The sequence below is a fragment of the Xenia sp. Carnegie-2017 genome, unplaced genomic scaffold (assembly GCF_021976095.1).
Source record: "Xenia sp. Carnegie-2017 unplaced genomic scaffold, XeniaSp_v1 HiC_scaffold_24, whole genome shotgun sequence".
NCBI classification, from domain to species: Eukaryota; Metazoa; Cnidaria; class Anthozoa; order Malacalcyonacea; family Xeniidae; genus Xenia; species Xenia sp. Carnegie-2017.
In genome coordinates, this window is record NW_025813487.1 from 2,652,381 (window position 1) to 2,713,328 (window position 60,948).

At 33.6% G+C, this 60,948-nt stretch overlaps 2 protein-coding genes and 2 long non-coding RNA genes across 14 annotated transcripts; 2 read left to right on the plus strand and 2 right to left on the minus strand.

The window, feature by feature from the left end:
- The first annotated feature begins 755 nt into the window (after positions 1 to 755).
- On the plus strand, positions 756 to 1,384 carry LOC124451566. Its single transcript, XR_006950530.1, has 2 exons — positions 756 to 1,017; positions 1,234 to 1,384. It is a non-coding gene; the product is annotated as an uncharacterized LOC124451566 (long non-coding RNA).
- Positions 1,385 to 10,377: 8,993 nt separating this feature from the next.
- Positions 10,378 to 12,955, plus strand: LOC124451570. The gene is made up of 2 exons (XR_006950535.1): positions 10,378 to 10,493; positions 12,594 to 12,955. It is a non-coding gene; the product is annotated as an uncharacterized LOC124451570 (long non-coding RNA).
- Positions 12,956 to 23,514: 10,559 nt separating this feature from the next.
- Positions 23,515 to 25,131, minus strand: LOC124451533. The gene is made up of 2 exons (XM_047002193.1): positions 24,693 to 25,131; positions 23,515 to 24,487 (listed from the first exon to the last, which is right to left on the minus strand). The coding sequence occupies exons 1-2, from the start codon at positions 24,716 to 24,718 to the stop codon at positions 23,713 to 23,715; spliced, it is 801 nt and encodes a 266-aa protein (XP_046858149.1). The 5' UTR covers positions 24,719 to 25,131; the 3' UTR covers positions 23,515 to 23,712.
- A 3,133-nt stretch (positions 25,132 to 28,264) lies between these two features.
- Positions 28,265 to 60,213, minus strand: LOC124451508. Of its 11 annotated transcripts, none has more exons than XM_047002159.1 (4): positions 60,175 to 60,213; positions 58,406 to 58,487; positions 34,837 to 34,918; positions 28,265 to 32,975 (listed from the first exon to the last, which is right to left on the minus strand). In XM_047002159.1, the coding sequence occupies exon 4, from the start codon at positions 32,965 to 32,967 to the stop codon at positions 28,663 to 28,665; it is 4,305 nt and encodes a 1,434-aa protein (XP_046858115.1). In that variant the 5' UTR covers positions 32,968 to 32,975; positions 34,837 to 34,918; positions 58,406 to 58,487; positions 60,175 to 60,213; the 3' UTR covers positions 28,265 to 28,662. The 11 variants fall into 11 exon arrangements, with proteins under 11 accessions (XP_046858115.1, XP_046858113.1, XP_046858121.1 ...); XM_047002157.1 differs by lacking the exon at positions 60,175 to 60,213 and adding an exon at positions 58,566 to 58,668; XM_047002165.1 differs by lacking the exon at positions 60,175 to 60,213 and adding an exon at positions 58,566 to 58,668 and having other exon boundaries at positions 34,827 to 34,918.
- Between the last annotated feature and the right edge of the window lie 735 nt (positions 60,214 to 60,948).

Genomic DNA, 60,948 nt, shown 5'->3' on the forward strand with positions numbered 1-60,948 from the left:
ATTGATGAGAAAAAGAAAATACACAAAAACTACAATTTCATCCCGACAAGCCTGTTTCGTGATTTCTCACTCTTCAGGGGATAATATTAAATGAATACAAAGCATGTGCTAGATATATATACAAGAGGAAGTTAGGTTAAAAATTGAGATAGAATTACATAATATATTGAGTGTACGATTACAAATTACATAAAAGTGCTTTGTGTCTATGGCGACAAGAGGAGACAAGTTCGTTACGTTTGTTGAGTGATGATAGTTGTGGTTGGTAGGTGATGAAGAGTTTTTCTTTCAGGCATAGGTTGCATCTTTTGTTGGCGCTGTTGTACGGTTTGCTGTGAGTAATGATGTTCCATGAGATATTGTGAGCGATGTTGTTGTCTTTTAGTGTCCATATGTGTTTGCTGAGTTCGGTGGAGTTTCTTAGTTTTTTGTGGCGAAAAGAGGCAGTATGGTTTCTGTGTCGAGTCTTAAATTCGTTTTCTGTAAGTCCGATGTAGGTCTCAGTTGTGTTATTGTCTAAACGTTTAACAGTTGCTTGGTAGATGACAGATGATTGTAGGCAGTTTCCGTTAAGTGGGCAGTTTTGTTTTGACGGCAGTTGCATGTTTTGTTTGTGTATTTTTGTCATTGATGGTGTCATTAGTATTGTCAGGTTCTCTCAATATGCGTTTGTTATGGTTATTAATAATATGTTCCATATTGTTCATGCAGCTGTAACTTAATTTAATTGTGTTGCGGTTAAATAGTTTTCTGAGTTTGTGGTCTATGGAAAGTGCTTGTCAATTAGTGAAATGAATTTGTAGCCGATGTTTGTGCTGACGTTCTTGCTGTATGGTGGGTTGTACCAGAGTATGTTATTTCTAAGTCTGTTTTTCCGTTTCGTAGTAGCGTTTGGGTCATATTTCAGCGTGTAATGATATCCATTTTCGTCAAGTGCTTTTTGGTATGGAGGGATTGCTTGGTCGAATGATGCTCTGTCGGATGATAAGGATGAAAGGCGTTTGTTAATGGTATCGGGTATGTTCTTTGTGATGCTTGGAGGATGGTTGCTTTCGTGGTGGATGTATTGCAAAGAGGTGTTAGGCTTAGTGTAAGGTCGATGGGAAGAATTCTTTAGATCGAACGTAATGTCGAGGAAGTTGATGACTTTTTTGTTAGCTTCGATAGTGATACGCAATCCGTTGTTGTTAAATACGCGGCATATCTCTTTTTTAATTTTTTCTGTTTCTTTAGGTGTTGCTTTAGTAATGGCTAGTCCGTCGTCGCGATAGAGTCCTATGTTAGTAATGATGTGTTGCAGTTGTGAGAGTAGATAGCTTCCTACGAGTTCGCATGTTTCGGCGCCGTCGAAGCTGCCCATTGTCACGTCGAATGTGGAGTTGTATTTCTTTTGCCATGGTTGTTGGTTGTGAATGAGGTATGAGTTCTTGGCATGTATGATAATGTTTCTCTCTTGGTTTGTGATGTTGTCGTAGGTTGAGGCGAATTCAAGTGCTTTGTTTAAGAGGTCTTCGTTGATAGACGGGTAGAAGTCTACAATGTCGAAAGATATGAAATTGTGATTTTGTTTGTGTTTGATGGAGTTGAACCACTTGATGGCAGATGACGAGTTTTCCATTGGTTCAGCGAAGTGGCTTTTATGATATTGTTGTTTATTCTGTCAAGTATTTTTTTGCTAATTCTTCCAATTTCAGATTTCGTCGGGTTGATTAGTCGGCACGTGGGTTTATTTGCGAAGTTCGGTTTGTGATCTTTGAGTGTTATGAATGCGTCTTTGTTAGCGGTGGAGTCTACTCTGTCAGATATACCCAGTTGTGATGTGATATTTTTGTCTTCGGCGTGGATGGCTTGTATTGTGTCGACGTTTATTTTCTTGTATGATTTCGTGATATTTTGTTGTAGGAGGTCGTTGTATGCTGGCTTGTCTAGTTTGTAGAAGTTTGTAGTTTTGTCGGCTGCGATGAGTAGCTTTTCTTCGTGTTTGATGGCAGTAGTGTTGTCTTTTATTTCGGTGAGAAATGCGTTGTGTACTTTTTTAAATTTTACTGATTGGATCATCTTCATCATGTCGTTTTCGAATTGTTTTAAGTCGTCAATCGGTGGAGGGTTTTTTGTGCTCTTGAAGCCATAGGTGTCTTTAGAAGCTGTGGTGGATTTCGGGTTGAGAAAGAAATAAGCCTTCCAACGCATATTGCGTAGGAAGGACTCAGATTTTTCGATGAGTCGTTGCAGGTATTCATTTGGTGATGGTAGAGGAATGTTCTTGATGCTGTAGTTGAAGTTTAGTTTCTCCATTGCGGATTATCATACAGTGCTCGACAAAATTTATATTGGAGCGTAATAGGAAGTTTTGTTTATTTGAATCTCCGTAAGTACAGTGCTCGATGCTTAAGAGCAGAGTCCAACAATATCATAAAAGCCACTTCGCTGAACCAATGGAAAAACTCGTCATCTGCCATCAAGTGGTTCAACTCCATCAAACACAAACAAAATCACAATTTCATATCTTTCGACATTGTAGACTTCTACCCGTCTATCAACGAAGACCTCTTAAACAAAGCACTTGAATTCGCCTCAACCTACGACAACATCACAAACCAAGAGAGAAACATTATCATACATGCCAAGAACTCATACCTCATTCACAACCAACAACCATGGCAAAAGAAATACAACTCCACATTCGACGTGACAATGGGCAGCTTCGACGGCGCCGAAACATGCGAACTCGTAGGAAGCTATCTACTCTCACAACTGCAACACATCATTACTAACATAGGACTCTATCGCGACGACGGACTAGCCATTACTAAAGCAACACCTAAAGAAACAGAAAAAATTAAAAAAGAGATATGCCGCGTATTTAACAACAACGGATTGCGTATCACTATCGAAGCTAACAAAAAAGTCATCAACTTCCTCGACATTACGTTCGATCTAAAGAATTCTTCCCATCGACCTTACACTAAGCCTAACACCTCTTTGCAATACATCCACCACGAAAGCAACCATCCTCCAAGCATCACAAAGAACATACCCGATACCATTAACAAACGCCTTTCATCCTTATCATCCGACAGAGCATCATTCGACCAAGCAATCCCTCCATACCAAAAAGCACTTGACGAAAATGGATATCATTACACGCTGAAATATGACCCAAACGCTACTACGAAACGGAAAAACAGACTTAGAAATAACATACTCTGGTACAACCCACCATACAGCAAGAACGTCAGCACAAACATCGGCTACAAATTCATTTCACTAATTGACAAGCACTTTCCCATAGACCACAAACTCAGAAAACTATTTAACCGCAACACAATTAAATTAAGTTACAGCTGCATGAACAATATGGAACATATTATTAATAACCATAACAAACGCATATTGAGAGAACCTGACAATACTAATGACACCATCAATGACAAAAATACACAAACAAAACATGCAACTGCCGTCAAAAAAACTGCCCACTTAACGGAAACTGCCTACAATCATCTGTCATCTACCAAGCAACTGTTAAACGTTTAGACAATAACACAACTGAGACCTACATCGGACTTACAGAAAACGAATTTAAGACTCGACACAGAAACCATACTGCCTCTTTTCGCCACAAAAAACTAAGAAACTCCACCGAACTCAGCAAACACATATGGACACTAAAAGACAACAACATCGCTCACAATATCTCATGGAACATCATTACTCACAGCAAACCGTACAACAGCGCCAACAAAGATGCAACCTATGCCTGAAAGAAAACTCTTCATCACCTACCAACCACAACTATCATCACTCAACAAACGTAACGAACTTGTCTCCTCTTGTCGCCATAGACACAAAGCACTTTTATGTAATTTGTAATCGTACACTCAATATATTATGTAATTCTATCTCAATTTTTAACCTAACTTCCTCTTGTATATATATCTAGCACATGCTTTGTATTCATTTAATATTATCCCCTGAAGAGTGAGAAATCACGAAACAGGCTTGTCGGGATGAAATTGTAGTTTTTGTGTATTTTCTTTTTCTCATCAATATTTACGCTCTGCTCTTAAGCATCGAGCACTGTACTTACGGAGATTCAAATAAACAAAACTTCCTATATATATATATATATATACAAAGTGTATATACAATGTGCCCTCCCGGCTATCACCATATTAAAATGGTGACTCCTGCACTTGGGACACAGGACGTACGGTTACATACAGGACGTACATATATATATATACAGGTGTTCAGTTACAATAGGAGAAAATTTAGGGGCTGTTTACATGATCCCGGGTAGCAGGGATTCAGCCAAGCGTTAAATGATTTTGGCAAATGGAAAAGATTTAATACTTATCATTAGATGAATGTTCTTCAGCACTTTGACATTTCCCTTCCAGGTTTTATAGAACTGAATGGTCTACAACCCTAAAACATGGCAGACAGGTTATACTCTGTAAGACTCCTTCGCAACTCTATTTTGGGTTGTAATGCTGACCTCGAAGGAAGTCCAGATTGGGATTTTGCGTTTTCGTATCGATTCTCTTTACCATACTACGTTGCGATTTGCTGAAGTGTTCGAGCTTGAAGACGCTGTTCTGCAGTTAATCTCAAACGCAAAAGAACTTTTAAATGTCGATGTTCATTATGATATTAATCTATCTTGTTCATTGAACTGCCTCAAGTTTTCATATGATTCCGGATTGAATTCATTGGAATCTGCACTGAGCAATTTAAGCATTTCACTGTTTGTCCAATAGATATATCCTAGCAGAAACAATGTATCTCCAATATGGCGACTAGACGTGTTTGTGTAGTTACACCTCAGTTTTATTTATTTTGATTTGGTATTTAATTTTTAAAGATATTTTTATTCATCAAATACTGGATAACAGTAGTGATCGTTGTTTAGACTATTTTTATGTGGCAAAATCGCATTCTCAAACCTGTTTTATAAATATGAAGAATAAAGTATCGCTGCTTACGCCGAACAAATCAAGTAAATCAAGTAACTTTCAATTTGGCTGTGCAATTTATGGTGAAGTCTAAACAAGCAATGGCGTCTGTAATATTATCTGTGCTTCATCGCTATTTATTACTGGCATTGGATGGCGACATTCATTTAAATCCAGGTCCGGTTCCTGCACAAAATCTTGTGTCTTCCCCGCAAGGAAATAGTTGTTTTAGTCTACCAAGTCGTGGCCTTGGGATAGGCCAATGGAATATAAACCGTTTAAATGAAAAAAAGTTTGAACAAGTGCAAATTGAAATCCTTGGCCATGACTATAACGAGAAACGTCTGGATATTTTGATTATAAATGAAACGTTTTCGAATTCGCAAACCTCTACTGAATTGTTTAATATACCTGGCTTTGACTTATATATAAGGAATCGGAATAGTACTTCGAAAACTTTGAATGGTGGTGGTATTGCTATATATGTTAATCGTGATTTAATTGCTAAAAGAAACATGACTTGGAAACAATCGAGTTGGAAGTTTTGTGGATGAAATTGTGCCCATTTAAGTCGAAGAGAAGTCTCATTATAGGTGGCATTTATCGCCCACCAAACTCCGACAAAAATTACGATGTTCAATTGGGTATGAATATCGAAAATGCTTCTATGCAAGGTAAAGAAACGTTAATCCTTGGGGACTTTAATATCGATTATCTTGACACTTATTCCAAGCATCATCGCTTGGTTAAGTATTTGTTATCCTTATCTTTTCAACAACATATTATCGATGCTACACGTCCAATCAGTGGTAAAGTACTCGATCATATTTGGTCAAATAGACCCAAATTTTATCTCATTGCTCGACTGCTGATATCTTTATTTCTGATCATTTACCTGTATGTTGCTTGCGTCGTTTTAAAAAATTTTGTGGGAAATTTATGCAAACGCATACTGTTATGACTTATCGCGATATGAGAAACTTTGATGAAGAAAAGTTTCGGAGTTCTTTGCTAAATGTTCCTTGGGATATATCATTTATCTTCGATGATATTGAGGATTTTGTAATTATGTGGTACTCTCTCCTCAATAATATACTTGATCAACATGCCCCATTAATTTCTAAGCGCATTAAAAAGGTGAATAAGCCTAAATGGCTTACTGATGATATATCTTCAATGATGAGAAAAAGAGATATGCTTCTCAAAAAAGCGAAATCCTCTCGTTCCCATGAAGACTGGGAGTCAATTAGAAAAATTAAAAATAAAATAAATCATTCAGTATTTAAAGCCAAACAAGTCTATTTCAAGTCATCTCTTATTGAAAATCGTAAAAATCCTAAGAAGCTTTTGAAAATACTCAAATCTCTTTCTGGTGATACAAATGATCCCGTTCAAGTGAAAGAATTGTTATTTAATGGATCTCTTTTCCATCATAACAAAAAAATTGCTGAAGCGCTTAATCTGCACTTTGCAAATGTGGCTTCTAATCTTTTAGATGATACCACTGTTATAATGATAACGATTTTTTATCTTTTGGCCATTTGAGTTTAGATATTCCTGAAATAAGTGCTGAGCAGGTTATTCAAATAATTCAAGAAATTCCCTCATCAAAACCCCTTGGTCCAGACAATATTGGTGTAAAGATCTTGAAAACTGCTGCCCCAATTATTTCATCGTCGTTGTCAAAGCTTTTCAATCATTGTATTACTTCTTGTCAATTTCCACAGTCATGGAAAACAGCTAAAATTTTACCCCTGTTTAAAAATGGAAATGCTACAGATCCAGATAATTATCGACCTATTTCTACGCTACCAATAATTTCCAAAGTTCTTGAACGTCATGTCTATAATTGTTTGGTTCGCGAATTTCAATCCAACGACATGTTTTATGTTCTGCAATCTGGCTTTAGGAATGGCTATTCTACTGAAATGGCTCTTATTAATATTGTTGATCAGATATTATCTGATCTTGATAATGACAATCCTAGTGGCTTGCTGTTTGGTGATTTTGAAAAAGCATTTGATATGGTGAATCATAAACTACTTTTGCGTAAACTTAAAGCCTGCGGTCTTAGTACTCATTCCATCAAATGGTTCAACTCATATTTGTCAAACAGGTATCAATACGTGTCAGTAAATGGCGTCTCCTCTGCTTCGACTATTATTGATTGTGGTGTACCACAGGGTTCAGTCCTGGGCCCCCTGTTGTTTATCATATTTATTAATGATTTGCCTAAATCAATAAAAAACGCCTTAACGAATATTTTTGCTAACGATACCACTCTTAAATGAAGATATTAAATGAATATATGATCTTCGCACTTTGCTGGACAATTTAAGCAATCGTCTCAGGACCTGAAAAAATCAGGTGACTCAACGGGATTCGAACCCATGACCAGTGCGTGCCGGTGCAGTGCTCTGACCAACTTAGCTATGAAGTCACACAGTGGTGAGCAGGTCAATATTGTTGGGCTCATGTAAACATTCATACATTGATACCACTCTTATTAAATCTAATCATTACTCAGATGTTTCCTCTATTGAACGCACATTACAAGAGGATACAACTAATTTGAACTCGTGGGCAAATAAAAATTTAATGGTGCTTAGCTCTACAAAATCAAAAACTATGCTTATCACTGGAAAAAGAATTGCAAAGAAACTGGTAAATTCATCTACATCATTGTGTGTTCATATTAATGGGATTATGTTGGATCAGGTTTCCCACCAGAAGCTTCTGGGAATCATTTTAGATGAAGACCTAGGTTTTTCAAATATATTGATAAGCTATGTTCCAAATTAGCTAAACGAATTGGCCTTCTTAAAAAGTTAAGATATTATCTACCATTGGTTGAACGCATTGCATTTTAAAATGCCACTATCAAATCTGCTATGATGTTTGGTAGCTGTGTTTTGTCAAATACAACAAAAGATAACTTGGATCAAATTACAAAATTACAAAAGAGAGCAGCTCGTGTAATTCTAGATGCCTCAACACGCGATAGAAGTATTCCACTCTTTTCCTAATTGGGCTAGATACCTTTTAGTAAGGAAGTGGAAATTAGAAAGGCCATGATTTGTCATAAACGTTTCTATGGTAACTGTCCATCTTATATGATTGATATTGTACAAACAAATGCCAGTCACCACAATAGAAATACTCGTTATAAAGACATAACTATTTGTTTGCCCAAAATGAAGAGACAAAATGATGGTGGGCGATCTTTTGCTGCCACTGCAAGTCGATTTTGGAGCAGTCTACCTCTTACTATGCGTAAACTTTCATCAGCTTCCCTTTTTAAAAAGAAACTTTATGATAAAGCTAATTCAGATATGCTCATAGAATAATTTATTGCGTAGTCTGGATATAGCTGTGAATTAATTAAGATTCAAGGTTAATAACTTATTTTGGTCATGTTAAAATTAAAAAATTGGAAAGAAAATTGGACAACTTTACATAATTAAACTTACACTGTAGATTTTTCATTTCCTTGAACAGCGTTTATTTCCTCTAGAATAGATCAAAATCATAAAGAGATCATTTTGTGAAGCAATATTCCTGAACACAGCAGAACATTATATTCATTGCACACGTTGACATACATTTCTCCATAAACATATATACATATAACTCAAGCAGAAGAACATGAACAAGTAATTGACACTAAAAAATAAGTGTTTGCCACGTATAAAAAAGTACAAATCATACATTGAGCAATTTTAAAGATACTATCGACAGCGTTCTTTGACATCCTGAATGAAAGATTACTACACTTAATGTTTTGTTGATAGCAAATGTAGAAACTGGTTGACAATGCATAAAAACATAGAGCAAATAGAATCCAAATACATCAGCAATAGCTACAATCATTACTTATGGATTTATACCTAAAGCCGTTTCGCAAGCTTTCTTTATTTGTGAATGATGAGACTTTTTTGTTTCTTTATCGAGTAGAATTCTTTGTAAAGCACCAGATAGGAACACGTTCTTTGTTTTCACGTTCTTCTGCATGACTGAATGATTTAAAAGTTCAAAAGGAATGAAAATAAAACCTTACTAAGGTATCTCTATGAATTACTATTCCACTGGAATTCCGCCATCTTTCCATGTTTCATTCCATTTAATCACGTGACTATAAGGAAGTATGCGGAGCAACTGTGAATGGTGGAGGATTGGGTTGAGAAGAACCAAAACTTTAAAATTCTGAATAACTAATGTTGTGGTCGTCTTTATTTTGACAACATTATGATGATGAGAATTGAGAATTGACAACCCGACTAATTCTGGCCATCAGAATCAGACTCATGGTTTGTCCGTTTTCCATGTGCACTCGCTGCGAGTGTTAAAAGAAGTGATTTTTTAAACAATGAAAATCGTCTGAAATTCACAATGCATTATGCAATACCATAACTAGTAGGATGACTAAGCCATTGATTAATCTTGCTTTAAGCCACAGCCTCGTCGTATGTAAACATAACACAAGATATTAAAATAAAATCAAAAGTGAACATCGTAGGTTATATACTTTGGTCATTCATTTCAGAATGCAAATTCACAATAAAATGAATGCTTTTTGCAGTTTTCAACTTAATCATAAATGACATACAATTACTCAAGTAGATGTATTTCTTGTTTTAATATTCCAACATTTTTCGTTTAATTTAAATGATAAAGTGCATGTAGATATGTTGTATTGTAGTAAGGCATAAAAATAAAATCAATTTTCTCGTTTTTACGATGATTTCTTAACAATGACTTTTAATTAATTGAAGATATGATCTTCAAACATTAATTCAAATGACTTTTAAGTTCTCAAATAACACAGTGATTGCGTCAGGGGCAAAACTAGACCGTTGATTGGGTGGGGGGTGGGGGGGGGTATATATTCATATGATTTACTCTGCCCTGCTGACCTCTTGAATAACCAGAAGACTTTTAACTAATGTCTTTAACTAAGGTTGTTCTTACACTTCCAAACTCCTAAATTTTCAGGTATTATCGCATTAGCTACAGAAAAGGACAAGAGCTATTTTTACTTTACTATATGACATTATTCCAGTCATGTAATCATACCATATCTTGAGATTATAACGTCATCACAAGAAATCATCATGGATGACTAAGATACAAAAACATAAAAATATTAATTGATCTCAAACCAACATTCACATGAATATCGTTTGATTTTCATGTGATCAATTCTTTTTTAAATACAATCTCACAAAAAACACTTCATTGCACAAGTCACCACAGCCTCAAAGTAGATCAATATAAGAAGAAAACAGAACTATTGCTACTTTATTTTGTTGTATTTTACCTGCTACAAAAGAAGTACAAGAAAAGGTAATTTCAACATTATTGCTATAAACTGTAATATGTTAAGAAAGAAATACATTTGATCATTTTGTTCTAGTAAAGAAAAGAGCTCACATTATTTTGTATTTACTGGTTTTTATTGATTTGGTCAAAATGGAGCGATACAAGCAAATGAAGGAAAGACCGACGAAATCATTATTTCAAAAGACGTACAAAGAGGTTGGTCGTCTAAATATTTATCTAACGTAAACATTTGATAATAAGGAGTGGGGCAAAGTCGATAACCATGAACTAACCAACGAAAGTCACATGAAAGCAATCAAAATTATTCTATAGAGCAAGAACAATTTTCTCAGTCGATCACAAAAATTATTTATGAATTTGAAGTTCTGCTTTTTGGCTTTGTTGCACTGACTTCACTGCACTGGCTTAATAATTCTGGTTTCTCAACACAAACACAACTTATAATACAAAGTAAACGCATTTTGATAATCAGTGTCAGAGAGTTAAACCTTTATATTTTACTTGCTACGTCTTTTTTTCTGTCATATAATCATAAACAAGTCATAAGAAATTTAATGAAAAGTAGACAAACGTTTGGGTTCTGATCAACTTTTTGTGTGCCGCAGGCGGTTCAAAAACGGTAAAAGTTGTGATATTTACTAATAATGTTTCCGCTAAAGCGTCATATACAAAAGTTGTTTTTTTGCATCAATGATTTTCTTACAATGATGAGCCCAAACGTTTGATATTCAACTACAAAGAACATGTCATTCAAAAATAGAGATGCTAAATCAAGACGTTAACCAGTCAGTGTAATAAAGTACGAAGTCAAAGGCATATCGATCGTGGGACTCCTGCTGGGGACTTTGGGGTGGGTGTTTAGCGTTATATATAAGTCTTTCGTATGAGCTCTGAACGTGAGTTCAATGTACTAGAACGCTATTAAATTTTGTGATTATTTTATTCACTAGCGAAGAAGTTATTTACAACAGTCGTGAGTGTTTTATACTTCACAATTTATTTACAGGCTTTTTAAATATTTGGCTAAACAAGGTGCAGTTATTACAAGGCGGATAATGTACTTGAAATTTGAGTAGTTTTACGTAATTATAAAGTAAAGTGCGTAAGTTTAAGTAGCGCGTTTGAGTAAGTGTAGGATTGGCTATTTTCTCTATTGCTAATACACAAATCTAGATGAATAATATACGCACGTTATGTACGTCACTACAGGTCTCACTCCCTCTAAGGTCGAGAAGTAAGTGCTTTTAGGGCAGGTAAATTAAAGACATTTGAAAAGATGTTTTCTTGTTATTTTCACTTTGTACAAAAAGCCTTTTATTGATCATTTTCACTTTTTTTACTTTTATTTCTTGTTTTATTAAAATGTGTATTAAAAATACAGTGAATGACGATTTTCAGGAGATTAAAGTTGCCCCAGGGTTCAACCCCAGACTCCTTGGATTTTCTCAATCTTGTGTCTTTGGTGTTTGCAGCTAAAAAACAAACCACTTTAATATCTTTAGCCACGGACTTGAAAGAATGTAACTTTACTTGACCAATTGTCATTAGACTTTAAATTTCTACATAAATACTACTTAAATACATAACATTTTTGGTAAGTACAACACACCTCTAGCCAGAGATAGAAGCCTCCGTACGCCTCCAATGTAACTAGTTATTTTGAAAATTGTTATATTTGTTACTAATATAGAGCTTGTAAGTTGGAATCAAACCTTTAAACCATGTTCTCGGACACACATTTTAAGAAAAGATAAGTTTTAATGTCAAACAAACAAGTTTTAATTATCACAATGTTAATAGAAGAAAAAATTTAGACAGCTAAAATATTTTTCAGTTTGAAATAGAAATCATTAGTAAAGGCAATGGTGTAATTTCTAGAACAAGTTCACATAAATATGCATACTAGAGACTTTTAAATGCTTTGTTTAAAGACAGCTTTCAAAGCTTTACATTGCAATTGTACATTTTCACATGGTAAATTGGTAATTACCAAAAAACACACAGCAATCTACCAATCACAGTTGAGAATATCTTAAAGTATATTATTTTAAATGTAAAATATGCCACGCATTATAATTGTAAAACGACTTAAGTAATGTGCTCAAAACATTTGGAAAAAACGAAGATTTTATTATCGAACACACAAATTTTCATTATTGAAATATCAATAAGAGTAAAAATGTTCTTTTTGAGTATTCTTAGTTCTAAATAGAAATATTTATAAATGTAGGAAGTGTCATTATATCAAAAATGACTTAAATAATGTACTCAAATCATTAATCAAATTTCTTCTAGAATGTAAATCGTGTAATTTGTGGAAAAATTCATGGAGTGCCACAATGGTGTCCGGATGGTACAAAATGTTGTCGAGTTCATAGTTTTGAGATCGATTTTAAAAATTACCGTTGTTGTCCTTGGTTGAATGGAATTTGTTGTTTTGACGGGAGTTGTTGTCGTTCTGGTTCTGGGTGTTTTGGGTTTGGCAAATCGTGTTTTGTCCGATGGAATTCAACACATGAATGAATAAAATAATGTATAACCTTTTCCATGATTACGAATTTCTATATCTTGACTGGTTGGAATGGATATTTTTTCATTTATTTAGATTTTCATATATAACACAAAAAGTAAGGCAATATATATCTTGAAATAAGTTATTTGTTTTATGAAAATTATTGAGTAATTAATATACCTCTTTAAATGGTATCTTTTGCATTGAATTTTACTTTTCTTTATGACACTGAGCTGTATATATACTTGGAGTGCGCGTATTTAAATTTCGTGGCAAGAAATATACTTCTTATTTTTTCCTCTGACGTTAAAACAAACATTTACGAACTATCTCGTGCATTGCACGTTTTCAATTGACCGTGCTGCGTGCATAAATTAAGCGTTTGTTTTAGTTTCAAAACTTGACGTTATTACCTCAACTAAAATCCATCACATTGTTCATGCTCTACGGTCCCTTAATTCATGGTATGAAAACTACAGCTTCCATTACTTAACTTGTACGCCTTAGCCATTAATAATTAAAATTTTTAAAACTGTAACAAACATGCATTTCATCTATGTACACCGCACGGTCAATTGCAAATGGATGTAATCAAAGCTTGCACTGATGAGCAAATTGACATCTGTCACCGTGTGGTAAATCTAAGTGATTTTTATAGAATAAGCAGAGGAGTTTTAACTATTACTTTAAAGGTTGCTCTTACACTTTAACATTCCTAAGTCCTAAATTTAAAGGTATTGAAAACAGAAACTGACAAGAGCTATTTCTATTTAAGTATGTGTCTTTCTTCCTGTCCTATAATCGTATACCATGTCATGGGATTGAAACATCATCACAAGAATTCATCATGGATAATTGAGATACAACAACTTAAAAGGATTAATTGACCTCACCAAAAATCACATGAATATCAACTGAGCTTCATATGATAAATTCTTACTTAAATACGATCTTATATATTAATGTAAACACTTGCACAAGTCACTAGGGGCCGGTTGCACGGAAGGTGGATAACTTTTATCAATAGGATAAATCTGTTTTTCACTTGATCAAATTTTTCACATCTTCATCAAAAGATAGGGATTGTCACACTCCCCATTGTCACTGTTCAAAGTCTCTGGCTAATAATACATGTCACGTGACTTGCTAACATCGTCACATTTGCGTCATAAATAAGATTTCACAAAAATTTAGAAATGCCGTCATCAAAATTTTGACTGAAAACTATTTTTGGTGGAAATACTAAATTGCTAAATGCTTGTCTTTCACAATAATTTTACATTTCTACTGGTCATGCAATCATTCCGTGTCAACGATGTCATGAGATTATAACGTCATCACAGGAATTCATCATAGATGATTAAGATACAACAACATAAAAGGATTAATTGATCTCAAACCAACATTCGCATGAATATCAATTGAGCTTCATATGATCAATTCTTAGTTAAATATGATCTTTAAGCAAACAATTTCACAATTAACCAGGGGCCGAATGTAAGAAAGTTGGATAACTATTATTCGAAGAATAAATCTCCTTTCCATTGATAAACAATTTGAGATCTTCATGAAAGGCTGAGGATTGTCACACTACTCACAGCCACTGGTCAAAGGCTCTGGCTGATAATACAAGGCACATGACTTGCTAACATCGTCACAGTTGCGCAATAAATATATGATTTCACACTAGTTTGGAAATACATAATTAAAATATTTACTGAAAACTAATTTTGGTGTAAATATTAAATTACAAATCACACTAAATACGCAAAATCACACTTCCATACTGTATCAGGTATTCCAAATCATTTTTTATTCTCGCTGAGTCGGTTAAAGCAGAAGGTTAAAAAAAATTGTCTTGGAAGATCTGACAGAACAGAAAACTTGCGTACATATTTTTTTTCAAAATGTATGCCATTGTATTTATTAAACGCAGTGTTTTGAGAAATATACCCAAAGGCCGAGAAATAAAAAATAAACGTGAATATTCATGATAGCTACAATAAATAAGGTTGTGACAAATAACTTCGCTTGGCCCCAAATGTGGACACTGTTTTTTTTCCAAAACAAAACGAAATGGGAGGGAAAACCGGTGGATCCGGTAAAAAACCCTCCAATAAATAAAAGATCAAAATTTAGAAAAATTTAGTAAAATTTTTGTTGTTTTAAGATGTTTTTTATTTTTGTTGTTTTCAATGATCCCGATGATCTACTTTAACATGCAGCGTAGTCAGATCGTAGCTTCGGCGTTCGTATCTTAAATTCACAAAGCGACAGAAAAAGCGACGACAAAAAAAGGCGACAAAAAAGTGGGCTGACTGTCCTATTTATTGACACAGCAAATATTTTGTGTTTGAACAAAAGAAACGAAAACTTTAGTAGAGAACAAAAAATGAGTGCAGAATGTTAACAAAAACTTTAATGAATAGACGAAAACATAAAAACTAATAGCAGCTCATACATAAATCATATGAAAAATTCATTCAGTACGTTCGACCTGATCATTCACTTACCAATAACAATGAAAAATGAAATGACCAAAGTGACGTCGAGACTTGCATACAAATTATTTTTGATGTCGACTAGATTTCATTCGATCAAAATTTCTATGTTGCTTAATTAAGACCTTCATTAATAGCTGGCTTTCACTCGTGTGTTTTGTCCGAAAATTTGACAATTGTGAAAATTTAGTTTTACGGAAATTTTTCATGGTTGAATTTAAAAATGCGTTATACTGATTAATAGTATGCATAAGTAAAGTCGCAAGTGAGAATCTTTCAAAAAGGATGCTTGTTTCTTCGTGCTTCTGTCAACTTGATTGTTCATTCAATGTCTAGTTATTACGTCTACAGACATAGGTACTCTATAAAAAACATATTATAAATGTCATCATAATGAATGAATAAAATCAGAAATTATAAATTTTGAAAAGAACAAAACTTTAATACCTGATTTTCAAGCATTGTTCTGGTCCGTCTGATCCAGGCGTCTTAGTAAGTCTCTTCCACTTTTTTCACAGCGCAGTTTTTACGTGTATATCGTAGGAATTTTATTGTAACATTTTTATCTTAAAAATTCAATGAACCCTACTTGCTGCATTGCAATTTTGTTTCTAAACGTTTAATAAAATTAGTAAAAAGTAGAGAGTGAAAGCCAGCTATTTTCTCACAGCAATTGCATCTTTTATTGACTTTTTTTTAGCTAATATGGGTGTTTTTCATGACTAAAGTTCAATTTTAAAAAATAGACCATCAGGATCATTTTTGAATATCTCATGCAGTTACTCATAGCTATAAGTTAATTTTAATACTTATCTTCTCAAGTTACAAACCACAAGACATGGATCATGTTTTTCCTCTCACTTGTTTTCCATCTTCGTAGATTATAGTCCAATCATTTCAATTTTAATGTTCACACGTACAAATGCCGTTATGCAATGTCCATTCAATACGTTTATACCATTCCATACACAAAGTAATCGACGTAACTGGTATTATGAATTGCCATTTTAATAGATTACCATTTACGATGCACTCTTATGGTAATTTCAAGCGAAGGAAAGGGATCACTTCAAAACCCCAGTTATATCATCACTCAAAGAATGCTTAGTGCAGATTTGATCTTCTATGAATGTCAGCTGACCACCTTTAGGTGAGTTCATATAACAATGGGGCCCATCATCATTATATGAACAAACAACTGACATCCAAAAAGAATCCAAACTGCAAATGAACATTTTGGCCATGAATCACCATGACACATGAGTAATGACAAACTAGTAAGAGTAATTGAAGTGAATGACACAGGTGGTAAAGGGATTTTTACAACTCTATCCATGTGGGATCTACAATATAAACTAGAAAATATGAAACACATGTACGACATTTCATGATAAAGAAATCTACATATGACGTTACTTGGCGTTTTTAAATTCATAATCAGATATAATGAGAATGAGCAAATTGTTAAATGTTTTCTGTTTGACTATCCAAATGGTAGAACATTCACCAAACATTGCACGAATAGCTTTAGTCGATTAAGTTTGAAAGATGTAACAAGTTTCAAACGATCAAAGGCTTAACATCGTTATCAAAGCATTTTACATTGAAAGCTTTCATTTTACGAGGCCTGCCATTAAGACTAGTTGATTATTCCATGCAACTCATACTTCAGTAATCTGTCAGGAAAAAGACAGAATTCACCTTTCTTTCTACAACGTTAAAGTGACTAAGTTGGAGTTGTTAACATTTGCTTAACACGTCATGACTAAAATTTTTTCTTGTAATTGGCCTCTTAGGAGCTTTTCACCTTTCACAAAGACAATAAGTAATCCTTCTATGCATTTGAACAAAAAAGTCATTAGAATCTACTTTTTTTTTCGTATTAATGTCGTTATGCAAAGCAAATATGCATGGTGTTGTAGGGTAAGATACATGAGACGATAATGAATTTATAAACTAGACTTTAATTTTGTCCAAATATTCATTGAATCTTGTAATCATATGTTGCTAAGTTAATGTTAGGAGAGAATTTAAGGGCGTTCTGTTTTCCCCGAGTTTCTACTACTAAAAATATAGTAGACAGTCGTAGAAAAACGAGCAAAAAAACAGTTACGGCTCTCGTTCATTGCAAGTCTAAACCTTAATCTATGAAAACTGCACTTCTATGCACTCAACCACATATAGCATTGGAGACAGATAGTAAATTTTGTGTATTGGTATTCATTGCATATGTTCAGTTATAACTAATGTGACATTGAAGAAACAAACAAAAAATCAGTAGAATCAATGAATTGAGATTTTCACAAGATAGTCACTTACATTGGAAGTTTCCAGCCGTAGGATGTATTGTCATAAATGATATCGAAACAAGTAGCTACGTGTGTCACACATTTCATAAGGGTTTTCCTCTTTCAAATTTCTTTTTGCTGCTGCTATCAACATTTACGACGTGGTACTGAGGGTATATATCTGTACATCGTGGCTTTCAAATGTTGAAATATGTGCGGTATGTCCTTGTTCAGTAGCATTCAGGTATTGGCGGTCTTGATTTTTTATCAACACGTTTAAATACATCTGCAATTAAATGAGACGTGTTTCGGTAACTTGTCATCAAGGAGAGTTGAAGGCAACAACTTTATTTTGCATGGCACAATCACAAATCTTTATACTTGTCGTTTATGTGTAAAGTCTTGTTCCCTCTCATATGAACAACATTTACTTTCCATGACGCCTCGTGGTTTATATGTGGCTTGAAGTGAATAGTATATTTATAAATAGTGTTAGGCATGTCATTATATGTATTTATTCAACATGATTGTTTAACCCTCAGGGAGCCGTGTCTTTTCAAAAGTTCGTAAACATCTTGTTTGGTGATTGTTGCCTGTGAGCATCAACTGCCTCTAGAGGGTTAAAACTCACAGTTTTTACTTGAACAAATTACGGGATATCTATAAAATCTAATTTTTAAAAACAAAACTTATTGTTGTCAAACAAAAGAACTATGCTCTCCTTACATTAATATATATGAAACTAGTAACAATTCTCTATTTTTCTGTGATTTTACGTCAATTATTTATTAATTAAACATATTCAGCCTATTAAATAATGCTAATATTATAATTTTGGGCTTGAAGATGTTGGTGACGTTAATTAGAACGCCTTAAACCATTCTCACAGTATATTAGCACAGAATCATGACTACACAGAAGGTTCACTCAGGTAGCCAACGTGTCCTTACAACGGCCATTATTACAGCCAGTTTATTAGGGTTTTTGACTTTTTCCCAACCTTCAAAATGATCTAAAGTCATTTCTAAAGTCAAAATATTCTCGAATTCATTATTAAGTATTGATGTCATGTAATTTTAATGGTTGGAAACCAGTAACAAACCCTAATCAACTGGCTGGAATGATGGCCGTTGTAGAACACGTTGGCTTCCTTCTGTATAGTCATGATTCTGTGCTAATATTGATTTTGGGCTTGAAGATGTTGATGGCGTCAGTCAGAATGCCTATAAATCATTCTCAGGACCTTAACTTATCAAGATATATTTGCAAGATTCAATGAAGATTTGGTCAAAATTAAAATATAGTTTCTAAATTGATTAAGGTCTTATGAATCCTAACTTACTTCACAACATCATGCATCGTTACTTTGCATAACGACATCGTAAGATTCTAACGAATTTTATATTTAAACGCGTTGAACGTGGTCAAGACGTGGTCTCATATATTGACAACTAAAGATTGAAAGATTTGGGCACAGAGTAATGATTATACAAAAGAGTCCTAATCCCATAGGACACAAGTGATTAAGCTCTAACCGTCTTAGAACATGACAAAAGCCACGAGGGATTATTTATGGTAGTGAATTTAAGGCCCCGTCTACACGTATTCGTTAGTACCTGTAAACATTTTATCCGGATTTAAGACTTTACGCGTCCACACGTATGCAAATTTGATGCGTTTTTGTGTGTCCACACGTAGCTGCGAAAGCGATACAAATACCCAACTATTGCTTACAGAGCATGCGCTTTTCCAATTAATGAGCTGGTTATAAAATGTCGAATTATCCGACAAGAACTAGTGCTTCAAGTTCATCAAAGGTAAGAATGAAGCTTTTATGTTGACAGATGATGAAGTGGATCTTTTTCTGAGATCTGTTTTAGAATATGAAATAGCAAAAATGCTTAAGCACATATTTTTGACATTGAAAGGAGTCGTATCAAAACTGCTCTCCCTCTTTCCATAATTCTTTTGATAATTTAAGACGGCAAAAATAATCGCATAAACGCAATATTGCTCGAAAATAGCACAGTTAAAATCAAAAGAATGACTTTAGGCGTCATTTTATTCCATAGGATAACACATAATAAATGTGGATTGGATTAGGGCAGCAAGGGCGTGGGTAGATATTAGAGACCTTACGATTAAGCGACTGCAACGGCAACGGCAACTCTAGGGGACTGGAACGGTCGCGCGGTTGACGTTGCCGTTTCCCGTTTAGATTTAACCATTGAGTTCTACAATAACTGGAGCGGCTATCTCAAGCGCGGCCTTAGATATCTGATGACGCCAAAAAAATGGCGGATTTCGTCCGTTGCCGCTGAGATTTACCGAAATTGATCGCTTTTCCGAAAATTTCACAATATCCCACTCCCTCCTGAGGAAAGAGTGAGGAAAATTTATGTGTGTATTTGGGATTCGGCAAGCAATTTTTTGATGAAAATCAAGGTAAAAACCTTAAATTCATAACAGCGAGTCGACTGTGGTTGCCAGTTATGTGCTCATACGAGGATGCATTTATAACTATCGGCGAAAGAGCTATATGTCGGCTACACATGTATGAATGCAGATGTGCGTCGTTTTTTTACCAGCGTCAAACTTGTTTGATCGATTAAACTCTTTAGTCTACACAAAAAAGTATATCACAGTTCATCTCCACGGTTCACGAGAGAGAAGTTAGCTTATTTGTTATCATTGCTATTTTGCTTCTCTTCATGATGCAATGGGCAATGGCTTTTTTCGCCACAATTGTTGGATTTTTACTTGTTTCTTTAAAAAAGTAAATATTAAATCTCTGGATATTTACGGATTTTCTGTAATTGAGTTTCATATTAAATTTCAAAAAGACTCAAGTCTGCATAGGTTTGGTAAATGAAAACAAACAATATTGTATAGAAATTACTTTAAGTAACCTTTTTGTGATGTTCTGAAGTGCAACTGCATCAAATACTTGTAAAGTTGTAGCACATTTTGATTTTGTTGTATTGATATATGAATTGGGCAAAATGCAAATAATCATCAAAACACTTATGCTTCCAATGGTGTTTATAATTCATTTGTAGTTTTAATACTTCTACCCTTCTTTTTCACTTTGTTTTGTTTTTCCTATATTTGCAAATAAGTACACAATTTGAATGATTAACACAGTTTTCACCTCAATAATAAATTTCATAAGCAGTTGGTGGTGAATTTTGTTCTCTGAGTATCCACATCTGGTGTTTTGTTCATACAAGAATGATGAAGTGCAAGTAGATATGTCATAGCAAGGCAATATTACCAAATGAATCAAATACCTATTGTGTACTTTCATGCTAGAAGCTTAAAAGCTTTTTAGAAATTATAAATTAATTGGATTATATTAACCATATATCATCAATCTCATGTAAAGAAATAAGAAGCAAAAAATTGTAGAAAAGCTTTGAAAAGTGAAAAAACGTTTCTTTAAAAAAAGCAGCAATAATGCATATTATAAATCTCCATTCTGTACTCTAATAGGTAAATAAGCTCAAACTGTTTCTTGAAGCAAAAACTGTAATAATGAAGAAATATACAGTACAGTAACTTTAAAGATTTCATCACTGAATCTTTAATGCTTCAGTTTTGTGCATTAGATATTAGTAACATTTAAACAACACTCAACTAAAATATTTTGATAAAGATATGACATGATTTAAACATTAAGTTATATAAAACCCAATGGCTTATACAGTTTGAAGCTTCACATCTGTATCGACTCATCATCATCTCAGTACAAATGTTTACATAGACACAAACTTTATGGCCTTCCCATTTTATATGTTTGTGAATTGACAATTCATTAAGCATCAAAGTTCACACAACCTTTTTGCCATCTTTCTTTGGTTCATGAACTTTAACTTCAAAGCATTCAAGGCATCCTTAGTGAATCCATTGTCTCCATCCATAGAATTTGACCATGATCAAATTAAATAACTCTGGATAGGGCAGACAATAAATCAATTATCTTTACAGCATTATCATTTTTTTAAGACTCTGCCTGGTCAATAACATCTTCCAGTCATCTTTACTCCTTGATCTTCCCTGCATGTTGTCAGCAAATAGAACATAGCAAGGTCTGCTCCAAATCATGGGTACCGTTGGGGCTGATGATTTCTTTTTGATACTTACTCACAGAGCAAAATGTGCACAGGGTCTTTTCTGCTTTAGGGAAACTATTTTGCAAATAGATGGGTGAATTTACGACTCCATGCATTAACAAATGACAGAAAAGTATGCAGAAAAGTATTTATAAACAAAAACAGGAAAACATCAGTGTATTTGGCGTTCAAGTCAGTCTTAAAAAATACGATCTTTAATATGTATTCTTATGGCTTTTCAAGTGCATGTATAATTGCTTTTCAATCGTTGACGGACTAACAAAACAAGCAACTATCTCACCTGTGAAGCGATATGTTCCTTTTTGTTGAAACTACGACATCCAACAATTGAACGATTGAAGTGTTGGCATTATAAAAGAAATGCCAAAAAAGATATCGTCACAGAATATGGAACTAACGATATCCATATTCTGTGATATCGTGTTTGTTTTTGAAAAATTCTTTATAATTTACTATAGACACCAGGGGGAGTTCGAGAATATTATTTTTCTGCAAAGCGATCATTTCAGCGGAAATACGTCCGTTGGCCGCCATTTTTTTGGCGACCTCGCCCCAGTAAAGTTAGCCGCTCCAGTTATTATAGAACTCAATGGATTTAACCTTACGATTGCATGTGCTAAGACTTTTGTGGGTAAATAAAGATTCATTAAATTTTAATATGCCGAGTCTTAGGGAAATTACTGTGTTCGCTCATGCTTTGAACGCGATAGATAACGAAGAATTTGCTCTGTAAATAAACCCAAAAGCCCTAGGATACCGTTTTGGCGTTATGAAGACTTCGATTTAGATCGAATGATAGATGATGAATGTTTAGCAGAATTTCGCTTCTTTCGAAATGATATTTACAACCTTGCTGAAATATTGGAATTGCCTGGGGAAATAAAATGCTATAATGGACTAAAAGTAGACAACATTGAGGGGCTATGTATTTTTTTGAAGAGGTTTGCTTATCCGTGCAGATATGTTGATATGATTCATAGATTTGCCAGACCTGAACCTCGGTTGTGCATGATATCGAATCAAGTTCTGAACGTAATTCATGAACGATGCCATCATTTGCTCACTGATCTTAACCAGGCATGGTTGCAACCAGAAAATTTAGAGGAGTTTGCCACAGTTATACACCAAAAGGGTGCAGCTCTTAACAACTGCTGGGGGTTCATCGACGGGACTGTTCGTCCTGTTGCACGACCAGGTCGATTGCAACGTACACTTTATAATGGACACAAGAAAGTTCATGCTATTAAGTTTCAATCCATTGCAACACCATCAGGCATGATAGCTAATCTTTATGGTCCAGTCGAAGGAAAAAGGCATGATAGTGCATTGCTTGCCCAATCTGGTATTCTCAACATGTTACAGCAATGTTCATTTAACAAGCAAACTTGGGGATATTTTATGCATATATGGTGATCCTGCATACCCTCTCAGACCACAATTACAGGGCCCTTTCCGAGGAGCTGTAGTTACAGAACAACAAAAACAATGGAACAAATCTATGAGTCAAGTGGGAATAGCTGTTGAATGGTTGTTTGGTGACATTGTAAATTACTTCAAATTTTTGGACTTTAAAAAAAATTTGAAAGTACATTTGAGTGCAGTTGGGAAAATGTATGTTGTGTGTGCTCTTATAGAAAATGCAAGGGCATGCCTATATGGCACAACAACAGCAAAATACTTTGGCCTTGACCCACCCACTATACACAATTACTTCATGTAAATGATTAAAAAAACACCATTGTTCATAAGAAATTGTTTCAAAACAGAACATTAATAAATGGATTTAAATGCAAAAATTTAAACATTTGCACAATAGTTGTAAAATATGAAAGACAGCATGAAAATGCATATACTTTTTTACATATTTAATTTAAAAAACTGAAACAATTGAGATTTGTAAACAAGTTTACTTTGATCTGTTATCATCACAGCATAAACAAAAAGAGGAGGCTGTTCTCTGGTAATAGTCTATGTCATTGTTTATTTTCCAGAAGTTAACTTATTCAAAAGGGCCATCATGCATGAACTTTGCTCCTGCTGATGCCTCATTAACTGCATGAATTGCTGTTGTTGAGTCCTTTGCAATTCGATAAGTTGATTCAGCACAGAATTATTTTGATTTTGGGCTACTTCCATTGCTTCTTTTCTAAGTTTCATGTCATTTTCTTTTAATTCATAATCTTTGTCAGTTTGTTGCTGCATAATTTCCAATTCCTTCTTCTTCAACTCAGCCTCTCTCTCACTTTTTTCTCTTAAATACAAAACCATGTCAGAACCACTACTGCGTTTTCTTTTGGCAGTTTTTACCTCAGAATCAGTAAACTCTGATCTCTTGTGAGTTTCACCAAACGATTCAAGGGATTGCTGTCTCATTTCAGCTGCCTGACTGGCTTCCTCCTCAAGTTTTCTTTTCTTTTCCTTTGATGCTCTTTCGTGCTCCATATCAGCTTCATGAAACAATGTAATAATTTCATCCATGCCAAGATCTACTTCATTCTCCTCGCATGATATTCCACTTGCAAGAATTTCATCACAGATTTTCTTCTTAGGTTTCTTTTCAAGCACAGCATATCGATCACGTACGGACCTTTGAGTTACACGAAACGTTGGTGTTTCCAAAGAATTCAATGAAGTAGCTATCTTCATCCATGCTTCTCCTCTTTCAGGAGATGCTTTCTTACTGCTCCATGGTTGAATCAACAAAATTTCTCGTACAAATATCTCATCATGCAGCTCAGTCCATTTCATAGGAACACTAATTGAACAGAAAAATACGATTTCTTAGCAAAATAATGTAACCTTGAAGTATATTGCAGTTAAATAATTCATCCTTCAAAGATATAATAAAAATATAAACAGAAATACAAAAGCAAGTGAAGCTTTGACTTAACATGATATTTTAAAGCCTCAATACTTGTAAAATTATAATAAATAACTAGTCTAATATCAAAATAATTTACCTTGATGTTGTTCTTTCAGAAGACATCGATTGTTTGTGCAATTTATTAATGCCGTTCTCGCACAACGTCAAATTAAAGAGAATGGCGTCGGGCACGCTAAGCGAGAACGGCACTATTTTGATCGGCGCATGCGTACACGTATTTTCACCCACGTTGCCGTTGCCGTTCGCATTGCTGTCGGTAGAACTTAAGGTCCATATTATATTTCATCGATATACGTCAACGTTTATTAATCATTCCGGTTACAGTGTGTCCTCACGTGTCTGGATTTGATGCGTTTTCAAATGTTTCCACTCTGGAGACCGTTTTCAAAAGTTTGCAGTTACAGTAGGCGTTTTTGCTGGATACGTGTGGACGATAAGCGTAACAGCAACAAAATATTTGCGGATACGAACGAATCCGGATACGTGAGGACGGGGCTTAAGATGCTTTGTTTTTATTTAAGTGATTACCAGTTAGTAATTATTGCTTCAGTGTAAGAAAAACAAATAAAATTCAAAAATGAGAAGATAAAATATCCTTATGCAGTAGTTTTAAAATCGTTTATTTTAATCTGTACATTTGAAAACACGAGAGAATTTAGTGAATTGGACTTGTTAGAATGCAAGATTGCAAATGCACTTCAACCAACTTCTGCAGTCGACGTTTCAAGTCCAAAGAAAGCGAAGGTAGACGAGGAGAAACAAAAATGTGGCAGCACTGCAAATACACAAGAGACAAAGACTTTTTTGGTTTTAGAACATGGGGAAACACGTATGACGTTTCATTTTAAGTAATAGAGTACATGTGTTCGTTATTAATTTTGAGTGCAATATTAAGTTTTTCTAATTTGTTTGTAAGAGTCATTTTCTTTCCAAATTTGTGTGCAATATGAATCTGTTTACTTCACAATAATATGTTATAAACGCCTTAGATTTTATCTGTTTGTTAGATATTCGGATATGCACTGTAGTGTTACTACATTCATTAGTATTTTCTATTTAGAGAATACTTATAAAGAAATGAAAAACAAAAAACAATATCCAAATTAGTATTTTCTATATAGGGAATACTAATGAGATTTAAAGAATACTAATGAGCTGTTGTATTCCATTGTTTTCTCTCCATCTGTGCATTTTCTTAGAGCCTTAAAGAAGCTCATACCAATTTATGATTTGTAGGCACTATGAGCTATAGAACATCAAAATACTGGATGCTGATTGGCCGAGTGGCTTTGGCCATGTTCTAAATAATGATAAACAATTTTCATTCCAATCGGCTCTTCAGGTTCATGTCACCTTTCAAAGATACAATAATTAATCCTTTAATGTCTTTGAACAAAAGAAATACTTTGTATTAAAACTTTTACGTCCGTTTCAAACATCGAATTTTGCTTGTGTTGAATGCATTTAAAACAAATGATAATGAGGAATTTTACATTATTTTCTTTTGTCTTTGCACGTGTAAAGTTCTACATTTATAATAAGGCTCCGTTTACACTATACCGAAAACGTTACAGGTTAAATTTTCTATGTATTAAAATCATTGATATCGTTCAATGTCAAAAACAAAATTAAATTGACTAAATCTACTAACTTAATAAGCATTTACTCCAAATCTTTACAAGTTTAAAACAAATGAAGATGTCATGATGAGCAAATCCTGTAGATAGTGTAAACACAGCCTAAGCCTCAAATTTTGCCAAGTTAAACCACAATGTAACATGATTATTCAATATTTAATGATGGCTTTAGGGAGAAGAGAGGAAGAGGCAGATTGACTTCTTCCCCCTAAAGTTATTACTCTGTCCTTAGTTATCCCTCACAGATACTTTTATCTCACTTTTGTACAATAAGAAAAACTTGAAAACTTAAGATTTTAAAATTTTGAATTAAAGAAGCACTTGTAAACACAATCACCATTAATTCATGTCAATATTTTACTGTATATAATTTACCTATATTTAAATGAATTACCACTGCATCACATTACTGTCATATATGTTATAACATATTTATAATATTGTCACTAATACTGAAGATGACATCACGTGATGCTGAAACATGTTTATTTTGAAAAACTCCAATAATTACCTAAGTTGTTTACTAATCAGTAAAAGGCAACAAAATGTACGCAATACGTACCTGTTTTTCATAAGATGACCCAAACTAGAAAAAATCTTGTGGAGCACAAGGATCTTTAAGATCATTAGCAAAATATTTCTTCAGAATAGTGACCAGGGATATACCTGGCGGAAAGCGAATTCTTATTATAAATATCAAAGCCCAAGGATAAGTGGAATTCACAAGAAAACTCCATGTCTGTATATTTTGTGATTGTGTGTGTTTTTGTTTCATTCGTGATTTCCACTTCTCCCACTTTATACCATCTTATCCCACTTTTACTTTCACCTTTTTCATCCCACCATATAATTTAATATTATGTATAGCTATTAAATTGCTATTATATATATAAATCCCTTTATACTTGTAATTCAATACTGTGTGATGATGTCTTGAGAACCAAGACGAAACGTTACGCTACTAAATAAATATTCATTTTTATCCGTCATTTTTGTATTGAATGGCTCTTTTAAAAGCACTTTGCTGAGCTTTAATATTTATAATAAGTAAAATGTTTCTTGTTATGTTTACAATTGTCACAAATTGAAACTGTACATTTAACGTGGTATCAACCCCAACATCATGATGTTAAATTTTATTTTAACAATTGAAGACAGAAAGTGAGAATTAATGTTCGTCAATATTTTAATCAAGAAAATATTATCCAAAAAAATTTAATTCCTCAATTCAAATGAACTTATGTCAAAATCGTAAAAGTTTTATTTATTTTCATCACAGTTATTGACATGACGTCATGATGTTTTTACATACGGGAATTGTTGACAGTATATAACATTTTCTGTCTATAAGGTCATATGTACATATTAAACGTACAGAAATGATCTCTCATATTTTTCAACTAATGACCATAAAACCCAAATGGTGTTTTCATACATGTGAATTTTTAACAGCACACAAAACCTATTTCCACGATATTAAATTGTATTTACAGTTCTTGAAAGTATGTTTAAAAAAAGTCACTCTATAATTTCATCAAAATAATCTTCATCTACAACAACACCATATTGTCAAATGACTCACAATGAATGAGTTGTCAACATTCTTTCATTTCTATGTAGTGAACGTCTTATTTATAATATTATATAATAGCCGGAAGAATTTAAGCAATTTCATTAGTCGAGAGCTATGATCTATAAGAGGACAGACGCACGGAATTGAGGTCACAGAAAATTCCTTGTTTTTAAATGACAAACGAACGGAGAATTTATTTGAATATTTACCTGAATATATCCCTGAATGGACAAATAAAGAAATTAAGAATGCCCAGTTGAAGCATTGGACGTATTTGAGCAAAAAGAAAAGAAAAAACCCGGTTTTCAAACATTGATTTGCCCAGGCGGCTCGTGGCCACTCAGTTTTTATCACAATGACGTCATACCCGTGTATCTATAACTGTATAGACAACGGTTAAATTTTATCTATTTGTTAAATAAAAATAACCAAATTATCTAACCATACATTTTTATTAAAAAGTAAATCATCAACATGAAATTTGTTCAGAGGTACAATACATAATAATAAGTTTGACAAAGCATCTTACAGTAGTAGTCTAATCTAGAGGATGCCCTGTTTAAATAACAATTCATTTATGAAGATTATAATTAGAATCTTAGAAAAGAATAAACAAAAATTCATGATCAATTAGTAAAGAGGCGCTCTTTTTAAATACAAGTCATTTGTGTTATAAAAAGCAATTATACATCGTTTCAGATTGTTGCAAAACATAGATAATATTTTACATTCTTTAATAGCATGAGGTAAGACATTCCAAGAAATAGTACCGATAAATTTAAAAGATCTTTTGCAAAATTGGTCCAAATTGATTTTTGGTAAATGTAGATAGTTTCTTAAAGATTGCCTGGTAGAATAAGTATACTTCTTCTGTAGAAATAAGTAGATGGAAATAAGTAATCATCCTTACGACCATCAACATCTATGTGCAATTTTCTGTACTTTAAACTCTCAACTATAGCTAAAGTTCCTGTATTGGAATGCATAGTTATATTAGACTTATAATAATGTTCGTAAAATTCAGCGCACTCTTCACCACTCTTTAAATCTACAGCAAACAATGTCCAATCAAACACTCCAATGCAATAAGATTTATGTACGATTACGTTGGATTTGAAATAATTGTCACGGACATCATGCAAAATCGAATTCACATAACCATTCTCGTGAACATTAATTACATAAATGACCATACTTTCGTTGCCTTTGCAAAATGTTATGACTGCTTGTTTACTATCTCTTATACAGCAGTTGATCTTTAGATCATCTACAGTTACATGTTGTGGAACAAATTTCTCAATGAGAGCTGTTATGGGTATTTCTGCAGTATGCCAAGGTTTCAAGTAAAGTACATTGTTGTTATTTCCCCATTTCCATAATGTGTATTCTGTTTTGTTTACAGTTAAAATAACAGAATTATCTGGGAATACAGCTGTTGCTATAAATTTTGAACTATCGACAGGAAGTCTTTTGTTATATTGTATCTTACCCTTGGTGATTCTAACAACTTGAACAAACTTTTCTTCGTTAATACAAACTAAGACATCACCAAATGTTAAGATTTTTCTCGGTCTAAATCCAAGGAATACCCGCTTTGTCTGTGTGGAATCTACAAAACGTTCAGACGAAGTTGATATCTTCATAAGATGATCAGAACCATCCCATATCCAAAGTAAACCCTCTGACCACCAGCATCCTTTTGCATTCTTCAGTTGCATTGGTATAATTTGAATAATAGTGCAACGTTCAATGCTCCAAATATGAATGTTGACGTGGTCACCAACAGCGAAAGCAGCAAAAAAAGATCCATCCGGTGAAAAACAACAACATTTAATTTTAAATTTCTCAAAGATAAATGAAGGTCTCCAAAGATGATCAGTTTTGAAAATTTTAAGCTTGGAAAAATACGGCAAAACGTAAAATTCCTTAAACGACATTGGATGGACTTTGTCAAAAGCCCTATCAACACATGGACACCTAACATATGGTAAACAAAACACGATTTCTGCTTGATCGTTGTATTTCGTCAACTGAGTGATTTCAGAAAGCTTTCCATTCTGGCTTGTATGATAAAAAATACAATCACGATAATGGTGTGTTATCATTAAATGTAAAGGTGGCAAATATTTCTCTTTACTTGAAAAAATATCGATTGCCTTTGGGAATTGAAAGACATGCGAAGTCTCGACGAATTCTGCAACAAAGGACTCTGAACATTTATCGGTGCATTGTAGTTTTTTGTAATCAACAACGCAGCGTCGATCAATTCTTTGTAAAGTTAATGAATTCCATGCAGTGAACATTTTTATGGCAAGATCATTGTCTCTCGTTCTTTCTACATATTCTGCTGTAATAAACAAACCAGAATCTAAGAAAGAGCAAAGATTAACGACATCATCTGACTGTAAACATAATAACAAACGTCCATTGTTAACATCCCACAACTTTACTTCGGGAGATCCATCACTAGTTACCAGTCTATTTCCAGTAGGTGAAAAGGAGCAACAACAGACAATTCCACGATTCCGCGTTATTCGTGGATAGTCATAGTTGTCATACGGCGACATTAATGTGTCTACATCATCTACATCATCCCACTTATCCAACCTTGAATCATCAAGTGCAGTCCCTAGAGTGCATCGTTGTTTGAATTCTGGAAGTTCAAAAATAGATATTTGACCATTTTCATATCCTACAGCAAAAAGTTCTTCATTGGATGACACACAAAGAGATGTAACGTTGGCAGGCAAGGAGAGAGTCAAATGATGACGGTTTGTTAAAAATGTCGAGTCTAAATTCTCAAACCAAACAACTTTTCCTTGTTTCAATAAATCCATTGCCAAAAATCTTTCTTCGTTACTGACATGAATTCTGTCTGCAATAGTTTGTAAAAAAATTAAGGCTCGATGTAACGTAGATGACAGAAGTTTCATTGTGGTAAAAAAATCAAACAGTGGTTCCTCAAGTACATCTTTTCTCAAGAAAGTTAGTAGTTCCTTAATGATTTCAGATAATTCACACCTAATGGTAATCCCGTTAATGTCTTCCACACACATTAACCTCGCAAAAACCACTTTGATATCTACTGCCCAGCTAAAGTCAACATTTTCGCCACATTTTGACAAATGATAGATTCCATTCTTCAAAGCATATTTAATCATAGCAGTGTTCATCTGATCTTCAAAAATGTTCATCGACTTAATATGTTTAAACACTTTCTCACAAGCATGCCATAAGAACTTATGACCATTTTTTGGACTAACTGTAAACTCATGCTGTTCGTAACCATCTGATTTTAACCAATCAATTAGAGATTTGTGATACACAGTTAAACAATCATCGTAAACTGGCAAAATTTGAGATAACAGTTCAAGGATTTTATTGCAGACTTCAAACTTGATGTCATCAGAAATACCTAAATAGCTAAAAAGCAAAGTTAATGGTAAAACTTCCCGACAGGCAGCCAACAATTCAAGAAATTGCTTAAAGATAATTTTTGAAATAACTGAATTTCCGGTTGAAAGACTTTTCTCTGTCAGCAACTCTTTTACCCTTTTGAATTGCTTTTTGTAAACACTGCCTAACCCACTCGGGACCAATTGTTGAATGTTTTCGTAAGTAAGTTCAATTTCTTCTTTATTTAAGCTCAGTTGTGCGTGATAAGCATAAAGAAATGATCCCTCACATTTTTTAACTAATGACTGAAGAAGGTAGCGATTTTTCTGCACCCGATCATTCAACTGATGTCTCAAATACTTGTGCAGGTCTTCTTCGTTGTTTTCATCTCGAGGTTTAGTTTTTATTTCCACAGGATTCATGTCTTTCAACTCCTTTTGAACAGGAAGTTCTGGACGACTGGTGATGAAGATTTTAATCCATTTAGGCAGTCTGTCAAATTCTTCTGCAATCAACTCCAACAATTCACTTTTGCCATCAACTTCGCTTTCATCTAAGGCATCAATAACCAAAAGCATTGGTTCATGATCTTCCAATGAATGCAATGGATTATTTAATAAAACACGGAATGCATCGGTGATTGAGTCTTTTGAATGGTTTCTTTGTAATTCTTCATTCAGTTTACTTTTAAAATCTAATAATGTATCACACATGCTACAAGCCAATGATTCTATCAATATTCGAGGATTCCTCTCATCGGATCGATTATATCTGCAGAAATGACAAGCAGCAAGTTTTCTCTTTTCAGAATATCGTCGACACAACTCAGCAGCAAACACACTTTTACCAACGCCAGGACCGGCAATCAAAATCATGACATTAGAAGCATCTTCACTTCTATCGTTAAACCAAGTGTCGAGATTTTCAAATAACCATTGTCTAGTGCCTTCAAGGTATTTCTTGTTAAGATCTTTTATAAGACCATTAAACTTACACTTTCCAAGCTTCTTAAGATCAGAAGAAATTTTGCCCTGTATTATTTCTCTTATTCCAACAACGTCAGCTTTTGTTGCCATCTCTTGCTTAATTTCTGCAACATCATTCTTCGTTGACATGATTTCTTTGATTTCCTCTACTTTCTCTACGACTTTAATTAACTGTCGTTCTTCTTTATACCATTCTTTTAACATTTCAATATAATTTGCCTCATCGGGACTGAGGGGAGCTTTCTTTAGTTCATCTATTTCAGTTTGTTGAATACCCAGAACAACCAATGCTTTTGAAATTTCCTGCCACAAGTACTCAAACGTACTGTCATCTACACTAGTTGTAGTAATGTGACCGTACACTTTGTTTCGATAAAATTTTATTCTTGCAATGTTTGCTGAGGTTGAAGAGTCTGAAGACGAAGGAAGACTATCCCATCCACCATGTGGCGCTGTTAGACCACATATGTTACGCAATAAAACAGTCAATAATGAAATCTCAAAGTTTTCAAGGTTTGGCAAACCAGTTGATGGATAAAGAAGATCCCATTGCATTTCATTGATGACTTTTTTCTTTTTTAGTAAAGTCAATTTGTTCATTGTAGAAGAATCATTTAGTTCAGTGATCAAACTTGATGAAAAATTGTTAAAATTTAATTGCAATGTTGTTTTTAAGCCTTGGGTTCCTTTATTGATTAAAAGTTTACTTAAACGAGATCCATTTTCCTCAATCTTTAATTTGTTAGGTGGCGAAGCCATTTTTTATTCTAGAAAGAGGAATGAGTTTGTGAAAAAAGGTATAATTTAAAATGTACAAAATGTTCACAAAAGTTAAAAGGATAAATTAAAAATAGTACTACAAGTCATTTATAAAGACTTGTATGCTTCATTCCTTTCTCTCGATAAAAATGTGTTCACTGCTAGTGACATGACCCAGTAATTGATCTTACATCAAGGCATTAAAATAGTAGACTTGATACAATGAAAAAACAATAAAAATCATAATATTTTCCCCAACTTAGCGCGAGAGGCAACAATTACCTTGCAAAAGTAACTTCTAGTTAATAAATAATATATCTCACTTGTCTAACAGTCGTGTGGTGAAGCGATACGTCGTCCTTTTAACAGGATATTTCAAACTGGTTTGCCGTGTTGTATGAATATTTGCTTATTAACATTTTGATAGGACTATATTGCTAATGATTCTGTTCTAATTTAAATTTTTGCTAGATTGCAGTTTAGCGGACAACTGAAGCGTTTGTAACCGCGGGCTCGTTTTTGCTTGGGATTATAGGGTACGGTTTGGGAAAGCGTCCAAGTTGTCCGCTAAATTGCAGTAGTTCCCAAACGAGGTATATTTGAAGCCTGTAATCACCAGTAAAGCGTATAAATAAATGATATTTTCAGCTGCACGGCTTTGACTGTAGTCACTAAAATAAAGTGCAGATTATACGCTCTAAAGCATAGGCAATTGAAGAGCAACATAAGTATTGACTTTACTTAAAAAAATTCTATTCGTGATCGTTCGCATATGCGACTATCACCGATGATACAGCCGAGGATATCACGACGAACAGACACTGCCTGCCTCACTGCCTCACTCAGACACTTTTCAGTGTGGCATAGTGGTTAGCCGCGCATGCACAGCGGCTACCGACAAAAAACTAGTGATAAATTATATTATTGATATAATACAGTATAACTTGACGTCTAAAACTGCTCTCCCCAAAAATGTTGTTGCTCCCCATATTTTACATCATAGCCACATTCCTGCTCATATTGATACCACTTAAAGCGTGATTCCGTTTGAAGATGCTACGAGAATTTTAAAACTTAACAATTGATGAATGTCTTCTGCATGATATAACGTAAGAAAAGTAAAAAAAAATACACAAATCATTCATTACTTTTTCTATAAACTTTAATTTTGAAATATTCACGTGTTCAAATGTGGAGGCGCCGGCTGCTATTTATTTCTGGCCCAAGGTAGCTAAAAAGTGCCTTTGCCTATCACCTCACGGCGGGCCTGGCCTGACAGTCAGTGAAATTTCTCGACTTTGTGTTGTTACCACGATTTAATTCAAGTAACTAAAATAGTTAGACATGTTGGAAAACAAAACAAGTATCTTGATTTCAGTTTCTCAGTGTACATGCTAAATCAAAGTTCATCTAAGAATAAATTACGTGCAAAATGAATGATGATGAAATATATACGTTATCATGAGTTCATTTTGACCCCTGAAACCTAATCTTTAATTTACAATTGCAGATTGTACTGTTTACTTAAGTTTAATTATATTTGAAAAGAAATGTGACATTATGACGTGCATCTGTGAATGTCAAGCGCATCACTTACTCAGAATTATTTATTATCAAATCTTTTCTGCGTGTAAGAGCCGCAATTTTTATAGTGGATATTTTGAAACAAAAAATAAAACATACTTTCCAGTCGTGGTATTAATAATACCTTTAAAAATCAATTATATAATCATTCAAATGATTTTCATTAGGAATGGAAATAAACATTGATTTTTTATAGTCATACTTTGTACTACGCAATGCTTCGTTATAAATATTGTTAAGTTAGAAATGTAAATACAAAATCTCAGTTAACTTACGTAAAATTACCTTTGTTTTAGAAATAAGACTTCATATACGACGATCGTGTGGACAAAATTATGCTTGCTTTAATTCTTTACATGTTACATACCTAACAAAGATGAGAGATTTAATATAAAGAACGCGATCATATACATATCATTTAAAAATGGTGATCATAATTCATACATTATTGAAACATCAACTTTCTATCCATATGAGCTTTGTTACATAAACACATTTAAATAACGAACGAAGATGAAGAGTGAGTCAGGATCTCCTTCAACAAACAGTATTATTCTATAACTAAGTATACATCACTGACTAAAAACAAATATTATAGAAATAAAAATACATAAATAAGAACCTCATGCAGAGTACATAATAACATTGAGATTAGTCAAATTCTAAAGGACTACTGCTAAATCTTATACAGTTTCACAAGTTTTAACTCAGGAATAGAGAATCACCTATCTAAGACAGGATTTGAATGCCAATGATTAAGACACGATTTTCAAAACTGAGAATGGATTTTTTCCCTTCATTAATCAAAACTTCCATACATGTATATTCTTGCATAAGTCAGTTCTTATTATAAAAAATCTTTGTTTAACAGTTTTAAGGTTTACTTTCATTGCAACCTTTACTGTTGTATCTACAGTGTCTTCATTGATCATAAGTAATTATAATTTCGTGCAGTTGATGTTTGCCATGTATTTATAATTTACAATGGTTTATTCAATAACAAACATGTAACATTTCACAAAAATAGGTTCGGTTGCGTTCTTTCTCTGTGTAAATACATTCTTACTGTGTTTAACATTTGCTTATTTTACAAATTTTCTTACTTTTAAAATGAATAATTTGCTCAATACGATTAACAAAATTTTGTTAGACACACAGCGATTAGTCAAAAGTGGCGTCGGCAAAAAAGGGAGGTGATGCATGATTGGACATACTATCCTTTCTACATAAATTTTACAGATTCCTATTTTTCCGTTGACAAGTATGCTAGTTCACCTCTCCCATACCTTTGAACAGGTTTTACTGTTCTTTGCTATGCAGCTTATTGTCAATAGTTAGAAAGTTGGTATATCAACTTAGTTATGATTTCTGATGCATGTTTAGTCATACTTTATCGAGATGCCGCTTTAGCTAATTTGTTATGTCTAAAGCGTAATTTTAAAATATCGCTTAGTTTTTCTAAAATTACCTTCGTTTTAGAAGACGACCGTGTGAACAAAATTATGCTTGCTTTAGTTCTTTACATGTCATATATTCAACAAACGGATGAGTGATTTAATATAAACAACGCGACCACATACATATCAGATTAAAATGGTGATGGAAGTTGATACCTTATTGTAACATCAATCTTTTACCTTGTGAGTTTTGTTACATAAACACATTTGAATAATGAACGAAGATGAAGAGTGAGTCAGGATCTCCTTCAACAAACAGTATTAAAACACATTAATGACGTCTATGTAGAACATTCTAGTTATATAACTAAGTATACATCACTGACTAAAACAATTGTTATAGAAATAAAATACATAAATAAGAACCTCATGCAGAGTACATAATAACATTGAGATTAGTCAAATTCCAAAGGACTACTGCTAAATCTTATAAAGTTTCACAGTTTTAACTCGGGAATAGAGAATCACCTATCTAAGACAGGATTTGAATGCTAATGATTAAGAAACGATTTTCGAAACTGGGAATGGATTTTTCCTTTCATTAATCAAAGATTCCATACATGTATATTCTAGCGTAAGTCAGTTCTTATTATAAAAAATCTTTGTTATTGAATAAACCACTGTAAAATATGAATACATGGCAAACATGAACTGCACGCAATTATATAATCACATATGATCAATAAAAACACTGTAGATACAACAGTAAAGGTTGCAATGAAAGTAAACCTTAAAACTGTTAAACAAACATGATTAAAAGAATAATTTTAAAAGCTCACTGTGTTGCATGAATCAACAATTTACAAAAATAGATTCAGTAGGGTACTTTCTCTGTGTAAATACATTCTTCCTGTGTTTAACATTTGCTTATTTTTCAAATTTTCTTACCTTTAAACGAAATGGTTTGTTGTATACAACTATTAACATTTTGCTAGAGACACAGAGATTAGTCAAAAGTGGCGTCAGCAAGAAGGGAGGTGATGCATGATTGGACACGTGCCCCTGCCTACATAAATTTTCACAGATTCCCATTTTTTCATAGACAAGTATGCTATTTCACCTCTCCCATACCTTTGAACAGGTTTTGCTTTCCTTTACCATCAATTTTATTGTCAATAGTTAGAAAGTTGGTATATAAATTTAGATATGATTTCTCATGCATGTTTAGTCATACTTTATTGAGATGCTGCTTTAGCTAATTTGTTATGTCTGTAGTGTAATTCTAAAATATCACTTAATTTTTCTAAAATTACCTTTGTTTAGAAGTAAGACGACCGTGTGAACAAAATCATGCTTGCTTTAGTTTTTTTATGTCACATACTTTACAAAGACGAGAGATGATGATCATAGTTCATGCCTTATTGTAACATCAATTTTTTATCAATGAGAATTTTGTGACATAAACACATTAAAATAACGAGCGATGATGAAAAATGAGTCAGGAAGTCAGGATCTACTTCAACAAACAATATTATAAAACAATAATGACATCTATGTCACAGTATAGGAATATACAGTAGGTCCATTTGTTGTGCAGCTGGCTGCCGTTTGATATTTTATCATTCTTATTTGTCCGAAATTGCAATTAACTTGCTGCCACTATGGTAGTCACATGTGCAATGAGATGTTTGTGGCACGAAAAAATTTAATGGAGTGGCTACTTATGTTCTTCTATAGTGTGTCTATGTAGAAAATCTCAGATTATTGCATAAGTCATTTCATATTATAAAAAAACTTTGTTATTTAATAGGCCATTGCAAATTATGAACAATTTTCAAATTCCAAATACAAGGAATTATAATTACTTATGATAAAAAACACTGCAGACACAAGAGTAAAGAATGTGATGAAAATAAGATAAATAAAGATGTGTAGTAACGATGAGAAACACATTGTAGTTTAGTCTCAGTAGGCAAATTCAAAAGATTAGTGGTACCAGTAAGGGAAAAAACACTCACAAAGCGCATTTACGATTTCAAAAAATGAATGCTTAAAGTGAGTTAAATCTTAGTATAGGAATATTGAAAATTACGACTAAAATGACTTATGACGCTTAAGAAAAGGTTGTAAATCTTGCGCTTAAAGCTTTAATTCTTTTCAATCACTTAAAATCATTTTACGCCACGTAGAATCCCTTTTACCGGGTTCATGTGATCAGGCTATTAGTTTACTGGCTGCTGTTTGTCATATCGTCGATCCTATTGGTCACACAATGCAATTTACTGGCTGCCAATATGGTAATCACATGCGCAATAAGATATGCGTGGCACGAAAAAATTCAATGGAGTGGCCCTACTGTATGTTTTCTATACTGGGGTTAAGTATATTACTAACGTTACTCACATCCATCTCATTGTTGCTAATCCGTAACCGTGAATTAGCATTGGTTAGTAACAAAGTGTTGCACTACGAGTCTACGACAAAGACACACTATGTTTCACCAATACCAATTTAAAGTCTAATCTCTAACGATAGACTCTCACGTTTTCAAACGTCCTTCCATATTTGCTAAATTTCAACATTCTACGGTCGTTTACTGCATAAAAACAACAGCTTCCATTACTTAACTTTATAAATGGTTATTTTATGCATGCACAGAAGCACAACACAAACAGAAATACACGAGAACGCAACCAGAAGTAAGCTATTTTGAGTTTACTCCATAAATTCCTTAGCATTTCTAATTCAAGTAGTGCTCTTTTAAATAACTTGAAACTGTATGTGTTGCGTTGACACAGGAATGTTGTTAATGAAGATCGTATCAGACAATATATTTTACGAGAACTCAATGAATGCGGTATTATGGTAGGATATAGAGCTATTTGGAGGCTTTTGCAAGCTAAGTATAACGTGCTAGTACGTTATTTGGCTATTCAAACTATGCTCAAAGAAATCGACCTTGAATCAACGAGACCTCGACGAGGAAACAGACTAATAAGAAGAAAGTATTTGAATCCACGCCATAATACACCTTGTAAGATAAACTGAAGCCGACAGGTAAGATAAACTGAAGCCGTATGGTTTTGCACTTCACGGACACATTGACGGCTTTATATTTAAATTTATCGGCTCTCGGATAATTATAGTCAAAATTATGCGATAACATATAATTATAAATAAAATTACGCCAAAGGACATCGTGTCGTGGTGAATTGTGCGTAAGAAATTGAGTTACATCAACTCATTTTCTAAAGATGATTGACTTCTAGGCAATGATGTGGAAACTTGGACAGGACTTGTTTTTATATTTATTTCAGTATTCGAATAAATTTTTTGAAGCATAAGATAACAAAAAGCTCTATCACTTATGGAGGGTGATCTCCGCCAAAATTAAAAGCTATATTTTCAATTACTAATGCGCATTTTGTCCTTTCAATGTGCATTTTGTCTTTATCATATTCCATTCTGGAATTTTATGATCGGATTTTGTCCTGTACACTTTCTGTTAAAACTCATTTTGTTGTTGAACATTCCATTATGGTGACGTAACATTATTCGTGACTCGCAAAACATCAAATTTTACTCAATTACATTATAATTTATTTATAATTTATTTTCTTGATGTGGTAATAATGAAAACAAAATAAACCAATAGACCTTTTCAAGGTTATTGTAGCCATATTGTAGGGGGTGCAAAAATATTGGGCCGAGCGCGCGGTCGCGCATGGCGTCCATATAAATTACTAATAAATGCGCAAAAATTACCCTTATACATATTGGCCATTTCTTTCAAAAATATTTCTCAAACTCATCCATTTTAATAGTCAAATTATTATTTGCAATTTTTTATACACGTTAGTCCAATTTTGTGGTAATTAAAAAGCGGAAAGTTAAAGAAAACATTTGTTTTCTTTGAACAACTTGACCGTCGTTTGAGCGATGTTCTTGAGTTCGCAAATGTGCGGAACTCATAAGCCAAGTCAAACTAACTAAACCCTAAACCAGCCGAGTAGCCGTGAGCAGTCATAGCCGAAATGGTAAAAAATGCGCGTTCTGCAGTTGGATATTGCGATAATGATAAACGCTATCCCTATTATTAAGTTAAGAGGTCTCACGTAGAAAATTCAGTTTTTCATTAGTGACCCAAAGATCAAGCACTCGCTGAAATTTGGCGAAAACAAATTGCAAACAGCAAAACCGATGACTTTAACCCATAGCCTGGTGCACAAGATACTTTAGTTTGCTCAAATTATATTCCCTTGGGAAGAACCCCAAATAACCGCGGAACGGATTATCCTTCAGTTTTTATTACGCTATCAGAGTACGAGCAATCGAGGACTCCACTTAAACGTAAAGGAGGAGAAACATGGACGACATCAAAGCGTCCTCATCAATCCTATGACACCGAGTATTCTGATTCAAGTTTTGATGGACATCCAGCAAAATCTGAGGCATCTTTACTCCCTGTCCCTTTGGAATTTGAACAGTTGACGAGCGAGTATGATGTAAGGTTTCACAACGGCTTGCCATCAACTAACAGTTTTAAGTGTGTATTTGAATACCTTGAAAAGGTCTATTGTTTTACCTACAAGTCTAAAATCCTAAAACATGGCAGACAGGTTATATTTTGTAAGACTCCTTCGCAACTCTATTTTGGGTTGTATTGCTGACCTCGAAGGAAGTCCAGACCGGGATTTTTGCGTTTTTCGTATTGATTCTCTTTACCATACTACGTTGCGATTTGCTCAAGTATTCCAGCTTGAAGAGGCTGTTCTGCAGTTAATCTCAAACGCAAAAGAACTTTTAAATATCGATGTTCATCATGATATTAATCCATCTTCTTCATTGAACTGCCTTCAAGTTTTCAGTGGCACCCCAGGGTGACCAATTTATGAAGTAAAAGAATATATTCTGCGTTATTTTTTTGGATAAGCGTTTTACAGTGAAAAATGTCAGGATTGCTGTTAGATAGATAGATAGATAGATATAACTTATTTCTTAAAACTGGCAGCCATATTGCTGAAATACGTTTAAGATTACATATAATACATACATAAATAAATTAACTAAATTACATCTTCAAATGAGTTATAAGTTATAAAACTATTTCTAAAACGTTTGGTATTAAAGTTAGTATTAAATGAAGATTGAGTCCTAAGTTCCATAATTGAACGTTCTAAACGAGGAGGCAAAAGGTCATGAAGCTTATGTGAGGAATCTGCTACTATCTTCTGAAACAACGCTGTTGTTATATCATTCCTCCTTTCGCTAAGGCGTTGCAAATTAGTAAACTGCAGAGCGTTTTTATATTCTTGATGAGGCAGGATTATTTTTAATGCTTGCTTTTGGACTGACTCTAGGTCATCTGACAGATGCAAAGTCAGACTATTGTGGAACACTGGGCAAGCATACTCCAAGACAGGTCTTATACACGTTTTGTAAAATTGGAGCAATTCCTTGACTTCGATATTTGCTCGTTTTAGTTGAATAAGATAATAGAGGCGTTTACGGCATTTCTTAATTATTTCATTTACGTGTATGTTCCACTTAATGTTGCTGGCTATAAACAATCACAAAACATTCGCGTGTTGGACAATATCCAGTGTAATGTTATTGATGGTAATTGGTTGAAGGTCATTGCTATTAGATCCAAAACAAATTCGCATCTCTTTACATTTGGTTTCATTTAACTGGAACTTATCACGCGAGATGCTGTTCGCTAATGCGTCCTTTTGGATTTGTAAGTTACTTGTTTGATCTTTCTCAATTACTTCACTAACAGTGGTATCGTCCACGAATTTCCACATTTCGGTCAAGATAGATGTATAAAAATCTTATGAAAGATGCAGTTTAATGTATACATGCAAACCTACCGATAGCATCACCATCCAGTTTCACTGATCCCGTGAAAACTCTAAACGTAATAAAACAAAATGAAGAAGTTTAGATGAAGATATTCTGCTGAGAGAACATAACGTATGGACAGTGTACGAGTTCTTCGAAATTTTATTTTCATGTTTATGTTCAAGGTTCTCTGGTTCCCTTGAGCCCGAAGATGACTACCGGCTAAGCATGTCAAAACGTCAGTCAACAATAACAATAACAGTCATTCTCAGGACTCTGCTAACATGGACAATGAACATGACTACATAGAGAATCATCCATCGATATTTCTTTCTGTTACAAGCCCCACTCTAGCTTAAAGACATTTTCAAAGATTCCTGGGGGGCAGGGGTGAAGCCAGAACGCTGGATGGTAGGGGAGAATATTCATGTATTTAGTTTATCCTACTGATTTGGTTTAAAAGCTATTTTAATTTGAAAAGAAATTAGCTGGTCACAGCGGAATATATGACCATATATATAAATATTCACCCCTCCCTCTGCATTAAAGTTCTAGCTTCGCCCCTGGGGTGGGAGATAGGTCACAAAACACAATCCACATAGCTATCATTAAAGTAAACGTTACCTGTCAACTGCAACAACAACACTTTGTGCAGCGGTCTCCCCAATGGCTTCCTGTGAGCCAGCTGCTTTTTTCGAGTCAGCGGCAACAGGCATCAGACCTTCATAGAAATACAAGCAAAGAAAAGCACACAACGTTAGTATTTGACATTTTTCTATGAGCGTCACAACAATGTTAGAAGCAACCTGAGGTTATATCATAAGATGTCTTGTTGTTTGCCGTGAATGCTGTGGGTGAATTAGTAACACCGCTGGACGCCGTGTGAAGGTATCGCGTTTACACACCAGTACCGATAAGTTGAGCCAATTGAAGTTGGGAAATGCATTTCAGTATCTAGAATGAAAACAATGACTTTAGGGAAACGAAAAAAGATGCAAAGAGCGGAACAAGCATTTGAGCAACGAAAACGAGTGTCGAACAAGACGAATATAAACGTTAAATACATACGTAGAAAATATCTTCCAATAAAATATATCTTGAGAAAAAACTTCATTTTCTTATGCATATTTATTACTGATGTACATTTGTGATACGATTCTCTGATGAAGGGTATGAAATACGGTCAACAAAGCACTTGGAAAAATGAAAAGTAAAGACTGTAGCAATATCGTGAAATTTCCACTACAGACAAGACCTAGACTTTTTCCTTTGATGAAAAAAACAACCGATCATATTTTCAGTCGTAGACACCAACCATAATATATAGCAAGATGATTCTCTCTACCTCGAGCCAACACTTCCCGAAGTAATTACCATACGTTTGAGCGATGGTAAGAAGTGTCTTGATCGTCTCGATGTTCTTCGATTTCATTTCATGAATATGAGTGCCACTGGTCGCAGTAAGTAAAGTGAACCTGGATAGCGCTTGTACAAAAGCATCTCTTTCCAACTACAATGTGAAACGAGTTATTAGGAGTATCGAAAAATGAACTTAATGGAAAAGAATCTCCATTCATATTCCCTAACATCATTATAACTAACTGTAACCATTGAAAAACTTTTAAGAAAAGATTATTTCACATTCACATGCATCCTGATATATCCATATATGTACACAAACAGGCAATTAATTCAAAGGTAAACAAACATCTGTTTTTATTGTATACATATGAGTATCATTTAAACCTTCCATTTGTGTTTTGGCGTTTTCCGCCATCTGCTCCATTTCCATAGAATACAACATACGACGATGTTTCTCACTTTGCAAATCTGTAAAGTGGAAGAACAATAAAAAATCTCTTTACTTTCATGAAAATGCATTGGAGCTCTCTTAAGACCAACACTGAACATCACAATATCCATTATAAGACCCTTTCCTACACCCATCTCAAGACCAACACCTCCATCTCAAAACCTTCCCCTTCATCTCAGAGCTAGGACTCTACACTTCGCAGTGAAGACCTTTACCTAGCATCTGTACAACTTTTTCATTTAAGCCTTGATTCTCGTATTAATCTTCCAATACATACATGTAGCATCGTATCTACTGTTCACGTTTGGTGTATGTTTCATCTTGATTTCATTCTGTGCAATATCATCATAAATTGCTTCAAGATATTCAGATGGAAGATCTTTACTGTCATTTATACCACGATTCATTTGAATGTACTGCTCTTTTGTTATCTTCCGTTTAACCTGAAAGAAAATTTCACGTGATTACGATGTCGCATCTAAAGGCTAAATTTTCACGTGATTCCAATGAAGGCTCCATATCAACGCCATGGAAATCTCGCGTGACCACAATGAGTCACGTGATCTTAGACATAAAGTCACTTTTATAGAAAATCATTGCAAATGAAGTAAGTCTGTGTAACCTGTGAACTATGTAGATCAGTAGTCAACATGATAAAAGAATAAGCCAGAACGTAGGCAGCGTCTGCACTAGCAAACACATCGTCACTAAAATATAAATGATAAATATAAAATAAAAGTTTATCATAGACAGTCTAACCTAGCTATATCTAGATATGTTTGTACATGAGTAAGGTTGTAGAAACGTCAGTCAACATCAACAACAACAGTCCTTCACAGGACTCTACAAACCTGGACGATCTACATCTACAAACATGTAACAATACTCCCAGTTCAAACAACTCACTTTACATCTATCTAACAGCAAATTGCAGTCATCGAAACTCGAATAATAAAAGTTCGACGACAAAATACTTAAAAGAAAACCAAAAATCGTCAAAAACCTGTCCTAAATTATTGTTGATGTTAAATGAAGAAAAAAATTAACACATGGTTCATAGACAAAAGTCATTTCGTAAGTTTCACTAACCAGCATGCAATGCGAGATGTAAAACAACAGATAACAAGACAAAAATCATGTCCTTACTTTGGGTTCGTTTCACAGAACCTACTCGCAAACTTCTCCATGAGTCGATCGACCTATTGGGCTTCACCGGGAAGCCGGAAGTTATGTAAGAACAATCGCAGAGCTTTCACAAGATTGGTACCAGTGAAATCCAACTCATCTATATAGGCGTACATTATCTCCTGTTCATATATAAGAAGTATAAGAACACATGAGGAACAGTTGAGGATATGACGAACAGTTGAGGACAGGACGTCTACTATTGTTTGCTTATTTTGAACAGTAGAAATCTTACTGAATTCTGAAAATATTATTCACTGGAAAGAGAAATTTTGAGCATTTAAAAAATTGTTTTGTTTTTATGGACAAAATAACCAAGAAATTTGAAGATAATGATTAGTTTCAAACAGTTTTTGTCCTTTTACACGGAGTTTAATGCAACCTTAAACATATTTTAAAAATTCTTGATTTTACGATTAAATATTCTGATTTACTATTTCATGTATCATGAGCAAACCATTCATAGGCTTCATGGCAAATTAACATAATCAACTTTTCTTGACTCAATTTATGTTGAAATAAATACTTAAGATGAGAATCAAACGTCTTAACGTGATTTTCACGTGATTGTCACGCGAGGGAAATGTGTAAAAACATACTTACTGTCCTGGATCACCAATCAGCTCACCAATCATAGTCTAAAACAATAATACGCAATACTAGTTTAAAATCCAAAGCAACATTTAATGTTTCTACAAATTCCTCAAAGATAGCGTGCAAATGTGACAAAATGAAAACTTTAGTGAAAGAAGACAACATCATGTGAAATGAAACATAAGGATTGTAAGGGATATAGATGAACTAAAATGATCATCACCTTGTCTAGTGTATCATAAACAAAAGGATTGCAAGGGATAAAGATGGTCTAAATGATCATCACCTTGTCTAGTGTATCATCTGTGTGTAAGAACTGAGCCACTTCGGTTGCTCTCTCACCAAGGAGACCTTCAGATTCAAGGAACTTTACACCTTTTGATGGATTCTTGTTAAATCTTAAAGTAAATCGTAAAATTGAATAAAAATACAGAAGAGAAGGAAAATTGTTGACCAAACTTACAATTGAATTACCTTTTCTTTCGTCTCCTTCTTCTGTTTAAAACTCTCAAATTCCTCAGCATTATCGATGGCTTTTGTACTTTTAAGAGACGACTGACTACTCCCCGTTGTTTGAGATTGTAAATCACCGGGCTCCCCTCCGTTTTCATTCTCCTCGGTGCTTCCTTTTCGAGAAATTGTTGGTGCACCATCAACCAGATCTTTCAGGAAATTTATATGGAAGAGATTAAACAGAAATATTGAGGAATAACTATGATGATTTGGAGATCAATAAGGGATCGCGTGGAACATTAAGAGGTTAGCATAGATCATTGACAGATAGCCTAGATAATCGGGAAGATAGTATAGATTATTGAGAGATAGACTAGAACATTGAGGGTAGCATGGGTCAATAATGAGTCACTTTAAACATTAAGATATAGCCTTGATCCACCGCAAGACAATCAAGGTTAAGTAAGATAACTAAGGGATAACTTAGATCCTGAGAGGTTAACTACAATTGTCGAACAACTAGTTACGATTAATAACATTAACTTGTGTATAAGAAAATATTGGAGTACCTTCGATAAATAGGGGATACAGAGTATAGAAAGATGGAATCTTGATGGAGATAAAAATCGTCAGTGTAGCCGATATCAAAAGAGGGGTACAATGGATCATAAAGCGATAACTTATCGAAATGTATAACAATATTAAGTTTATATTCGCTAGATGCGAGTTTCTTCAGTTTCATAAAGATGTTAAAACTCACCAAAATTATCGTCCACCTGAGAATCAGGTTTAAAGTAAAGATCCCTCCTCCATTCTACCATACATTATAGAATAGAAACAAAGACATTCCAGACCTTTGATACGAATACTGCGTTCTTGAACCTGGAAAAATCATATAAAAATAACACGACATTGAAACAATTCATATAAAAACGTGATAAAAAGATGTATTATAATTAACATTGTCAGCACAAAATATTAGAGACATGTTTAAGTCCTTTTCATGTTGCTACACTATGCTCCAGTTTTTCCATGTTGATAGACTATGTCCCAGTCCTTTTCATAATAATAGACTACGTTCCAGTCCTTTTCGAGTGGCATAGACATGAACAAGAGAATGTAGAGAATGTTATATGCAGTGCAGTGTTTGAAATTAAATGTAGATATGATCTTCGCACTTTGCTGGACAATTTAAGCAATTGTCTCATGAACCTGAAAAATTCATGTGACTCAACGGGATGGCTCAACGAAATTCAGGTGACTCAATCCCTTTGAGTCATCTGAATTTTTCAGGATCATGAGACAATTGCTTAAATTGTCCAGCAAAGGGCGAAGATCATACCTTCATTTAAGAATGTATAGAAGTAAACATTATGAAACATATCCATCAACTTACTGGTGTCGCTCCTAATTCAATAGCTTGACGTCCTTGGGCAACTTTAAACAAATCATTGATCAATCTTTGAAAGATATTCGACAAAGCCAATTCACAGTCGTAATTTAAATATATATCAACGACCGTCTGTGCGTCTGCAATAAAGGACACGAATGGATATTAATGGCTAATATGAATGGAAATTAATGGATGACAGGAGGATAAAATCAAAAATTTAATTGTTGGTATATTGATAATTAGTAAGGGAAAGGTCATACCTCACCTCTTGTACACCCAAGAAGAAAATTGGAACGAGAGGATTGTGAAGACTGAATATAGGATGGGATTTGGAAATAAAAGATGCTTAATTGTTGTACAGGGTTAAGCAAATGGAGAAGACATTTGGTAGAACTTGAGACAATGTCAATGCAAGCTTTACACCGAAAGTTGATCGTTTGCAGCTGCAAGAGAGTTCACACAAAAGTCTCTAGGTTTGCATAAGCCAGTACAAACACAAAAAACATCTTTTAGTTCTTTGGTAAAAATAGTAATGCGAAACAGACAACTTCAAGAAAAAAGTTTAAAGTTTTTCTCTAACATGTAATCATGATTCATTTGCAAATTATCTTTGATTGATATAATTGATGTAGCTCAGATACGCACGTTTGTACAGGCTAATGCAAACACAGTTTAAATTTTTATTAAGTAAATAGTGATGTCGGATGAATAGCTTTAGAACATTGTTTATATAAATACCTTGGTAGAAGCGTTCAAATTTTGGAGGTACTTGTCTTCTTGGCATAAGAGAAAACTTCAAGCCAAGTACAACTGATTAAACATGTTTTTTTACATTGAAACAAGAAGGAAAAACTTCTCATTCAAATAGAAATGCAATTAACAAATTAGAAACATGGGATTTGGAAATAAAAGATGCTTAATTATTGTATTATTATAGTAAACATTGAGTAAGGGTACTTCATGTAAGGCTCCTTCGATGAGGTATAGGCTTCTTTGCACTAGGTTAAATTAATTTCTCATTTGTTATTTTCCGTTTTTTTAGTACTTTCAGTAATATATGTTAGTAATATATTGCAGCACGTGGTCTCATACATTTAACACTAAAAATTCAAATATTTGGTCACAAAATCCTAGTTTAAAGATGATTTTTATTTATCTTCAAATTGTAAAAATCAACCACGGTGATCCTTCATAAAAACCACATACACATGCAAACAAAATTTAAAACTTGTCAACTCTACTTACAAACTTTAAAACCTGGATCATGTTTCTCCATTCCCCTCTTTTGCATTTGCGTCTTTTCATCTTTGTAGAATGTAGTCAGTTTTCATAGTCCAATGTAAATGTTAATACATACGTATGAAGTTGTACATGTTCTTTTAATAACATTTATGGTGTAACCTCCATATTTAACCAATACAGTACAGACGTCATGGACATCCTTTCTGAACATATTTCCCACACTAAATTTAACCATTTAGTCGCGAATAGTAAAATCCTTCACATTACGAAGGTTTTAACAAGACCTGTTAATTTTTTCCATATATTTCTTATTTCGCCTGTTAGCCAGTTAATACACAGTACTTACATTTCCTCTCTATAAAGTTAAAGCTACTTGACTGACGTTAAAGTTAACACTTACGAATTTAAATACTTTAACTCTTCTGCAATTGACGTCACGATTAAATTTTTTATTTTTATTGGCTCGAGGTGCATATGACCTTTCAAACATACAATAATTAATCCTCTAACGTCTTTGAACAAAATTTTTACGCCCGTTTCAAATATCGAAGTTTATACTTGTGAACGAAAATAAGGCCCTGTTTACTGTATAGAATTGCTATCGTTGCAGTTTAAATTTTCTATGTATTAAAAGTCAGTGATATCGTTAAATGCAAAAAACACAATTAAACTGACTAAAACCTATCAACTTAATAAGCATTTAGTCCAAACTGTAACCTCTTGAAACCAAATTAAGATATCTAGATGAGCAAATCTGGTATATAGTGTAAACGCAGCCAAAGCCTTAAATTTTGTCAAATGAAGCCTCAATGTAACATGATCATGCAATTAAGAAATAAAAGAAGTTTCATGTTTTTGCACAGGCTTATGCAAACCGAGGAGAACTTTGGGAGAACTCAAAAGCAGATCAGTGTGAGCTTGAGACGGAAGGTTGAGGATTGCACCTGCTCGAGAGGTTGCTCAAATTTTATTACTCTGTTTTTAGTTATACCTCCCATTTTGTAAAGTAAGAAAAACTTAAAAATTTAAGATTTTAAAACTTTTAATTAGATAAGATCTTGTAAACACATTTATCATTAAATCATGTCAATATTTTACTGTATATAACCAGGGGCGGATCTAAGATTTTTCAAACATCAGCCATAAAACGTCACACGCTCCACACCATGGAGGGTCCGATGCATTCTGCCCTGGGAAATTTTGACTTTCATAGCCTTGGAAGTGCCATTTTTAGCGTTTTAGAGCAATACAAAATGTATTTTTTGGGCATCGTTTTTGCGTAAAAACAACACATTTTGCTTACGTTTTTTTTCAAAAAAAAACTGAAGTGAAGAATACTTGAATGTTTTGCAAAATATTTTGGCTCATTATCATGCCAAATATATGGCTCATTAACATGTCTAGGAACATAAAATTTATTTTTCAATAATGCTATTCCAAAAAAAGATATAGGCTTTAAAACCAAGTTGTCAGATATAGACCCCATAGAGACTCCCATTCAAACCTCTATGTAATGAGTTAAGTTAGAAATTTGGTACTACAAGGGACAGTTCCTAGATGTAGATAAGATCTGACTTGTCATTAATATTGAAGATGACATCACGAGATGTTGAAACATGTTTGTTTTGAAAAACTACAATGTTTACCTTAGTTGTTTACTAATCAGTAAAAGGCAACAAAATGTACGCTAACGTACCTGTTTTTTATCAGATGATTCAAACTTAGAATCTGAAAAATCTGTTATATTCAAGTGTTTTAAGCACATTGATCTTCAAAATTATCATTTAAACGTTTATTATTGTGTACAATTGTTACAAGTTAGAACTGTAGCTGTATATTGTACGTTGTATTATCATCAACATTATAATGATAAATTTTATTTTAAAAAATGAAAATAGAAAGTGAAGTTTATTATTCTTAAATATTTTAATTAAAGAAATTTCACTCAAAAAAATTCAATTCTTCAGTTCAAATGAACTTATGTTAAAATCGTAAAAGTTTTATTCATTAAATTTCATTGTAGCTATTATTAGGACGTCATGATGATGTTTTTACAAATGGGAATTGTTGACAGTATATAACATTTTCTGTCTTTAAGGTCATATGTACATAATAAACGTACAGATATGATCTCTCACATTTTTCAACCAATGACCATAAAACCCAATGACATGACATGACATCACATGGTGTTTTATAAATGTAAATTTTTAACATCATACAAAACCTGTTTCCACGATATTAACATGCGTAATGTAAATTTTATTTACAGTTTTTGAAAGAATGTTCAAAGAAAGTCACTCTTTAATTAAAAAAAAAATAATCTTCATCTACAACAACACCATATTGTCAAATGACTCACAATGAATGAGTTGTCGACATTCTTTCATTTCTATGTAGTGAGCGTTTGTTATATAATGAAAATAACCAAATTATCTGACCATACATTTGTATTAAAAAGTAAACCATCAACATAAAGTTCGTTCAGAGATCAAAGGTTTCTCAATTTTGGTAATTTTCACACGTAAAACAAGCGACCATCCTTACGACAGTCAACATCTTCGTGTGATATTCTCAATTTCATCACAACTTTGACAATGTTACATTGTTGAATTCTCCAACTATAAATTTGAAAGTTGACGGGAATCATACGATCAAAAAGATCTTTATCGCTTCCGCTTAATCATAACAAATCGAAAATCAAGGAGGTTCTTGGGCTGATGAGCTCTGTTTTCTGTGCGCATGACATTAAAGAGTACTCTCTTTTGGGTAAAAATTGGCAATGTGTGAAAGCACATGCCGATTTATTAAAATAGAAATAACAAGTTATATTATAACATAATATAAATAAAATATTTTACACAATTTAAACAAAAATCTTTACGAATAAAGTTTTTCTGTATAGCACAGAAAAGGTGGGGTGATAAGAACGCCACCTCGGAAACAAGTCTAAATAGTACATGCAAAATCAACAGAGAGAAAGGGAGGGAGGGAAGGGTGGATTTTTCGATAAATTTCACCTGGCGACGGCCACTTGCTGAATGATATGTGATTTGTTTGTGCATTACCTATAAGGCTAATACCTGTTCACGTGAATCACACTACGTGCATGTGAACAAAATGCAAATAACTGTAAGCAACATCCTGTTTGCACTTGTAGCGTCCGCAATGAACCTTGGACTCCATGACCTTACCACGCGGACTGCTTTGAGTAAAAGTAACAAACTTTCCCAGTACTTTTTTATATGTTAAGAGTGTGTCCCACCCTCTCTTTGTTTCCCCCTGATTAACATAACTTATTTAAAATTTAAACTACAAAATAACCCGCGGAAGCAATAAAATTATTATTCGCTTATGCAAATAACTCCTTTAGTGACATTACAAAAAACTAATCTCTCTCTCTGTAAGTGATATTTTTACATAATTAAAAACTGACAGTTTTTCCACGGTTAAAACAAAGGATATGGACAATTTTTTCTGCAACATTTTTGAGTCGTTGTTGATACCATAAATAACTGTCTTTTGTGATATAAAGAACTTTTTATGTTCGTTTTACGTGATATGTAATGTTAGTATATACGATAGATTAATATAACTAGAAACGGTTGAATTAGTTGATTCATTCAGGAACATTGAGTTTTAAAAATTTAATTCCGCACCCCTCAAGTGACACAAGAGCTATTGTATCTGTGTTTGAATGCACAGTTATATCAAATATAGAACCTAATCCGTAAAATTCAGCGCATATTTCACCACTCTTTATATCTACAGCAACCAATGCTTCATAAAATGATTTTCCAATAAAATACGATTTATGTACGATTTCGTCTACACCATTTAACGTATCCATGACATGACACGAAGTTACATTCACATCACCGTTCTCATTCATATTAATTAAATAAAAGCTCGGATAGCCAACAAATTTCTTAACTGTAACGACTGTTTGTTTACTATCACTTATAAAGCAATTGAACGAGACATTCCCAAAAGGTACAAATTTGAGAAGCCAATTTTCAAGGTTGAAATGTATTTTCCTAGGTTCCAAGTAAAGTTCATTGTTGTTATTTCTCCATTTCCATAATGTGTATTCTGTTTTGTTTACAGTTAAAATAACAGAATTATCAGGTGATACAGCTGCTTTTAATTCAAAACTATCCACAGGAAGTCTTTCGTTGTATTGTATCTCACCCTTGGTAATTCTAACAACTTGAACAAACTTTTCTTCGTCAATACAAACTAAGACATCACCAAATGTCAAGAATTTCTTTAGGTTTAAATCCAATGTTAACATGCTTTGTTTGAGTAGAATCTACAAAATTTTCAGACGAAGTTGATATCTTCATAAGATGATCAGAACCATCCCATATCCACAGCAAACCATCCGACCACCAACATCCTAATGCATTCTTCAGTTGCATCGGTACAGTTTGAATAATAGTGCAACGTTCAATGCTCCAAACATGAACGTTGACGTGGTCACCAACAGCGAAAGCAGCAAAAAAAGATCCATCCGGTGAAAAACAACAACATTTAATTTCAAATTTCTCAAAGATAAATAAAGGTTTCAAAAGATGATCAGTTTTGAAAATATTCAGCTTGGAAAAATACGGCACAACGTATAATTCCTTGAACGAGATTGGATGGACATTTTTTAGATTCCTCCAAAAACATGGACACCTAACATTTGGTAAATTAAACATGATTTCTCTATGATCGTTGCATTTTGTCAACTGAGTGATTTCAGAAAGCTTTCCATTCTGGCTTGTATGATAAAAATACAATCACGATAATGGTGTGTTATCATTGAAGGTAAAGATAGTGAATACCTATTTTCTCTTGAAAAATATCGATTGCCTTTGGGAATTGAAAACATACGAAAGCCGTCCAATGACTGCAACAAAGAACTCTGAATATTTATCGGTGCATTGTAGTTTTGGTAATCAACAACGCAGCGTCGATCAATTTTTGCAAAGTTAATGAATTCCATGCAGTGAACACTATTGATTTAAATATTTTGCTGTAATCAACACATCGTTAGAACAACTTCCATCATATTCTGCTGTAATAAACAAACCAGAATCTAAGAAAGAGCAACGATTAACGACATCATCTGACTGTAAACAAGATAACAAACGTCCATTGTTAACGTCCCACAACTTTACTTCAGTAGATCCATTACTAGTCACCAGTCTACTTCCGGTAGGTGAAAAGGAGCAACAAAAGATGTTACCACTTACAAAACTAAATTTCATCAATGTTGGATAGTCATAGATGTTATTCCTGGAGATAAATGTGTTTATATCATCCCACTTATCCAACCTTAAATCATCGAGTGCAGTGCCAAGAGTGCATCGTTCTGTAAATTCAGGAAGTTCAAAAATAGATATTTGACCATTTTCATATCCTACAGCAAGAAGTTCTTCATTTGACGACACACAAAGAGATGTAACGTTAGCACGCAAGGAGACAGTCAAATGATGATGGTTTGTTAAATATGTTGAGTCTAAATCCTCAAACCAAACAAACTTTCCTTTTTCAATAAATCCCTTGCCAATAATCTTTTTCGTTACTGCCATGAATTCTGTTTGCAATAATTTGTAAATAAATTAAGCTATTATCAAACTTATATGACCCATATCTCATTGTCAGTGACAAATGAAATAGTTGTTCCTCAAGTACATCTTTTTTCCAGAAAGTACGTCGTTCCTTAATGATTTCAAGCAATTCGAATTTAATGGTACTCACGTTAATATCTTCCACACCCATTAACCTTGCACAAACCACTTTGACATCTACTGCCCAGCTAAAGTCAACATTTTCGCCACATTTTGACATATGATGGACTCCATTCTTCAAAGCATATTTAATCATAGCAGTGTTCATCTGATCTTTAAAATGTTCATCGACTTGATGTGTTTAAACACTTTCTCACAAGCATGCCATAAGAACTTATGACCATTTTTTGGATTAACTGTAAACTCATGCTGTTCGTAACCATCTGATTTCAACCAATCAATTAGAGACTTGTGATACACGGTTAAACAATCATCGTAAACTGGCAAAATTTGAGATAACAGTTCAATGATTTTACTGCGGACTTCAAACTTGATGTCACCAGAAAAACCTAAATAGCTAAGCAGTAAAGTTAATGGTAAAACCTCCCAACAGGCAGCCAACAATTCAAGAAATTGCATAAAAGTAGTTTCTGAGATAACAGAATTTCTGGTACTTTTCTTCGTTAACAATTCTTTTACTCTTTTGAATTGCTTTGTGTAAACACCGCTTAACCCAGTAGGGACCAATTGTGAATTTTTTCGTAAGTAAGCTCAATTTCTTCTTTCTTTAAGCTCAGTTGTGCGTGATAAGCGTAAAGAAACGATCCTTCACATTTTTCAACTAATGACTGAAGAACGTAGGGTTTTCTCCGCACATGATCATTCAACTGATGTCTCAAATACTTGTGCAGGTCTTTTTCATTGTTTTCATCACGAGGATGAGTTGTAATTTCAACAGGATTCATGTCTTTCAACTCCTTTTGAACAGGAAGTTCTGGACGACTGGTGATGAAGATTTTAATCCATTTAGGTAGTTGGCCAAATTCCTCTTTAATCAATTCCAACAATTCACTTTTGCCGTCAACTTGACTTTCATCTAAGGCATCAATAACCAAAAGCATTGGTTCATGATCTTCCAATGAATGCAATGGATTATTTAATAAAACAATGAAAACATCGGTGACTGATTCTAATGCTTTCTCTGTAATTCTTCATTCAGTTTACTTTTAAAATTTGATATTGTATCACACATGCTACTAGCCAATGATTCTATCAATATTTGAGGATTTCTATAATTTGATATATTATATCTGCAGAAATGAGAAGCAGCAAGTTTCTTCTTTTCAGAATATCGTCGACACACCTCAGCAGCAAACACACTTTTACCAACGCCAGGACCAGCAATCAAAATCATGATATTAGAAGCATCTTCACTTTCATCGTTAAACCAAGTGTCGAGTTTCTCAAATAACCATTGTCTAGTGCCTTCAAGGTATTTCTTGTTAAGATCCTTTGTAAGACCATCAAACTTACACTTTCCAAGCTTTTCGACAACTAAATATGTTTTGTCCTGTAACATTTTTTTTACTCCTACTACATCAGCTTTTGTTTTCTTTATATCCTCACTTATGTTCGTAACGTTTGTTGCAATGTCCAAAACATTTCTATTCATTACTTTTACATCTTCTTTGATTTCTTCAGTAACATCGATTAACTGCTTTTCTTTTTTATACCATTCTTTTAACATTTCAATATAAATTGCCTCATCGGTAGTGAGGGAAGCTTTCTTTAATTCATCTATTTCAGTTTGTTGAATACCCAGACCAACCAATGCTTTTGAAGTTTCCTGCCACAAGTACTCAAACTCACTGTCATTTAAACTAGTTGTGGTTACGTGACCGTACACTTTGTTTCGATAAAATTTTATTCTTGCAATGTTTGCTGAGATTGAAGTATCTGAAGAGGAAGGAAGATTATCCCATCCACCATGTGGCGCTGTTAGACCACATATGTTACGCAATAAGACAGTCAATAATGAAATATCAAAGTTTTCAATGTCTGGTGAACCACGTTTTGGATAAAGAAGATCCCATTGCTCTTTATTGATGACTTTTTTCTTTTTTAGTAAAGTCAAGTTGTTCATTGTAGAAAAATCATTAAGTTCATTGATAAAACTTGATGATATATTGTTAAAATGTAGTTGCAATGTTGTTTTTAAGGCTTGGGTTCCTTTATTTATCAAAAGTTTACTTAAACGAGATCCATTTTCTTCAAATTTTAATTTTTTAGGTGGCGAAGCCATTTTTTATTCTAGAAATAAGGAATGAGTTTGTAAAAAAAGGTACAAATTAAAATTTACAAAATGCTCACAAAAGTCAAAAGGATAAATTAAAAATAGTACTACAAGTCATTTATAAAGACTTGTGCACTTCATTTCTTTCTCTCGATAAAAATTGTGTTCACTGCCTAGTGGCATGACCCAGTAATTGATCTTACATCAAGGAATAAAAATAGTAGACTTCATACAATGAAAAACACTTAAAATAATAATATTTTCGCCTACTAGGCGCGAGAGGCATCATATACCTTGGGATAGTAACTCCTAGTAAATAAATAATATATCTTATTTGTTTAACAATCGTATGGTGAAGAGATACGTCATTCTTTTAACAGGACATATCTAACTGGTTTGCTGTGTTGTATGAATATTTGCTTATTAACATTTTGATAGGACTATATTGCTGATGATTCTGTTCCAATTTATATTTTTGCTAGACTGCAGTCTAGCGGATACCGGAAGCGCTTGTAACTGCTGGCTCGTTTTTGCTAGGAATTATAGGGTAGGATTTGGGTCAGCGTCCAAGGTGTCCCCTAAACTGCATTAGTCCCTCATAGGACCATAGCTTGACTCTAATCATATATTTAAATTCTTCGTCATTTTTGACTATCTATTAAATCCAAATCGTCATCATTACTAATTGAAATGAAAATAAAGAAAACTATCTCCTTTCTGCTTTATATTTTCCTCACCAAAACACAGAACACAGGGTGAGAGATAAACAACGCGACATATGAATAAAATACAGAACAAAATAAAAGTACGTACAGCACGGAGTATCAAGTTTCTTGTATTTTTTACCCCAAACGACATTTATTTGACGTCTGTAATCACCAGTAAAGCGTATAAATAAATTGATATTTTCAGCTGCAAGGTTTTGACTATAGTCACTGAAACAAAGTGCAGATTATACGCTCGAAAGCATAGGTAACTAAAGAACAACATAAATATCGACTTTACAATTCTATTCGTGATCGTTCACATATGCAACTATCACCGATGTCACAGCCGAGGATATCACAACGAACAAACACTGCCTGCCTCACTGCCTCACTCAGACACTTTTTTAGTATGGCATTGTGGTTAGCTAGTGATAAATTATATTCTTGTTATATTACAGTATAACTTGACGTCTACAACAGTTCCCCCCCCCAAAAAATGTTGTTGCTCCCCCAAATTTTACAACCTAGCCACATGCCTGCTGATATTGATGACACTTAAAGCGTGATTCCGTTTGAAGATGCTACGAGAATTTCTAAAAATTTAACAATTGATGAATGTCTTCTGCATGATGAGATAACGTAAAAAAAGTACAAATAATTCACAAATCATTCACTACTTTTTCTATAAACTTTAATTTTGCAATTTTCATGTGTCCAAATGGGGGCGCCGGCCCCTATTTTATTACTGGCCGTAGGCAAAATGCCCCCTTGCCTATCACCTCACTGCGGGCCTGGCTCGACAGTCAGTGAAATTTCTCGACTTTGTGTTGTCACACGATTTAATTCAACACGTTTCAAAACAAAACAAGTATCTTGATTTCAGTTTCTCAGTGTACATGCTAAATCAATGTTCATCTAAGAATAAATTACGTGCAAAATGAATGATGATGAAATATATACGTTATCATGAGTTCATTTTGACCCATGGAACCTAATCTTTACTTTACATTTGTACATTGTACTGTTTACTTAGGTTTAATTATATTTAAAAAAAATGTCACATTATGACGTGGTATCTGTGAATGTCAAGCGCATCACTGACTCAGAATCATTTATTATCAAACCTTTTCTTCGTGTAAGAGCCGCAATTTTTATAGTGGATAATATGAAACAAAAAATGAAATCTACTTTCCAGTCGTGGTATTAAATACAGCTGTAAAAGTCACTTATAGAATCATTCAAACGATTTTCATTTGGAAAGGAAATAAACATTGATTTGTTTATAGTCATACTTCATACTACGCAATGCTTTGGTATCAAATTTGTTAAGTTAGAAATGTAAATACAAAATCTTGGCTAACATACGTAAAATTACCTTTGTTTTAGAAATAACACTTCATATACGACGATTGTGTAGACAAAATAATGCTTGCTTTAGTTCTTTACATGTCACGTACCTAACAAAAGATTAGAAATTAAATATACAAAACGTGATTACATAGATATCAGTTAAAAAAAGTGATCATAATTCATACATTATTGAGCATCAACTTTTTATCTATATGAGTTTTGTCACATAAACACTTTTAAAAAGCGAACGAAGAAGAAGAGTGAGTCAGGATCTCCTTCAACAAACATTATTATAAAACATTAGTGACATCTATGTAGAAATTTTAGTTATATAACTAAGTATACATCACTGACTAAAAACAATTGTTATAGAAATAAAAATACATAAATAAGAACCTCATGCAGAATACATTATAACATTGAGATATGTCGAATTCCAAAGGAGTACTGCTAAATCTTATGAAGTTTCACAAATTTTAACTCAGGAATAGAGAATAACCTATCTAAAGTAGGATTTGAATGTGAATGATTAAGACACAATTTTTGAAACTTTAAATGGATTTTTTCACTTCGTTAATCAAAAGTCAGTTCATATTATAAAAAGACCTTTGTTATTGAATAGCCCATTGTAAATCATCAATACATTTTAATTATCAACTGTATGCAATTGTAAATACTGATGATCAATAAAAACACTATACATATAACAGTAAAGGATGCAATGACAGTAAACCTTGGTACTGTTAAACTAACATAAGATCAATAGTATCACTTTTCCATAAACAAGTATTGTTTATAAAGAAAAATTCAGCGTCCTACATGTAGAAAATACAATCATGTTATTCTTCTTCCCCATTCTAAGACAGGATTTGAATGCCAATGATTAAGACACGATTTTTGAAACTGTGAATGGATTTTCCCCCTTTATTAATCAAGAATTCCATACATGTATGTTCTTGCATAAGTCAGTTCTTATTATAAAAAACCTTTGTTATTGAATAAACCATTGTAAATTATGAATACATGTCAAACATCAACTGCACGCAATTATAATTACTTATGATCAATAAAGACACTGTAGATACAACAGTAAAGGTTGCAATGAAAGTAAACCTTAAAACTGTTAAACAAACATGTAACATTTCACAAAAATGGATTCGGTTACGTTCTTTCTCTGTGTAAATAAATTCTTCCTGTGTTCAACATTTTTTATTTTACAAATGTTCTTACTTTTAAAAGAAATGGTTTGTTGTATACAACTATCAACATTTTGCTAGACACACAGAGATTAGTCAAAAGTGGCAGCAAAGAAGGTGATGCATGATTGGACATGCCATCCCTACATACATTTTACAGATGCCTCTTTTTCCATAGACAAGTATAGTTCATAAAGAAAAATTCAGCGTCCTACATGTAGAAAACGTTCTCATGTTATTTTGTCTCCCATATTTTTGAACAGATTTTACTGTCCTTACCATGCAGCTTAATGTCAATAGTTAAAAGTTGGTGTATCAACTTACATATAATTTCTCTTGAATGTTTAGTCATACATTATCAAGATGCTTCAGTAGCACATTCGTTATGTAAAGTTAGTAATATAGTTTCAGAATCTCGCTTTACTTTCGACAAATTACCTACGATTTAGAAATAATACTTCATATATGACGACTGTGTATACAAAATTATGCGTGCTTTAGTTCTTTACATGTCACATACCTTACAAAGATGAGAGATTTAATATAAAGAACGCAACTACATACATATCAGTTTGACAATGGTGATCATAATTCATACCTTATTGTAACATCAATCTTTTATCTATGTAAGTTTTGTTACACAAACACATTTAAATAGCAAACGAAGATGAAGAGTGTGTCAGGATCTGCTTTAACAAACAGTATTATAAAACATTAATGACATCTATGTGTTGAACATTCTAGTTATAAATAACTAAGTATACATCACTGACTAAAAACAATTGTTATAGAAATAAAAATACATAAATAAGAACCTCATGCGGAGTACATAATAACATTGAGATTAGTCAAATTCCAAAGAACTACGGCTAAATCTTATAAAGTTTCACAAGTTTTAACTCAGGAATAGAGAATGACCTATCTAAGACAGGATTTGAATGCCGAGGTTTAAGACACGATTTTTGAAACTGTGAATGGATTTTTCCCCTTCATTAATCAAGAATTCCATGCATGTATATTCTTGCAGAAGTAAGTTCGTATTATAAAAAACCTTTGTTATTGAATAAAACTTTGTAAATCATGAATACATGGCAAACATCAATTGCACGCAATTATAATTACTTATGATCAATAAAAACACTGTAGATACAACAGTAAAGGATGCAATAGAAGTAAATCTTAAAACAGTTAAACAAACATGATCAAAAGTATAATTTTAAAAGCTCACTGTGCTGCATGAATCAACATTTCACAAAAATAGATTCATTTGCGTTCTTTCTCTGTGTAAATACATTCTTCCTGTGTTCAACATTTGCTTATTTTTCAAATGTTCTTACTTTTAAAATGAAAAGTTTGCTCAATACAATTAACA

Excerpts from the sequence above, each read along its gene's own strand:
- LOC124451533 (XM_047002193.1), bottom strand. The coding sequence starts at position 24,718 with ATGTCTTCTGAAAGAACAACATCAAG. Across the intron at positions 24,488-24,692 it reads TCTGAAAGAACAACATCAAG|TGTTCCTATGAAATGGACTG; the intron begins GTAAATTATTTT and ends CTGTTCAATTAG.
- LOC124451508 (XM_047002159.1), bottom strand. The coding sequence starts at position 32,967 with ATGGCTTCGCCACCTAACAAATTAAAGATTGAGGAAAATGGATCTCGT.